At 48.3% G+C, this 66,845-nt stretch overlaps 22 protein-coding genes across 22 annotated transcripts; 14 read left to right on the top strand and 8 right to left on the bottom strand.

The window, feature by feature from the left end:
• Positions 1-1,338: 1,338 nt before the first annotated feature.
• PpBr36_03293 (uncharacterized protein) lies at positions 1,339-2,554 on the top strand (the record flags this gene model as incomplete). Its single annotated transcript, XM_029890466.1, has 2 exons — positions 1,339-1,935; positions 2,072-2,554. The coding sequence occupies 2 exons, from the start codon at positions 1,339-1,341 to the stop codon at positions 2,552-2,554; spliced, it is 1,080 nt and encodes a 359-aa protein (XP_029752919.1).
• Positions 2,555-3,266: 712 nt separating this feature from the next.
• PpBr36_03292 (uncharacterized protein) lies at positions 3,267-4,440 on the bottom strand (the record flags this gene model as incomplete). The annotated part of the gene is made up of 5 exons (XM_029890465.1): positions 3,267-3,299; positions 3,364-3,441; positions 3,655-3,901; positions 4,027-4,074; positions 4,427-4,440. The coding sequence occupies 5 exons, from the start codon at positions 4,438-4,440 to the stop codon at positions 3,267-3,269; spliced, it is 420 nt and encodes a 139-aa protein (XP_029752918.1).
• Positions 4,441-5,141: 701 nt separating this feature from the next.
• Positions 5,142-6,204, top strand: PpBr36_03291 (uncharacterized protein; the record flags this gene model as incomplete). Its single annotated transcript, XM_029890464.1, has 2 exons — positions 5,142-5,271; positions 5,336-6,204. 2 exons carry the CDS (start codon positions 5,142-5,144, stop codon positions 6,202-6,204), a joined length of 999 nt encoding a protein of 332 aa, XP_029752921.1.
• Positions 6,205-7,626: 1,422 nt separating this feature from the next.
• Positions 7,627-8,763, top strand: PpBr36_03290 (uncharacterized protein; the record flags this gene model as incomplete). Its single annotated transcript, XM_029890463.1, has 2 exons — positions 7,627-7,781; positions 7,998-8,763. 2 exons carry the CDS (start codon positions 7,627-7,629, stop codon positions 8,761-8,763), a joined length of 921 nt encoding a protein of 306 aa, XP_029752920.1.
• Positions 8,764-9,025: 262 nt separating this feature from the next.
• On the bottom strand, positions 9,026-9,852 carry PpBr36_03289 (uncharacterized protein; the record flags this gene model as incomplete). Its single annotated transcript, XM_029890462.1, has 3 exons — positions 9,026-9,105; positions 9,267-9,665; positions 9,777-9,852. 3 exons carry the CDS (start codon positions 9,850-9,852, stop codon positions 9,026-9,028), a joined length of 555 nt encoding a protein of 184 aa, XP_029753824.1.
• Positions 9,853-12,820: 2,968 nt separating this feature from the next.
• Positions 12,821-13,174, top strand: PpBr36_03288 (uncharacterized protein; the record flags this gene model as incomplete). Its single annotated transcript, XM_029890461.1, has 1 exon — positions 12,821-13,174. The coding sequence occupies one exon, from the start codon at positions 12,821-12,823 to the stop codon at positions 13,172-13,174; it is 354 nt and encodes a 117-aa protein (XP_029753825.1).
• A 1,014-nt stretch (positions 13,175-14,188) lies between these two features.
• PpBr36_03287 (uncharacterized protein) lies at positions 14,189-14,820 on the top strand (the record flags this gene model as incomplete). Its single annotated transcript, XM_029890460.1, has 2 exons — positions 14,189-14,339; positions 14,393-14,820. The coding sequence occupies 2 exons, from the start codon at positions 14,189-14,191 to the stop codon at positions 14,818-14,820; spliced, it is 579 nt and encodes a 192-aa protein (XP_029753832.1).
• A 1,115-nt stretch (positions 14,821-15,935) lies between these two features.
• On the top strand, positions 15,936-16,506 carry PpBr36_03286 (uncharacterized protein; the record flags this gene model as incomplete). The annotated part of the gene is made up of 2 exons (XM_029890459.1): positions 15,936-15,957; positions 16,055-16,506. The coding sequence occupies 2 exons, from the start codon at positions 15,936-15,938 to the stop codon at positions 16,504-16,506; spliced, it is 474 nt and encodes a 157-aa protein (XP_029753833.1).
• Positions 16,507-18,293: 1,787 nt separating this feature from the next.
• Positions 18,294-18,919, bottom strand: PpBr36_03285 (uncharacterized protein; the record flags this gene model as incomplete). The annotated part of the gene is made up of 5 exons (XM_029890458.1): positions 18,294-18,394; positions 18,489-18,575; positions 18,648-18,668; positions 18,744-18,813; positions 18,881-18,919. 5 exons carry the CDS (start codon positions 18,917-18,919, stop codon positions 18,294-18,296), a joined length of 318 nt encoding a protein of 105 aa, XP_029753830.1.
• Positions 18,920-23,092: 4,173 nt separating this feature from the next.
• On the top strand, positions 23,093-25,976 carry PpBr36_03284 (uncharacterized protein; the record flags this gene model as incomplete). Its single annotated transcript, XM_029890457.1, has 4 exons — positions 23,093-23,251; positions 23,335-23,628; positions 23,702-23,811; positions 23,876-25,976. The coding sequence occupies 4 exons, from the start codon at positions 23,093-23,095 to the stop codon at positions 25,974-25,976; spliced, it is 2,664 nt and encodes an 887-aa protein (XP_029753831.1).
• Positions 25,977-28,875: 2,899 nt separating this feature from the next.
• On the top strand, positions 28,876-30,882 carry PpBr36_03283 (uncharacterized protein; the record flags this gene model as incomplete). The annotated part of the gene is made up of 4 exons (XM_029890456.1): positions 28,876-29,088; positions 29,177-29,474; positions 29,577-30,311; positions 30,485-30,882. The coding sequence occupies 4 exons, from the start codon at positions 28,876-28,878 to the stop codon at positions 30,880-30,882; spliced, it is 1,644 nt and encodes a 547-aa protein (XP_029753828.1).
• A 686-nt stretch (positions 30,883-31,568) lies between these two features.
• On the bottom strand, positions 31,569-32,122 carry PpBr36_03282 (uncharacterized protein; the record flags this gene model as incomplete). The annotated part of the gene is made up of 3 exons (XM_029890455.1): positions 31,569-31,725; positions 31,900-31,961; positions 32,072-32,122. The coding sequence occupies 3 exons, from the start codon at positions 32,120-32,122 to the stop codon at positions 31,569-31,571; spliced, it is 270 nt and encodes an 89-aa protein (XP_029753829.1).
• A 1,518-nt stretch (positions 32,123-33,640) lies between these two features.
• Positions 33,641-34,452, bottom strand: PpBr36_03281 (uncharacterized protein; the record flags this gene model as incomplete). Its single annotated transcript, XM_029890454.1, has 2 exons — positions 33,641-34,111; positions 34,402-34,452. The coding sequence occupies 2 exons, from the start codon at positions 34,450-34,452 to the stop codon at positions 33,641-33,643; spliced, it is 522 nt and encodes a 173-aa protein (XP_029753826.1).
• Positions 34,453-35,164: 712 nt separating this feature from the next.
• PpBr36_03280 (uncharacterized protein) lies at positions 35,165-36,866 on the bottom strand (the record flags this gene model as incomplete). The annotated part of the gene is made up of 2 exons (XM_029890453.1): positions 35,165-36,754; positions 36,843-36,866. 2 exons carry the CDS (start codon positions 36,864-36,866, stop codon positions 35,165-35,167), a joined length of 1,614 nt encoding a protein of 537 aa, XP_029753827.1.
• Positions 36,867-38,073: 1,207 nt separating this feature from the next.
• PpBr36_03279 (uncharacterized protein) lies at positions 38,074-40,610 on the top strand (the record flags this gene model as incomplete). The annotated part of the gene is made up of 2 exons (XM_029890452.1): positions 38,074-38,259; positions 38,391-40,610. 2 exons carry the CDS (start codon positions 38,074-38,076, stop codon positions 40,608-40,610), a joined length of 2,406 nt encoding a protein of 801 aa, XP_029752980.1.
• Positions 40,611-41,227: 617 nt separating this feature from the next.
• PpBr36_03278 (uncharacterized protein) lies at positions 41,228-42,407 on the top strand (the record flags this gene model as incomplete). Its single annotated transcript, XM_029890451.1, has 3 exons — positions 41,228-41,975; positions 42,065-42,182; positions 42,251-42,407. 3 exons carry the CDS (start codon positions 41,228-41,230, stop codon positions 42,405-42,407), a joined length of 1,023 nt encoding a protein of 340 aa, XP_029752979.1.
• Positions 42,408-43,135: 728 nt separating this feature from the next.
• On the top strand, positions 43,136-44,171 carry PpBr36_03277 (uncharacterized protein; the record flags this gene model as incomplete). The annotated part of the gene is made up of 3 exons (XM_029890450.1): positions 43,136-43,544; positions 43,681-43,734; positions 43,918-44,171. 3 exons carry the CDS (start codon positions 43,136-43,138, stop codon positions 44,169-44,171), a joined length of 717 nt encoding a protein of 238 aa, XP_029752974.1.
• On the bottom strand, positions 43,950-46,177 carry PpBr36_03275 (uncharacterized protein; the record flags this gene model as incomplete). The annotated part of the gene is made up of 3 exons (XM_029890448.1): positions 43,950-44,171; positions 44,317-44,815; positions 44,886-46,177. The coding sequence occupies 3 exons, from the start codon at positions 46,175-46,177 to the stop codon at positions 43,950-43,952; spliced, it is 2,013 nt and encodes a 670-aa protein (XP_029752972.1).
• On the top strand, positions 45,071-45,305 carry PpBr36_03276 (uncharacterized protein; the record flags this gene model as incomplete). The annotated part of the gene is made up of 2 exons (XM_029890449.1): positions 45,071-45,204; positions 45,251-45,305. The coding sequence occupies 2 exons, from the start codon at positions 45,071-45,073 to the stop codon at positions 45,303-45,305; spliced, it is 189 nt and encodes a 62-aa protein (XP_029752973.1).
• A 1,161-nt stretch (positions 46,178-47,338) lies between the features above and the next one.
• Positions 47,339-48,758, top strand: PpBr36_03274 (uncharacterized protein; the record flags this gene model as incomplete). Its single annotated transcript, XM_029890447.1, has 2 exons — positions 47,339-48,192; positions 48,452-48,758. The coding sequence occupies 2 exons, from the start codon at positions 47,339-47,341 to the stop codon at positions 48,756-48,758; spliced, it is 1,161 nt and encodes a 386-aa protein (XP_029752971.1).
• Positions 48,759-48,798: 40 nt separating this feature from the next.
• PpBr36_03273 (uncharacterized protein) lies at positions 48,799-50,223 on the bottom strand (the record flags this gene model as incomplete). The annotated part of the gene is made up of 4 exons (XM_029890446.1): positions 48,799-48,825; positions 48,895-49,875; positions 49,986-50,076; positions 50,159-50,223. 4 exons carry the CDS (start codon positions 50,221-50,223, stop codon positions 48,799-48,801), a joined length of 1,164 nt encoding a protein of 387 aa, XP_029752978.1.
• A 1,478-nt stretch (positions 50,224-51,701) lies between these two features.
• PpBr36_03272 (uncharacterized protein) lies at positions 51,702-54,840 on the top strand (the record flags this gene model as incomplete). Its single annotated transcript, XM_029890445.1, has 6 exons — positions 51,702-51,740; positions 51,843-51,935; positions 52,022-52,107; positions 52,210-52,859; positions 52,926-53,951; positions 54,050-54,840. The coding sequence occupies 6 exons, from the start codon at positions 51,702-51,704 to the stop codon at positions 54,838-54,840; spliced, it is 2,685 nt and encodes an 894-aa protein (XP_029752977.1).
• Between the last annotated feature and the right edge of the window lie 12,005 nt (positions 54,841-66,845).

Raw genomic sequence — 66,845 nt, 5'->3', positions numbered from 1 at the left:
TTCCAAAATGGCTCACGTACGTTTTGCTCGAGGCTTGATCCTTGGTTTGCTTTTTTTCCCCCAGTGATCTGAATGGTGCGAATCGACTTACACCGCAATTTTCAGGCTTCTTGTCGTATTCTTTTTTTTATTCTATTATCACTGAAATTATTATGATTATTTTCCTGTTCGTTTATGCGATGTGTACGCGTACAGAAAATCTCGCTATCCTCCAGGCAGGTCGTCAACCAATTCAAGACATTTGCGGCTGTGCAATACAGGAGCGGTGATGAACAGAGAGCTCTTTCATCCAATGTTTTTTTTTTTTTTTCTTAGCAGAAATAAGCCAAAACTGATGTTGTCTAATTTGGTTGCCTGGAAAAAAAGCCTCAATACTCGCTTGTCTAATAACCTGGTCTTCCGAGCTGTACGCGCCCTGCCGCGGGTGGTGGTGTTCATCCCATCCCGTCAGCCTTGGAGCGCACTTGCCAGCGTCCAAGGGGGTGGAGAAAATAAACGGGGAAGGAGCCACTAAACTAGCTCGAACACCTATGAAAAGAGTCCCTGGGAGAGATGCACCATCTCACGGGATCCTCGTCATTTGTCCCCCTTGAAGCCCTTTTTTTAAACTGAGTACTACCCTACACTGGACAAAAAAAGCTACCCCGGTTTTTTTTTTTCCTTCTTTTTTTTATTCCTTCGACTAATCTGCTGCGCCTTACTGGGCATCAGCACAACCCCTGGACGGGCGGCTTTATGTTCGCTGGATCCGGTGCAGATTGGCACTTTTCCATAGAACAATGCCCGTTTTGTAAGGGGCAACCCGGGTCGGCAATTCCCGCTAATCTCTGACTTACTGCCTGTGAGATAATATCGGCACGAGTGGCGGAGACAAATGGGAAGGGAATCGCGGTAACGTTGCTGGCTCACATGAACTGATTCTGCAGCTGCCTGCTGTCAATGTACCCCCTCCAGGAAAATAATGACAAGGGGGTGATGTCACTTGAGTTGAGATCAGAGAGCGAGGATGGATCCTTTCGTTGACGAGGATCCGCATCCCGATGCCAATGACAATGCGGAAAAGAGGTGGTCGAGGTCTGGTCTATGAAAGAGGGGCTTCTTGATATACCTTTGGCTCCATATCACCGAGTCGTAGTAAGAAAATACATAAGAGCCATCATGTCCGGATCGTGGACGGAGGAGTGGTGGAGGAAGGAAGGAAGTCATTCTCATAATCCCAGCAGGTGGGCTGCAGCTTACTACTCTTGACTATATAGCTGCCTATCTAGAGCCAGTCCCAGAATAATACCTAATATTCACCAAACCTAATCATACAACATACTCACCACCCGACAAGACATGCAGCTCTTCTACTGCAACCCCTCACCAAGGAGGGGCCTCGGCGTCGTCCTGGCCATGTTGTGCATGCTCATCAGCCTGGCGGCGGCGGCGACCAGGATCAAGGACGGCGCCGATCCCTCCATCATCCGCGTGGGTGACATGTACTACTCGGTCGAGTCGGGGGGAAACGGCATCGACGTGCGGCGGGCGTCGACGATCCTGGGCCTGGGCGGCGCGACCTCTGGGAACGGCAACTTGAAGCGCGTGTGGACCGCCGGCAGTTCCGACATGGGCGACGTCTGGGCCCCCGAGATCACCATCGACTCGGGCCGCACCTACATCTACTTTGCCGCCGGGCCCGGGGACGCCAAGCGCACCTATGTCATCAGCGCAGACCAGCCCTACGGCACCTACTCGGCCGCCCAGAAACTCAACCTGCCCGACGACCGCTGGGCCATCGACGGCGCCCTCTTCACGTTTGAGGGTCAGCGGTGGTTCGTCTGGTCCGGCTGGGCGGGCACCACAAACGTCGAGCAGAACATCTACATCTGCAGGATGAAATCGCCCACGGAACCAACAGGACTGCGATATATTATCTCGCAGCCCCGCGAATCTGTAAGTTTTCTTTGTATATTTGTATATTTGTATATACGTATATCGTATATACATGTATATTCCCCTCCGTTGACAGAAGCGCCCCCCACTCCCCCGAAAAGGACAATGGCTGACCACACAAACTCTCGTCGGACAGTGGGAGCGTGACGTGGGCAACCCCTACATCAACGAAGGCCCGCAGCCCATCGTGGACCCCAACGGGCAGCTGCACATCGTGTACTCTGCCAACGGCAGCTGGGGAAACAAGTACTGCCTGGGCGACCTGCGGCTGCGCAAGGGCGGCGACCCGACCTACGTCTGGGACTGGTACAAGTCCAACGGGTGCCTGTTCGGATCCGCCCAGGCCAACATGATGCCCGGCTGGGACGCGACGCTCGAGATCGACGGGCCGGGCCACCACACCTTTGTGCTGCCCAAGGGCGACGTCCAGCTGAGCCCCGGAGGCACCAATCACATCCCGTTTGTCTTCCACGGCGTCCGCAAGGGCACCTACTACAGCTGGACGAACCGCGACTGGTTCACCGGCAGCTTCGTCTGGTGGGGGAGCACCACCTACCGCCGCAGCAACGTGCCGGGTGCCAACCAAGACACCGGCTTCGGCTTCAAGTTCTTTGAGTGATTTTTGACCCCGGCCCTGTGCTTGCCTCTTTTTGTTTTCTTCTTTCTTCTGCATATCCGGAAACAAACAGCACGGATGAGCAAGCAGCTTGGGTGGATTTTCTTGGGACTCTTGTTGTATACCCATAATTATAATGTCTGAAACGATAATGACCAACCTTACTCTTGATATGCTCCTTATTGGTCTGAGGCCAAAACAAAATTGATGCTGTGATTTGATGTTTGTGATCGTTTAAAACATGTTAGTCAACGACATCTTGGCGGTACAAGTAGGTTAGTTACGCTCTTATCACTGCGTCAAAAGAGCAAAGAGAAGCGGCCAACATCATCACCAACAGCTCTAACAACATCACTGCCACATTTTGAAAGCGGGAGGAGTTCAGCAGACCGGAAAATGCTTTCAAAACAAAAAAATAAAAACGCCGTATTGGTCTTGATCGTCCTTGAAATCATTGGCAATGGTATGAGTTTTCCGTAACACGCCGCCGTCCAACCGAAATGCAAAGCCCTGCCAAAAAGAACCGTGGCGCAGGGTGGAAATGGTCGATGCCGGACCCTGGGTTTGGCTTTTCCTATGAAAGCCTTCGCTTTTTTAATCCGCGAAGCCCAGGGAATATCCCCTGGCGCGTAAACCAATCCACGCAACCTCTCACGCCTCCCTGAAACTGCTGTGGTAGTCCCTTCTATAATCCCTTTTCGACAAAAAAGCCCATTTACATGACGACACCCGAGTTGCTGGCAATACGCTGGAAAGGGAAACCTTGGTTAGTACAAGTCCCGGACAAGTTAGTGAATTGGGGTCAAACTTACAGGCCACAGCTCGGCAGCCTCCTTGCCGACGGGGCCGGTGATGGCGGAGCCCTTCATCTCACCCTTGGGGTTGACGATCTAGAGTACAATCAGGTCAGTTTGTTGCTATGTTTTGCGCAGCATCGCGAGCCTACTCCTAACGTCCAGGTCGATCGATCATCCTGCATCCCGAAACTGTAATCGTCTTGGGGCACTGCACCCAAGTTTTCCGAGCAGAGAAGTCTTGAGGATGATCGGACGACCTATTCGTAGGATTCCTGAGCTTCCACCATAGTTTCGGGTGCAACTTACGACACCAGCGTTGTCCTCGAAGTACAGGAAGACACCGTCGGTGCGCTTCCACGGCTTGGACTGGCGAACGATGACGGCGGGGTGGACCTTCTTCCTCAGCTCAGGCTTGCCCTTCTTGACAGTGGCCATGACCATGTCGCCAACACCACCGGCCGGCAGCCTGTTGAGCCTGGCACCAATACCCTTGACGGAGATGATGTAAAGGTTCCTGGCACCCGAGTTGTCGGCGCAGTTCATGATGGCACCACTGTTGTCGCCATGTCAGCACCGTCTTCTTTTCAAGGTCGCAGCCTCGTAGAATGGACATATTCGCTGCTGGGACCATGACAAATTATCGGGGATGTGTAAATGGGTTGCAAGGTTGGCACCTACACTGGGAGACCCAGGGTCATCTTGAGCTTGCCACCGGGGGCACCACGCCTGTTGACCAAATTTTCAATCAGCCATGTTTCAAGATGCTGTGAAGCATTCCATTCAGCAATCCATCATCGAGCCGTTCTAGTCGTTCGCCGTTTGCGCCGAGATGTTCGTCCCGAAGATCGCCAATCCACATAATCGCACCATCCGTGGTGGGCATTAAATGCACTGAGCCAGCCGAGTAGTAACATGCAGCAAAATCCTCCTAATTCTCCGTCGTTTCATTGTTGGCATTTTTCGAAGGGCGTCTCGTCTCGCTGGCGTTCTCGGTAGGCGGGGTCCTCGGCGCAAAAAAAAAAAACGGTTTCGCAACGGCTCGATATAACACGGACTGGCTGATCAGATTCCAACTTACGAAAGCTTGGCCATTTTATCTGTTTAAAAGGGTGACTGGGTGGGAAATTGGGTCGTGGAAGCTTGTCGTGATGGGTGGGATGTGATGCTGTCGTCAAAAGGTCTAGCAAAAATCGTCTAAGCGACAGGGCGTTCCGTGTGCGTAGGGTTTTCGGGCGGGAATGAAAAAAAAAGTCACGTGGAGATAGCAAATCATTCTGGCGCGGTGGGGGTATATGTGTTTGATGCCCCACTTGTCAGCGTCAAGGGAAAGTGGATCTGCGCGTCACAGCAAGTGCAGCTTCGGAACTGAGCTCAGGCCGACTGTGCGCGCCAATGTTGGGGTGTCAAAAGTAAAAAATAAAAAAAAAAAGCTCTGGCTGCTAACAGTAGAAAGTAGTTCGGGAGGTGGCTGACCTGCGGTATCTGCCTTGCCTCGGTTATTTTACCATTCACATTTAACTAGCTTCTCAAAATTGATGTCCTCCTTCCTGTAGTAACAATTGAATTACATCCATTTCCAGGCGGTTTGCGGTTTCAGATTGTAAGCTTTTGGCTAGGTTGGTAGTGTGCAAGTATTAATCGTTTGCTGCCGTAGCTTGTTACGTTAGCTTCGCCACTCACCTCTCGGCTTGACCTTAAACCTTGCCGCCCAAGCTTGTTGCAATTGCAACTCCGAACAACACCACCACCGGATCTTTTCATCTCCTGTATTATCTTACGCGTCAGGAATCGAGATGTCGCTATCTTACTACTTGAAGCATTTGCTCTTGGGGTCACTGGTGGCCTCCACCCTCGCTCGTCCACAGCAAAAGCCCCTTGCTGACGACGATGACGACACCCCTCTGCCGGTTGTGATCTGGCACGGTAAGCTTCATTCTTGTCGGTCGCGAAGCTCTCGCACGTCGAACTGACCCTATCTACCCACCAGGACTTGGCGATGATTACTCGGCGCAGGGCCTTCGTCAGGTTGGCGAGATTGTCGAAGCGGCCAACCCTGGAACCTTTGTCTACTTCATCCGTATGGACGACAATGCTGCACAGGACCGCAGCGCGACCTTCTTCGGCAACCTGACGGAGCAGGTCCAAAAGGCCTGTGACGACATTGCCAGCCACCCCATCCTCTCGACGGCCCCGGCCATCGACGCGCTCGGCTTCAGCCAGGGCGGCCAATTCCTACGGGCGTACGTCGAGCGCTGCAACTCGCCACCCGTCCGCAGCCTGGTCACGTTTGGCTCTCAGCATAACGGTATCATTGATTTCAAGGCCTGCTCCGCCACGGACTTCCTCTGCAAGGGCGCCATGGCCCTTTTACGCGGCAACACATTTTCGCAGTTTGTGCAGAGCCGGCTGGTGCCCGCGCAGTACTTCCGCGACCCGGCCAACAACTACGACAAGTACCTCGAGTCCAGCAACTTCCTTGCCGACATCAACAACGAGCGCGTCCTCAAGAACCAGACCTACAAGAAGAACCTCGCCAAGCTGGTCAACTTTGTCATGTTTGCCTTTGCCGAGGACACCACCGTCATCCCAAGGGAGACGGCATGGTTCGAGGAGGTCAACGGCACCGAGGTTATCCCTCTTCGCGCCAGAAAGCTTTACACGGAGGACTGGATCGGTCTCCGCGAGCTGGACCGTAACGGCGGTTTGAAGCTGAGAACCTGTCCCGGCGATCACATGCAACTTTCTGATGAATTGCTCCATGACACATTTTCAGAGTTCTTTGGGCCTAACAAAAAGAATTTTGGCATGGACGGTGGTGCGGATGATCTGGATCTCTCGCGGGAAGATGAGCTCTAGATCTGACCTAGCCAGGCAATGCATGTACAACAGGTGTTCAATAGGATAGGATCCAGGCCTCAGAAATAAATCAACAAAACTTGCATAGTTGGCAGATTTAATTCTATACTGGTGCCAAGTAAGCGAGGTTGGGCGAACATTTGATATCCAGAACCATGCCATCACCACGGAACCAAGGCTTTGTTAATACGAGTCGAGACAAAAACAAACAATAATACCAACAAAACAATAATTGCCTAACGACTGTTGCGAATTGTTCATTCAGTTTAGAGACGATGACGCTCATGACCTGTCTAAGACCGAATTGTTTTGGAGAAAGCGCGGTATCTTTGTTTCGCAAAAGATTGCCTTTGAACGTTCGCAGTGAGGTCGCTCTAGTCTAGGTTATTGCGCCAGTGTTAAAATTGCACATAGATGCGCCCAACATACATGGTTTTGCATCTGGAGGACTACCGAGATAAATAAGTACTAAAATTCGTTTCCCCATTGCATCTACTTTGCCATGAGGCAAACAGGCCGAAAACCCACTGGCATGTGACTAACACCAAATAAATAACATTCTCGAACGTACGACTCCACGGCATTGTACTGTTCGCAGGCTTCCTGGTCCACGGACTACAGTGCGCTGCAACACCTCGTCAGACTCTGGACGTGATTAACTGCTCTGAAAGATATTGATGAAAAAAGAGAGCACCGATATGATTATGGGAAGAAAAAATTCAAAATGTACTGGAATCTAAATATTCATTATATTCCAATGCGCATCACCGCGCCTGACAAAACACCAGATGATTACAACGACATGAGAATCTCGCTAGTGACGCTACATCGTCCCCAAAGCAAGACTATACTATACATACACTCATCAACGACGAGGATAGCAAAATATTTACAACGGGCAAAAATTAAGCTGGAGACGCCAAGAATCGAACTCGGGACCTCTTCCATGAGGCAGACATAGGCTTGTTACACCGATGTTGCTAAGGAAGCATTATACCACTAAACCACATCCCCGTGCTTACTGACAACCGGTACGTTTGCTTTGTGCTATCATGACTGTGTGGGGAATCTTGCAGAATTTAGGGCACGTTAGCTGTGCTCTGATGCGGTATCTTGTGGCAAGGAACGGGTGGTGGATCGGTCCCCCTGGGTTTTCGACTGCACGTGACATCAATACTTAATAGGGATTAGTGACCCGCTTAATCTAGCTTGAGGGAATGCGGTTCATTCATCCCTTACCAAACGCAGCCTGAGCACAAGCCACCTTCACCTCGATTGCATTGCAATTGCGGCTGCTTGCGTCCTCGTCTACGCGCAAGCTAAAGCACAACTGCAGCGCAGGCAGTTATTGGACCAGACTATCATGCACCCGTGCCCTTGATTCCCTCTCCGGGCCTTTGCGCGACTCGAAAGACTTCGCGCATGCAGCCAGTGGCTCCTCCCACTTCAAGCATGGTGGTGCTGTTGCTTTCCCTGACGCTGCTAGCGTTTGCTGGTGCTGCACAAGCCACCGCCGATAGCCTGCCATCATACCACTTTGGCGCGCCCATCTCAGTGGAATGCCTGAACAGAAGCTCGTAAGTTGCATCTGTGCTTTTGCACAAGCGGCCGTTGTGCGATTCAGATTTGGCGGATAGCGACGTATAATAGGCTGTGTCACCAGTCTATTGGACCTAGGGTCGAGAGCAGATCTGACTGAGAGCTCCGCTGCAACCACGCACACATACGGAGCTGCCAAACAAATGACGTCCGTACAACCACCAGACAGACCCCGCTGACTCGCAGCTTGACAGAGAAACCGGGGAGCATATCGAGCTTCCAAACCACGAGCTCCAATGGATCCCCTTCCCAACCTGTAACGAAACGGGCAAGTCCCTCGAGTTCAACTATGGCATCGAGACGGAGCTCAACTGCACGATTCCTATGATCACGGACCCATTCTTCCACCTACTCGAGTTCTACATTCATTCGGACGCGCCTCTGTCGTGCCGCCTGCCGTCGAGACCGTGGCCGCACGTCGAGGCGGTGGGCGAAAAGCCCTTCAAGATGGAGTACATACCGCTTGTCTTCGCGCTGGCTGGCACGCTCCAGCTGTCGCACCTGCACATCAGCACGCACCTCAACGTCCTGCTGCACAGCACGCCCAAGCACCACATCCACCCGCACGACAGCGGCGTGCTGGATTCGGGCGCCGCGTACAGCACCTCGCCGCTCAGCCACATTACGGGCCCGGCCGCTCAGACAAGGCGGCTCGTTATTGGCGACCCGCTGCCGCTTAGCTTCAGCGTGAGGTGGTTTCCCACCCCGGCCCTACCAAAGACGGAGGGCCATGTCGAATGGCAGGGCATGGGAGGGCACGTCTACGCCAGCACCGTGTTTTATGCCATATCTGCGTTCCTGGCGGGAATGACATGCTCCTGTGTCTATTTCTGGGGCTATGTGCTGCCTAGAAGGCTCCGTGGCAGGGCGCTGGGTGGAGCTACGCCATTGGGGCATGGACTGAGCAATGGTGTTGGGAACGGCTGGGGTATGGCTCCAATCAAGAGGGCAATAGACTAAGCGGGCGGTAACACGGCATTGAGATGTGTGTTACAGTGGTCATGTCATAGCCAGTATACTGTCACGGCATATTGGCCTACAGCCATGAGTACCAATTTTTTGTGATTAGACGATTTGCTTGCTGAATCGGGAAAAGCAAAATCTAAAAGGGAACTGAATCCCGTGTTGGTTTGTTTGACTGAGTGAACAATACACAAGCTCTAGTGAAACCGGGTTCTTCTTTTTGTTTCAAGACTTTGGAGCAGCAAAACTTGTAACAGGTTTACTTTGTCTTTTTTGCAACATCAGATGCACTCACGCGGCCGTAGAGACGCAAGTACAGGTCGACAAACATCGCAAAGGCTGCAGAAATTGTCAGTTTTTTTTTTTTTTTTTTTTTTTTTTTTTTTTTTTTTTTTTTTTTTTTTTTTTTTTTTTTTTTTTTTTTCTGACCGTCCACGCGCAACAAAACACCCAAGCTGTCCCATTTTGAAGCGAATCAGAGAAGATAAAAGACGACTTACGAATCAACAACCAAGGACTGTAGAAAACCCCAACAAGAAAGTGCTTCTCAGCCATGGTGTACAGCTTCTCGTCCCAGTGGTAAACGTCATGGATGCAGACTAAGGTGGAGAGGAAGGCCTCAAGGGCGTAGACCAGGAAGAGCAGCTCGTCGCCGCCCGAGGTCCCACGGCCCTTTCTCAGGCGCAGCGCCGCGTACACGGCCGTCGGGAACTGGAACGATATCGCAAAGTATGCAAAAAGCCGCACCCAGGGCCGCACGGGCACAGCGTTATGCCACTCGATGACGACCAGGTCCCTGTACGTATCGACGTAGAAGTCGTGGATGCGCTGGAGGAAGTACAGCGGGCTTTCGGGGGACGCATAGAGCCATTTGGGGTAAAATGGGACCGCATCGACAACTGATGAGGGTTGCATTGGTTTTGTTAGTGATTTTTTTTATTTTTATTTTCTGATTCTTCTCCATAGGGAATCTTTTCTGTAGCAATGAAAGAAATAGCTGGAAAACTCACGGGCTATGACGACTGCCTGCATGATAAACCACCCTAGCCAGACCTTGTCCAGGCCGCCGCGAGACTTGAATGCCATATTGTAGGGTTTGCGTGTTGTAGGTAAACTATTTCCGAGATATTTGATCAGAAATGTAGGTTCTCCAACAGTGTCGGCCAGATCGGGGCATCTTTAGCTTTTTATCATCAAAGGCTGACACTTGACTGCACAAAAACCCCAGACCCCTGTCCCTGTAGACGCCCAAGACTGTGATGTACCATCGTAAACTTCAGCTGATTGTGGGGAATCCATCCACCTCGGTCACCTCAGGTAAGCTCGATCATCTGTATTATTTGGTTGTAATGTATTTATGACCAAACATTCAGGGATATACTCGTGGGTTAAGCTTCCCGGACACCCTGTCAAATGTCAAACAGGGGGTCCTTGAAATTTGGATCACCCCTAGAATTTAGAGACTTTGAATTTTGAACGGTTTTCACCTTGACAACCACAAATATATTTTTTTGACAGTTTAACATGTGGGAAAACAAAATAAAAAAAAAAGACCTATGTACAAAATGGCAAAACTAACAATCAAAATTGTAAGGGCCGTTACAGACAATAAAAATCAGGTCGCCTATTAAGATTACGCAATAAAAATGTTTGCAATGTTAATATATGTAGGATTTTTACTGATTTTCCCACATGTTGTTTTATTCTAGAAAATATTCTGGATATATGGTTGTCGAGGTGCAGGCCGTCAAAGTTTGTGGTTTTGATTTTTGCATACAATTGATATACAAAGTCGAATGATTCAGATTCTAGGGACCCTTTATCTGGCAGGGGGTCCCCGAAGCTCAACCCACAAGTATCATTCAGTTTCATGGCCATCAATTCGCCTTCCTGAAAAGCAATTTCGAGAATACAAAAACCTTCCTAAATTACATACCTTTCTTTTTTTTTTTCAATTGGTTGACTATTGCGTCAATGTCGCTCTTCCAGCGGTGCCCCGCCAGTCAAAGGCTCTCATGGTGGGTAACACATGCGGCCAGGCAAGGCTCCACCACTTGTCCTCGGATTCGTATTTACATAAAGATGAAGGAGCCTGTCCAGCCTTGCCTCATAACGAATGTTATTTTCTCCTAGTACTTTTCGACTATCAAATTTAAGATCCAGTGTTTCAGGCACGGTATTTGCCATGACCACACCGCAACATGGTCTATTTGCACGGGCCCGTGATGAATTCTTATCAACACTTCGCTCAAAGTATAACGGAGCCTTCGGAGCCTCACCAAGGTCAAACGCTCTCACATTGCGCATACCTCCTTGTACTACAGGTATATACCTTGGCCTTTTATAATCTCGCCTCGATTGTGTAAGCATTTGCATTTACCCCCCAATCGATCAACTCACACATTTAAGCGCAATTTCATCCACATCTGCCCAATCTTTATTGCGTAATTGACCGAGTCTATGAGCGCACTGAAAAATGAAGCTCTCGCGAGACAGATAGGTGAATGGTGCAGCTACTCGTCACTTGAAGCCGTTCTCATCAGCAGGGCCATCGTCGATATTCTTCGCTGTTCAGTTCGACAAGACTGCCAAGTACAGCTGGTCAGTTGTGTCCTTGAAAACGGCATACACTTGTATGTTGAGCTTGCTGTCAGCGAGCTTTTTGAGCAGGGCTTAGTTCCCAAAGACATGGACAAGATCAATACCATATGACATCTAGTCCAAAGGGCAGAAGATATGTCTTGTGGGTCCACCTGATAGTTTCATACATGAATTCGCTCATCTGCAAGACAATCCAGTGGAGAACTGGGGCGACGTAACTATCTTTACCAAAAGAAGCTCTCTAGGGTCAACGAGCGCGGGTACCGAAGACGGCGTCTCAGATTTTCCCTCAATGGGCACTTGGAAATGTTCTTTCCCTCTCGCCATCTCTGCGGGACTGGACCCAAATTCCCACTGCAGACCGATTGTCACGTCCAAGCCGGAGGGTTCTACTGCAGCGACCAGCCTTCCGCCGCAACCCATCTACCCATGGTGGTCAGGAAGGATATTACAGCACTCTTACCCTAATGCGGGCAACCGAACTGGGATTAACAATGCACATCTGCCTATCCAGAGCAAAGTCAACAAAGTTTGCTGAGTTTCGATAGCCAGGCCGATGGGCCTCTTCAAGTCGACTTTTCTCGACACTCCATAATCTTTTTTTTTTTTTTTTTTTTTTTTTTTTTTTTTTTTTTTTGAGTAGATAGCTAGTTTTCTGCTTGCCTTGAGTACAAAAAGAATTTGTCTGGGTTTGAATACAATAAGAGAATAGAGGCAAGCTTATCTCCATATAAACTCTAGTTACGATACAGAAGCCTGCGCGACTCGACAAGTCTAGGATCCCGGGTTTGGTCTGCCTGCGATGGTCGCCGATGCAGTGGCTGCTCCTGGATCGCATTTTATTTTTCTGAAATAGAGTTTATTTCCATTGGCGAGGGTATGCATGGGAATCATAGACGCCCTATCGATACGCATCCTTATCTGTTTCGGCTTATGGGTTACGACGACCAAAGACAAGGCTAATGTACTTTTTCCTTGAGATGACATATACTGCGCAAAACCACCCGGGGGCACGGATAGGAAATGCGTGTGCCCACGGAAGAGAAAGTTCAACGGTACGGCCTTGTATTTTGCTGCGCCTTGTCCTCCAAGTTTGCCGGATCTTTTGTGGGGGGTCGTCAAGCAAGCCAGCATCGGCGAGGCCGTGACCTCATGCTAAATGACTACTGTAACAGCCCTATCAGGTGGAGTTTATAATTAGTCCAGATTGTTGTTATATATACTAAATCACCAAAGAACCACTCTCATCCTGTCTCCAGAATACTTAAAATGAGAGGTTAGTAAGTACTCGGTCGGGCCCGAAGAAGTTTTGTTAAGAGATTTTCAGCTTTGAATCATCTCCCAGGCGACCAAGTCCGAATTGTAACATATTCATCACCATTTGGCTTGAGAATTTGATACCTGCCACCCTCGTCGAGACTCTTCACAACTGTCCAAACCCAAAATCTCCATTATGAAAACTACAATTATACTTAGCGCGCTCAACGCCCTGACGCTCATGACGACCGGCACTTTCGCGGTCAACTGTCGTATTGTAAAACGATGGTTACCAGCGCAATCAATTGTACAAAGGGAATATAAACGAGCGCCAAGCGACAAGTTCCACCTGGATCAGCACTTATGCGAATCTACTGCTCGATGCATGATCACTTGCCGTAATCTTGACCACACGGAGTGGGCTGTTGCAGGCGAGCTCAACGAAAAAGGCAAAGACATTGCCAAGGTAGCTGGGAATGATGCATGGGAACCTTGGAACCCCAGGGCACAAGAACAGGTAGGTTCGATGCCCATATTCATGAAAAGCTGACAACAATGCGAGTACTAATAGTATTTTTTTTTTTTTTTTTTTTTTTTTTTTTTTGCTTGCTAGGCTTTCCTACGCGCACTTCGAAAATCGCCGAACCGTATTTCTGTAAATGTGCCTCGTTAGCCAATTTCATCATACATGGCAAGGGATCTTCGCAGTTTATAGCGGTTGAATAGCCAGCTAAAATGAGTAAATATAGCCGCGTCAAAGATTAACCTCTTTTTTTTATTCGCCCTTTTCTTTGCATCTATTCTACCCTAGTTCACCTTAAATGCTTATTACAGACGGGCCGTATCCCCTGAATACTCCCTGTCGAAGGATTCTTGTCTTGCAGCACCGGAGGCTTCGAGACCTCCAGTGAATCCAAAATGTTGACTTGATATTCTTGTCTTGTTAATAGTGTTGGTTGAAGTCATGGGTTGCATTTCGAGAAAAAAAAGTGAGGCTTGTAATGTAGGCGGGCTTGGAAATCCAGCTTGAGCATGCTCATCCAGCCATCAAACTACATGCTTATGCCCGCCCAACTCGTCAATGTCATGGGCGTGCTAATCTTTGCCGAAGGAGTTCTGGTCAAATTTATTGCGTATTCATAACAAAGCAATGCATTTTGTCATTTAAAAGTAAGAAGAGGACATCCAGGCCAGTATATTCGGGCTCGGGCTTTGAAGATCGAACTGATGCCCAACCCATCCACAAAGTCAACCTACCCGTTTATGGCATGCCTTGTGGCTTTTCAGCCTTCGTATCTGCCAGTCTCGGTGAAAACACCTTTACAAAGTCAACAGCGAAACTAGCAACCGGGAGTATTTGGTTTTCATTGATTATTTTATTTTTATACGAGTTAACAAGGGAGCTGTTCGTTATCAGAGCCCCACACTAGACGGCCCTGTCATCTTTTGGCTTCAAATAGAGGGGCGAGCCCAATTTACAATACTAGCTTCCATCCTGGTCACTGTCTCTGCACAAGCTATCCCATCTTCACCCCTCCGCAAACAGCCTCTAACGCTGCTCTCCATGTCTTTTGATCTGAAAGAGCTGCTCTGCAATCGTTTGTGGTCCTACAACCCACTAGCATATGGAGGAGTGGTATTTCACGAGGACGGAACAGGATTCGTAAGCAGCTCACCTCGTCTCACTCCCAATGCCCCTGATACCCAAAAAAAAAGTAAGCTGAAGCAACATGAGCCGTTTCCTCGACTCTGAAGCTCGATGTGACAGTGGGGGTGGCAAACCTGCTCCATGCCAAATTCACATGGCGTGAGGTACCGTCGACTCCGCAAGCCGAAGAGCAAGCCCAGCAGGACGTGGCGACGATGACGACCTCGCACTTCAAGATCGAGGTTACTCTGCTCAAGGCAGAGCAAGGCCCGGGTTCCGCCGCTTTTGTGCACGAAACCATGTACAACGACCGCGTCTTCGACCAAAGGACGTTTGAAATCAGCCTGGAGCAGGGCAGGTGGGAGCTCAAACAGCCAGAAACCAGTGTGATAAGCAACAAGTTGACTCCGTACGGCCGGAGGCTTACCTTTGAGCCGTCGATCCTCCCAGCGGCTGTGAATTTCAAAAAGGGCGAACCCCGGAGGCTCCTGGGCCTGCACCGGTTTGACGAGTGGAAATCGTTTTATAGCGAAAAGCTAAAAGACTAATTGTGAAAGTGGCAAGGGCAATATCTCAGCCGCATCCAACAATAACGAGCTGTGAGACGGTTGATGCCAGAAGAGATGATTTGACAGACGTGGATATATACATGAGCCATCCTGAGGAGGGACGTGGGGGACGTGTGTGTGGGAGCGAGACGCTAGTGCCAATAAGCTGACGTAGCTTGCCAACTTTGGTTAGAGTTGAAGGCAGTGTGACAAGAGATTCCGTCGTGAACGAGTGCCGGTCTTTGTCGGCCTGTGTGTAAGGATGGAAGGCAAAATGATAATACAAGAAACGATGCCCCTGAGGCCAGCAGAAGGCGAAAGAACAGAACCCACGCCTCTCGTCTCCCAAATGCCTGGCTGGGGGACTGCTGTTGACCCTTTATTGCCTACATCTTTCTGATATAGCGTGGGCGTAAGCTTATCTCTGCTGTGTTGTGTAAATCCTTAGGTCCTAGTTAGACTCTGCTTTGGCTCCGGCCGGCCGTGGTTGCTTGCTTACAGGTATCGCTACTTCTATGGGCTAGACTGTTCCAGTTGGTTTGTTTTGTTCATTGCTTGACGGAGATGTTGATGGCTTTTGCGCTTTGCTGGCAAAGTGCAGTCGCGGATGGACCAAGGCGGACAGGTGCTAAAAGGCGAGTCGAGCAACAATTCGACTATACCGGATTGTATGCCAATCAGCAGGTCCCTTGGCCAAGCGTTGCAGCGGCAAGACACCCAATCATTGGCCTCATAGGATAGAAAGAAAAAGTCAGGCAAGATACATATGTGGTCGTGTACTTGAACAGATAACAAGAGATGCAATGCCACTGAACCGGGAGTGCGGCCTCCGAAAAAAGCATCTTGGCAAATCAAAAATCTCTCAATCAAGTCTTTGACTATGCCGCTCTGCTGTTTGACGCACAGTTATGCAACCGGTGCAGTGTGCCGGCCAGAGATGGAAGGCGGCCTTGCCACCAGAATTGTCGACGAAGACATACTCGCCTTTCTGCCTTCTTTTCGCCAGCGAGACTAGCCCCGATTCCCACCCTTAAATGTGAGATAGCAAATACGAAAATCATCTGGATATCAACGCAGGCCTGTCAGCCACAGGTTGTGTAAAGAGACCAATCGACATGGGCCGGCGCTGGCAGCATGGTAACTTGCACGACTCCGGGCCATCACGTTAATGAGACGGCACTACCAATACTACAATCTCAGTTACAGTAACTTTATTGAAGATGACCCTGTTGAGCCTTCCAAACGCCCGAAAACGCGAAAAGACTTGAGATAGTCATCATCTGCGCTCTCACCCTCGAGGCCGATGTTGTTAAGGACCTAGACGTCTTCCCAGATTGCAAGTGGTACGCAAATGGGCCCAGAGGATATGGAAAGGCGAAAGGCGCCCCCAATTTCTATTCGACAGGCTACATTGCCAGTTATAATGTCGTTTTGGCGCACATACCTAAAACGGAAAAGGCCAACGCGCCGGCCGTAGCATCCCATAGCCGCATGAGCTTTCCAAACATCCGCCTGGCACTGATACTCGGTGTTTGCGGTGCAGTTCCTTCCAAATTGGCTACAGCAATATCAAAAACGAGGTGGTTCTGGGTGATGTTATCATCAGCCATGGAGTTGTTCAATACGACCTTGGCGCTCAGCTACCTGACCGGTTCGAGCCATAGGATACCATGCTGGCGAGGCTAGCTAGGACGATACCTCAAGGCCCTTCAGGCGAGAACCTACCTGGCTGCTCAGTACCCTAGAACCAATCAAGACAAACTGTTAAACGCGAGATATAAACACGTCACCGAGCAGATTTCATGCGATTAAGTTGGATATGACCATGAGCTAGCTACTAACCTACGAACGTCTTAAGCAGGACTACCCAAAGCCTGCTGTTCATTCTGACCAGACCGTTTTTGAGAGACAACGTGGTATTGTCCTTTGGGTTATCTAGGTTCTGGAGCTTCTCATCGACCGAGATGATATTTCTGTCCAAGCAATGTGCAATCGTCCAAAGGAGCTGCCGCGCAGATTTGATGATTTGTTTGAAAAGATTATTGCGCGAGACGGAGAGAACCCAAAACGACTACAAATTTGCCTCAAATACGTTCTCTTTGCCGGGCGACCTCTCAAGCCACAGGAGCTCTACTTTGCTATTCAGTTCGGCCTAGGTATTGGCCGTTCAGGCTACTGGGACCACGAAGACTTCCTGTTAGACCAGATAAAGATCTTTGTGAGGACCTTATCCAAAGACTTGGCAGAAATTACACAGAACAATAATTCCGAAATCCAGTTCATCCACGGATCCATTAGGGGCTTTCTGATGGGCAGCTACAATAAGAAATGGTCCGGATTTTAGAGAGACCTTGAGGGCCGCCGTCAAGCTTTTTCGAGGGGTATATGCTTGGCCCAGTTGAACGCCCCTATACGTAAAATCTTTCGTATACAGGAAATCTATCGTACACTGGAGGATTCTTCGTCACGGTTGCGGTTGCGGGAAATATCAAGTCAACTGAGGTCGGAGCCAAACATAAAATCTCCATTTTTGAAATATTCGATTTTTAAAAAGTTTTCCTTTACCAACCGCGCCCAATAAAGCGGTATCGGCCGAGCGGAATTCCTCCAAGATTTTCCGTTGAGAACGCTGGGTAATGATCACAAATTAATTCTCTTGCACATTACGAGCGTGAACTGTACTCGCGTTCAGTCAACCTTGCATGCATTCTCGCCAAGAAAAGTCTAAAGAGCCTCATACCGGGTCACTTCCAACCGGAATCATATTTTACCATTCAGGACGAGCGGTTCGAGTCGCCGATCATGGCTGCAATAGCTTGGGGCACCCAAGGGACCGCCTGTGGAATGTTGACGGATCCGAGAATCTTTCTCATTTCATTTCTCTGTTAATCGAGGAAACATGATATAAAAACAGTGGACAGCAAGCTTTGGTCTTGGCAGCAGTTTGTTGTTCAAACAATCCTTCAATCGGTTTGGTAGAGCAATCGAAATTCAAAAGGTACCGGAACCAGTCAGTATATAAGGCAAGAACTTCGAAAGCATACATGGCATTATCCACCGACTTCGGCTAGCCGCAAGTCGTGTCAATAGGCCCGCCATTTTTACACTGGCTAAGATAGATACCTCTTGAGCTGCAAATAGCATCGGGCGATCTAGCCATTGTGAACCAAAAGAGTAGTGGTACGGCCGAGCGTGTCATTCTTGGATTTTGGGATCAAACACACACAGCTCACACGCAACTGCTTTGTTCAAATGTTTCTGTTTTTTGTGTTTCATTGACTTCGTATTGTAGGCATGCTATTGACGTCACCTCAAGGACTCGTCCTCCAGCCCGTCCTCACAATGCCCATCTCTCATGTCTCGTCTTGAGGCGTTGAGGCGTTCATTGAAGTTGTTCCGCTTACTCTGTAGAAAGGTATGATGGTCAGTAACAAGTCAAACACGCACGGGGTGACTCGATTGCCATTCAAGGGTCACTCACGCCACTGGAAGCTGCCGTTGTCGTTGCCGATCCTCTCGGCGAGGTTGATGTCAGCATCGTGAACGTCGCCGTTGGAGTCGCGAAGGCGGGCACCTGTTTGGTGTGTTGTCAGTCAGCAATGAATATATTCATATATTCTCCCTCAATAGAATTGCTTGCAAAATGCGAGTCCGTGGCCAAAACTTACGGAGGATAGGCTGGCCATCACCCTCCATGTTGAAGCTGATGCTCTCGGCGCTCCCAGAGAAGTTGGATCCACCCCACTCGAAGCGACCTAGATCAGGCGTGAAAACGTTAGTAACAGGCATGCTAAGATCACCAAGCTGCTGTCCAGGAGTTAACTTACCCTCGTTGTTGCCAATATAGTCTTCAGTAACGCAACATGACATTAGTAACCATTTGCTAGTCAAGTCCTCGATATACGGTGGGCTAGACCACTCACCGTTCAGGTCACAAGTGCAGTCGCACATCTCACCGTTTGCGTTGCGGAGCATAGCGCAGAGCGTGGTGCCCTTGTGTGCGTGATATAAGTCAGCCCATGTGTGTTGTATGGATAGGATAGCTGCCGGATACACATACCTCGACCCTAATGTTCTCAGCGGAGGCGTGGAAAGACATTTTGAGTACTGTTGTGTTTTGCTGTTCAGTTTCTCGTTAGATACTGGTTGCTTTCAGTGGTGAGGCGAAAGGTCAGAGTCGGGGAAGAGGTCAACGTTTGAGGTGTTGGTTGAGAGAGGAGAGAGCAGTCTTTGAACACGAGGGGAATAAGACAGCCTCCAAGTACACTGAACTCACCAAGAGAATTGATTGAAGTTTGGGAAGAGTGAATTGCAGAAGAGAAAGGTCGTTTGATGTGAAGGTGATGGTGTGGGACTTATAAAGTCAAAGACAGCGCGGGGTTGGAAGGAGACGCAACTCTTATACGGAGCTGCCCTTAGCCAGACCCACCTTGACTTGCATGGAAACGGCAGGCACCTCAGGCATGTAAGCTGATAATTACGTGGTAGGTAGGCATTCGGCCGTGAGTTTGTTCTCAGAACGCCTTGGCCAAGGGGGGGTTGATGAAGTGGATGTGGGCTGGGGGACCCTTCTCCACGTACCATGCACAAACTAGGGCAAGTATGGACGGATGGGACCTAGCTACCTCCTAGGACGGTACAACTAGCTACTGGCCTGCAGTACTTGCATTGGATCAAACACAGCGTGGCTGATACTAGCTCACATGGAGTAGTCTGGGCCCCAAGCTCCAGCACCATCGAAGATACAGAGAAGCAAAGGCAAGCGACGACTCACACACAGCCCATCACCTTTGAGGTGCAAGGTGGAGTGCAGACAGTCTGGTTTCTTGGCTTTTCAAAGTTAGGTTTGTACCAGCCAGGATTTAGCTGCGTCTGAGAGTCTTTCCATAGTGCCCTGCCGTCTGATGGATAGTAATGCCTCATGCTGCTGTAGTGCCCCCGCACCAATCATAGGGTCGGAGCTCCTTGCTCTAGATAGTTGCTAAAGTAATCACTAATCACCATAGTGCCTTCCACCTAGGTCATTGACTGCGTTGGGTAATACCGACGCAAATAAAACAAATCTAACATACAGGCCTCGGTGTGTCAGTTCAGCGGGTACCGTACAGCACAGGTGGGTGGTAAGTTTGTAACGTGGTAAGCAAACTCCTATTTTTGAACAAGAAGAACCCACCCCACCATTGAAAGCGCGGCCAGACCCGTCAAGGTGTTCCCGATCCGCCGATAACAGAGAGCTCATCCCTGCCCTGAGCTCCATGTGAGATGGGATATCCCACTGCTGGGGCCATCATGGATGAGGGGTAGCTCCTGAGGTTAGCTTCGCCTTCAAACTACATCACCTATTTCTTTTTCTTTTTTTTTTCGTTCATTTTACTGTAGCAAGATGGAAGCCTCAAGCTTCACTCGTGCAGCTCCAGCCAGATTCAATCGGTCCTAATGACTCGTCCATTCAATTTATACGGGGATATTAAGCTGCCTAACCTACCTTAGTCAATGTCTTACGTGCGACGTTTTGTTCGAATACAATGATGCACCCAGAACATACGGAATTGGGCAATCATGCGCAAGTTCCAAGATGATTCCGTTTGGAGTGGAGGCCGCGCAATCCCTCTATTCGTGCTATCAACCCAAACTCGCACCCGGGAGGCCGCCTTTCTCCGCTTTGGATCAGTACTGTATATCGAGCGCTGGATGGCTGTCCAATCCCATCTCCAGCTCAACCGTTGGTGTTTCCATCTCGCATGCGCCCCCACCGTCTTTCTCCCTCGGCGTGTCGCTTGAACATCGACATTTGGGGAACTGTAGCCTCCTAGCCTCTGGAACAAGCCAAAACCCCACGAGCTTGCTTCTTCTGTGGGCTTGGCCTGCAGACGCGGGCAGAACTATGCGTACCCACGTTGTGAAGCGATTCGCCGGCACCGAGTTGTCACAACGTAACCAAACCGTTATGGAGGGGTATGGATGACGACGCTCCCAATATCAAACTGATGCATTTGCGTAAGTCTGCCGATGTGCAAACTCTGTATGTAGCTATTACTATACAAGCTAGGACGTCAGGTTGTTACTCCGTAACCACCAGGTAGCACATATAGTTTGTTGCTCAAAGACGCACACCGAACCCCGCCGCAATCATGTTTGACCCTGCCTCAAGCTGTGCCTGGAAGGTTGCCCCGCGCTAACGGAGATAGACCCCTGGACCCCTGAAATGCTCCGCATGGTGGGGTAATCGATCCATTCGTTTGTTGCTTGCTTTGCTTGGAGTCAAGCCAGATAGTTGAACACTTTGCAGACGGTTGGAAGCATACAGTAAGTAATTACGGTTCCGTTGCCAAGCGGAATAGACAACTCATACTACAGATGGCGTCCCGCTCTTCCGTCTGGTCTGAAACCGGGATAACGAACGACAAGTGGTCTAAGACTCCAAGAGATGATGCACATCTGCCTTTTGCGTCCTCTCCTGAAGCGCCTAGAAACTTCTTTCGGTCGCTTGAACGGGCGGCCTCCAAGCCCAAGGCGATTGGAAAAGCGAATTCGCCAGCCAATCAACCGAGGCACCCCATAGCCCCAACAGTCACTTCCACAATCGTCTTGTCTGATGCAGAAGCAGTAACGCTACAGTATCCGGCACGTACGTGATTCTACATGGCTTTATGGCAACCAGCAGCTGCAGGTTTTGCATGACTTGACCGTTGCCGAGATGCCGGGATTGTGTCGACGTCCCACTCGAGCTGAAATGTCCATGTGGCGATACCTATCCCGCCTGAACTGCTGCATATCCTCATCGCCATCCGAGCGTCTGCACTCACTACTGGATGGGGTAATTCTAGTTCTGTCTTAGCGACAGTGATACTGCGAGGACTTGGCTGCACTTGGCGAGCGATTACTTGACTGATGACCTCATTGTATCTTTTTTTTCCACCGTCAAACCAATCGCACTAGCGAGATCATGGCGATCCAGCTTGAGCCTAGTTCCCCTCCGATAGCTGCCAGCCCCTCATGGGCTTTCTATCGCGAAGTACGCGCAAAATCTGTGTTCCTTTGCAACTTGGCTTTTTGACGGCGTAGTAACCGTTTGAATTAAATAAGGATCTTCTTACTGCGTACTACCTAATGCGTCTGTTCCGGCGGCGTTCTGTAGACCCCGCAGATACTGCTGTGGGATGACGTCCAAGGGTTCGAGCCTTTTACATCGCTTCTGTGCCGTCTTGAGAAAAGTGTATCGTTTGAAGGAACCTCGATCGAGGTCTCTATCATTAGAAAAGCACCTACTGTAAACTTTAATCGTGCCTTATACCAATCATTTGATCCAGTGTTGTCTAAATAGTCCGAGAAAACGATGTTGTACCCGTGGTCCAGTTATTTTTGACTGGTAATTGAGGTGAAATTTCGCTAAATGCATGATTGATAATTCGTCTGGAAACTATAGAGTCAGGATAGAACTCAAGATCACAGCCAGTAGCTTCTTGTTGAGTTTTCCAACTTGTAACGGTTGCGGCTCTACGCAAACATCAACGCCTCTAGGATCCGATGAAATACCAATGCCAGCGTCAACATGGACATGTGCACTGCATTATCAATAAGCGAACAACCAATACATGTTCGGCTGATTTCTAGGATGATGATTTTCTGACGCTGAAAAGGAGTTGAAAAATTAATCTTGGACGACCTCATGGCTTTAGAGCCAGTCACCTTTCACGCCTGTCTGCTGCTGGCAATGTCGACTTCATTTTTAGATGCGTGGAATATGGACGCGCTGACGTCGCTTTGTTGTTTTCGGATTTTTGGTTGAACAACAAAACTCAGACCGGGGTTGTGAGCAGTGGAGCCGGGCCAACCGATGAGCGCTTTGCGATTGGCGACGCGACTGTGAGCACGACGCCACAGCCAAGCACATGTAGCCACAGCCCCGCCCAATGTAAACAAAGACAAAGTATTAACCAAGAAACGCGACAAAACAACATCATCGCGCGGCGTAAGGTGCGACCTCGTCTATCCTCACCAAGCATCGAATATAATATCAGCTTATATTCATGACTTTGGCGGACTCGGCTTTTCTATTTTATTTTTTACAGTAATTAATGGCAACAGCTGGTCCTAGCTACTGCCTGGTATCGCTCTACTTTCTTACGCGTTGGCGATTTTTTAAGTGCCGTCGCCGAAGCTGTGTGTCGCGCATCGCCAATAACTGCATTGAACCGATTTCTCGCCCCCCACGGCGCCCGGCGTCCACGACCCAAGCCGACCACCGCAAAAACGACAGTCCCACGTCAAAATGGCGTCTCTGACCGGCGCAGACCAATATTACGTCTATGAGAATCGACTTGCGTCTTTTCTCGAGCCTCAACCCGTGGCCAAGAGACGCGCGTCCAACGCGAGCTCCAGGACCCCCAAAACGTTGACATGGCCGCACAAATTCCTGCCACCATTCGAGGTAGGCCTGCCCAGATTGGAAACGCTTTTGGCGCGACTGATTGCGAGTTCTATAAAGCTAACGTTCTTACGTCCCGACAATAGCTTGCCAAGGCGGGCTTCTATTTCGATCCGCACCCATCAAATCCGGACAATGTAACTTGTTTTCTGTGTCACAAACAAATGGACGGCTGGGAAGCCGAGGACAATCCGATAGAAGAACACCTCAAGCATTCTCCGAGTTGCGGCTGGGCCGTGACTGCCGCAGTTGAGGCCGAGTACGATGGCTTGGAGCAGGCAGACCCTAGGGAGGCCAGGCTGCTCGAGGCGCGCAAGGCCACATTTGCAGGAAGGTGGCCATACGAGTCCAAAAAGGGTTGGAAGTGTAAAACAAAGCAGGTGAGATTGTGCTGCAATTCGGCCCTTGGTTGTGTACAACCATCTTGGTGCTAATCGACACCCAAAAACACAGCTCGCTGAAGCCGGATGGATTTACACACCAACAAACGAGTCGGACGACAATACTACTTGCGCCTACTGCCAGTTAGCACTAGATGGGTGGGAGGCGGGCGACAAGCCAATGTGAGTGCAGCTGCTTGGGAGATGGTTCGGGTGAAATCGATGCCTGATACTGACTAGAATGCAGAGATGAACATTACAAGCGGTCGCCAGACTGTCCTTTCTTCGAATTTATCAACAGCAGGCCACCGCCGAAGAAGACGAGAGCAAAGGCAACTAGGGGCTCCAAAGCATCGCGAGCTTCAACGCAATCTGCTGCCACAGCCGCCTCGGATTTGACGACTGTTACCGATATTCCTGCCGATTATGATGACAGTGTCATGACAACAGCCTCAGTAATGACCCAGAACAGCAAGAAGACTATCAGGACGAAGAAAGCCCCGGCAGCCACAAAAGCCCGGAAGACTCGTACCAAGAAGGAAGAGCCTGTAGAGATCCATGAAGATGTTGAACCTCAAGACGAGGAGATGCCACCACCACCACCACCACCACCACCACCACCGAAGCCTGCCAGGGGCCGCAAGAGAGCAAGCGACTCCATGGAAGACTCAGCCATGACGAACTCGGAGGCCCCAGCGCCCAAGAAGCGCGCAACACGCGTTCGTGGGAGCCAGAATCCAGATGCCTCGGTCCTCACGACGATCTCACAGGCTGATGTAGAGATGGCAGAAAGCACCACGCGACCAAAGACTACGAATGGGAAGAAACGGGCAGCTGCCGCAACATCTACCAAGGCGACTAAGGCACGCAAAGCATCGGCCCTGTCGGTGGCATCGACCGCATCGACCGCTTCTATGCGACGAACCAAAGTTCCCGCGGATGATGAGCTGGACCGTCAATTGCAGGAGGATCTCGACAGACCGCTGACTGACGATGGAGACGTTGCAGCTGATTCCGACTCAGAGAGGAGAAACGTACCTGCTGCGACTTCGAAGGCTAAGGGCAAGAAAGCCACGTCGAGCAAGGGCTCCGCCACCACACAAGCACCGCCAGAAAAGCCCGAGGAGAGAGATTATGAAATGTTTGACCCCACGCCGGCTCAGTCAGACGAAGTGGCTGTCGAGGCTGACCTCGAAGCATTGGAGGACGAAGTTTCAGTGGCTCAAGAGAGTACGGATCTTGCGGTGCCCAAGAAGGGCAAAAAAGCAGGCGCACGCAAAGTCTCCAAGCAGACAAAGAGGGCAAAGGAATTAACGCCAGAACCCACAGTCGAAACGGCTATGGATCTGGATTCAGAAGATCAGCCTAAACCTGCATTATATGATCCGGACGTGGATGAGCTATCGCCTTCTGCCCAGTTGAACGCCGAGGTGGACGTTTTCCACGATGCCAGCGAGGTACATGATTCTAGCACCGCCACAATCGTCAAGAACGAGGCGCCCCCAAAGCGTGGTAGAGGTCGTCCTAAGAGGTCAACGTCGTCGCGATTTTCTTCGAGCAGTCAGCTATCCCGCCCATCTATCAAGCCCGGGCCGTCGCCTCTGTCGGAACAGGAGCCTTTGGCGTCTTCGGTCGTCGATACTGGTCTCACGCGTCAGACAGGGGCAAACAAAACACCAGAGCCTGTGCTTGATTCTCCTGATGAAGCGCAAGTTTCCCCATCGCCACGGACGCAAAAGCAACAATCTCTCCCACCCGTTGGACGGTCAGCAACACAAAATCAACCAAGCCTTCCGCCACCCGCCACCCCATCTGCTAAGCAAGCTGTGCTATCACCATCTCAATCGCCCCAGTCATCTGACGCCGAGAATCAGCCGCCTTCTTCCAGGCCACCTGCAAGTGCCGTCTCCAAACGTGTGGTACTGGCACCTGCAGCCAGCAGCGCCCAAAAGCCACACGATTTTCCGGTTTCTACTCCCGTGAGAAGCACATCTCCAATGAAGAAACGCGATGGCGGTAACCCCCGGCTCATAGGTGGGCTTCAGAGTACGACGCCATGGACAGCGGTGGATATCGATCTCATTTTCGCAAACCATGACAGCCTGATTGGAGCGGATGATGAGAACATGGACAAGGAAGACACCAGCTCAAGACACGCTCACAAGTTCCTCACTCAAGGTGGTGACCTTACTTCACCTGAGAGCCGGATGACGGTTGAGGAGTGGATATATCATAACGCCGGCAGGGCCGAGCAGAAACTCAAGCACGAGTGCGAAGCCCTGGTCAGCTCATTTGAAAAGGAGGGGACGAGAGCTATGCGGGTTCTCGAAGAGCTGGTTGTGGAGTAGCGGCACAAAATGTCCGATGTGGAGGCTTTCGTATCCCGTGCGAAGGACTATTTACCCAGGACTATGATGCGTTGGGTTGGGCGTTTGCAAGGCGCTGGCGCTGCTTTCTTATCCCTTCCCGATTTGTTTATCTTCTTGTTTCCTGTTGTCCAATTGGCAATCTATGTCCTTGATACCTCTGGTTTCTATCTCTCGCAAAAACGGTTTTCTGGGGTTTAACTAAACGATCGGGGTATAGCGTTCATCACGACTGTCTCATGCACTTACGCTATCAATGAAGAAATCAAGTATTTGTCCTATTGACCATTTCCTTCTTACACGACCGGTTAAACCCCTTGCCACTGCTCACCGACTTTTTACTTTTTTGTTTATCAGCTTGCTGCATGCACGGAGTGGTGCATCTGGGTTTTGCCTGGAGATGGAAGGGGGGCCAGGGTCCCATGGCACTTTTGAACATGTGGGCGTCGCATATCAGGGGTGCGAGCGAATAATGGGGACTAGCTGCACCAACTCTGGCAAGTCTCTGGCCTATCCTATGCAGGCTTTGTGGACCCAACGGCAGTTGGGGTTTGTTTCGGTCAACATTACGCCATGAGATTCGACAAATGCGTTTCCACGCGCCCCTTTACCGACGCAACGGAGCCGAGAAACCTTGTGAACTACTCCATCGGGAAGACTGTGATACATGGTAAAGTGCTGACAACCTTGCGGACAAGCTCTAGGATGCAGTACACACCTTGGCAGCTCCTAGCATTTCTCACCACCGTCGGGCACCAAGGCTAGAATGACTCGGCGACAACTGTCAAATGTTTTCTCGTGTCGTCCGAAGCCTTATACGCGACAAGTTGTGGTCTGTCAATGAGGAGGACCAGCAAACCGTTGCGCGAATCACGGAAGCGCCCGGCCGGAGTCCATGTTTATTATGCGTTGGTTCCAGCTGAACGATTCAGGATTTTGCAGATAACAAGACTTTTATTCATTCGTTCTAGGAACGCTGCTGACCACACTCGGCATAAATTTCGGGGGTATATACACTTGGCGGCCCTCGCTAGGCCTCTGTTGAACTCCATTATGGGCTGGCTGAAAAAGGACGATGGGTGCATACCCACAACACCCTTTGCTTCTTGATCCAGTAGTATGGATCCTTCCGGGCAAGCGAGGACGGCGCCGGCCTAGCAATACGTCAGCTTCCTTGCCTGCCGGGTGAAATATATCGCCCCCTCATTGGGGCAGGGAGCAACTAACCGGCTGCCACGATTCAAAATGAGAAACCCCCCCCCTTCGGAGGCAGCGTATGGGAGCTATGTACAAGCGTCCCACGCTGATGTCTAGGCCTTGAAGTTGGTCGATCCTGCGACGCCACTATGTCTCCGGCATGGTAGGTTTCCGGGAGGGATGAGCGAGAGGAATTATGACCCACGTCGGTGCATCAGCAAAACCATGAGATGACATTGGCCCATTATGGATATGTTGTTGAATTCTGCAGCAGAATGAAGTGGAATTCATCCAAACTCAGAGTATTGCGGTCAAGTTCACCCTGCCAATCTCAAGGCTTGAGACATGTCAACGGTGAAGAACGCGACGGAGAATTCTGACGCGCGCATATGAGCCTGATGGGCAGTGACAGCCCTAGCGACCAAAGACCTGGGAATCTGGGAACCTGGATCTTGCCTGGAAAGTCGGGGTGAGAGTGAACACCGGGAAGGGGTGTGATGCTGGGATCACCTGGTCGGACCCTCGACAAAGTTTGACGCACGATTCTGCGTTGCCACCACCACATCGTCAACACCACCAAAATCCCAGCCTGTATGAGTGGCTTTTTTTTTTTTTTTTTTTTCCTCTCTTGATTTCTTTCTTTCACCTAGACTTGGGCAGCAAATCAACCGATTTGATTTGTCTTTGTCGGAAAAAGGAGGGAGACAAAGAAGCAAAAATGTCAGATGCTGCGGGTGGTGTGGGACGCGTTGCTACGCTGAGTATTCGGTAAGGGTCAATGCGGGCATATGCTTGAGCTGCCAGTAACATCCGAGGGCGAGTCAAAGTCTCCAGAGCGATGGGATTGGCAAATGGACAAGCCTGCCAGAAGCAATCTATTCGGATATCTGGAGGAGCCCGAGAAAGACTGCCTACTGTGTACAAGAGGATCCAAGGTTTTGCATCTTTGTTTGAAATGGAAATATAAATACAACTCCGACAGTCCGGTCCAGTTTGATCTCGACGAGGACGAGCACCAGGGACCCCCGTCAAGTTTAGATCTTGTTTCCATCAGTTCGGTTGCAAGAGTCAGTTGGTGCCTTTCGCTCGGGACACTGGAACACACGTTTTTAATTAATTAAATTGGACGAATTTTCGGCCGGGACCTCAGGTAATTTCTCCTTTTTTTTAAAAAATTATTAATTTTACCTTTTTGCTTTCTTTCTTTGTTTTTTTTTTTTTTTTTTTCTTTACTTACTATTCCCCTTGATTTTGCCCACTCCACCCACGTACCAGCCCGTCGGGTCGGTTTCTGCACCAACACAGGAATAAGAATAGGAAAGAAAAGAAAAGAAAAAATTTCAACACATATACATCTACAGCCCTACGCATGCAGTCAGCAGCTTCGTCGTTGTCGTCGTCTTTGGCTGCGTTGACAAGAGTGCACGGCCTCTAAATAAGAGGGACTGTTGCGATCCGATCCACCTAATCTTTTTTCCCCTTCCCTCCCCCCCTTTTTTTTTCCCTTTTGTTGTCGTGGTCAGCTGACCGCATACTCTTTTCCTCAAAGCGCTCCTCTTGGACTCCTATATTTAAGATATTTTAAGCAAGACACCTTAGCCATGCTGACCTGTTTTTCCAGAGATACCGGCATTCTACCTGGACAAGCCGTTTGCCTTGGGCTCCGACTGTTGAGGCAGTAGGGATGGATATCCAGACCTGCGCTGTTCTCTCTGCGCTGGAGACGGTGGCATGGGCCGGGTTTCATGAGTATCGGTCACTTGCCCTGACGTCTCGCAAGGAGCTCGTTGCGGTCTTTTCGGTCTTTTTCTTGGTGCAGTATCTCTGCGTCAAGGTATACCGGATATTCATATACCCTGTCCATGTCTCTCCACTGAGACATCTGCCAACACCCAAGGTAAGTGACCGACCACCAGTCTTGTTGTATCATTGGACAAGATCTATATTGGCCATCTGATAACCTAACTTGATTATGACAAAAACAGGGGGACCACTTCATGCTTGGGCAGCTTGTCAACCAATTCCGAGCATCCTGCCCGAACGAGCTGAATCTCAAGTGGGCAAGCCAATGGCCTGATAGTCCGTTTGTGCGGTTTTACACCATCGCCAACAGGGAGTCGCTTCTGGTCAACGGCATTGAGGCGCACCGAGAGGTCTTTACCACCCACTGCTATGCATTTACAAAACCGAGCTTCTTTGGCCGCTTTGTTGGCGACATTGCTGGCACCGGACTGCTGCTATCTGAAGGAGACGAGCACAAGAGGCACCGAAAGATGATTCTGAGTGAGTTATTGGCGTGGATAGATGTTTCTCGTAACCCCGAGATTCCCATCTCGTCATTGTCCGGCGAGGGTAAGGGCGGCCACTAACCACCATGCGGAGCAGATGTCTTTTCAATCCCGAACCTGAAGAAAATGTTCCCGATATTTCAGGAGAAGGCCGATGAGCTTTCGCAACATATCGACGCCAGAATAGCGGCAAGCGCGGATAGTACTATCGATGTGCAGCACATCTACTCCAAGGCAACCATCGACATCATTGGCATCACGGCCCTGGGTCTGGACCTTCGCAATCTCAAGTCGAGCAAACTTCGGATGGACTTCTTACAATGCTATCGTCGCATGCTTGAGCAGTCATACCTGGCGGCCCTCATCTCATTTATCAACATACACGTTCCCATCCGCAGGCTTTTATGGTTCGTCCGCGCCAACCGCGACTTTGTCGAGGCGACCCAGGAGGTTCGCAGCATGTTGCGGACCTGCATCCGAGAACGCATCCGGGACGTCGACTCGAGGAAGGGGGCAGAGGTCAAGTTCCAGAGCCGCGACCTGCTGACGTACATGGTCGAGGAGAGGCTACTGGCGCAGTGCAAGGACCCGCTCACGACCGAAGACATACTCGGCCACCTTCTCAACTTTTTGTCGGCCGGCCACGAGACGACGACGGGCGTCATGACCTGGTCTTCGTATGTCCTGGCCACCAACCCCCGGATACAAGACAGGCTGCGCGCAGAGGTCGAGGCGCTGCTGAGGGAGTCGCCTCGCCCTAGCTACAGCGACATTGAGCGGATGCGGTACATGCACAATTTTGTGCGTGAGGTTCTCCGCCTCTACAGTCCAGGTGAGTTTTTTTTTTTTTTTTTTTTTTTTTTTTTTTTCTTTTTTTTTCTCCTCTCTTGGGGGAACAAAAATGCCTTTGGGAAACACGGAGTGTGACTCGCGTCTTCTTGCTATTGTTCTGCACTGTGCTGACCCCAACCCTTTTTTTTTTTTCCTTTTTCCCCAACGCAACAGCCGTCGCCACACACCGAGAAGCCGCACAGGACGTTACAATCTGCGGAACCGTGATCCCCAAGGGGACGCATCTTGTGGTCTGCCCGTCGGTGTGCAACAAGTCGAAGCGCATCTGGGGCGCGGACGCGGACGAGTTCGTGCCGGAGCGCTGGGACAAGCTCGAGGGCGAGGCGGCCACGCCCTACTCCATCATGACCTTCATCGCGGGGCCCAGGCAGTGCATCGGAAAACAGTACGCGCTGCAGGAGGTCAAGGTGCTGCTGGTCGAGGTCCTCAGCAAGTTCAGGTTTCTGCCGACCGAGGACCTGATCAGGAACGACTTCAAGGTCAAGGTCGGCAACCCGGGCGTGGTCCTCCGACCCAAGGGCGGCTTGAAGCTCCGCGTTGAGCGTCTCTGAATTGAAATCACTAGAAAAGCTTAGAAGGAAAGCTAGAAAGCTAGAAAATAGTAGTATATAATTCTCTCTCTCATCCGTCTTGGTTTGGGGTGTTTCCGGCTCGGGAGGGGGACGACTCGAGGCAGGATGAGATTGCATATAGCCAGCGTCAAATGTTATCGGTTTACTTTGTCGTTTCCTTGACCCGCCGTCCTGAAATCTGACAGAGTGTGGTGTGGTGCAGCAATACAAAGTCTCGTGTCACAAAGTACGAGGTATCGAAGCTAGTCTCGCAAAGGACTTGGCTATCTATATTGTTTGTGATGATACATCACACAATGAAATGCTAAGTAGGTGATCCCCAACACAATCGCTTCCCCACTCAGTTTCTAACCCCATCTTCTATCGATTCAGGTCTCAAGCAATGCGGAAACACGAGGCAGTTTGCAGCGTCTAGGACGCCGAGATATATTACGAAACTCGAAAAAATTATTTGTTTCATTCCATCGAGCTAGGGCTTGGGCTGACACTAGCCGTGAAAACATGACAATCAAAGTAATAACTACGAGTACGAACGCCATCTAGTTTTGCCTGAGAAACTCGCTCTTCTTCACCAGCCAGCCTATCAGAGAGGGACCCAGGCCCACCAAGCCAACGGAGATTCCACGGCACCAGAACGGTTCCAATTCAAGGCCGCCCAGAAGATATCATTTGTTTCCCGAGCTGCCGCTGCCGCTGCCGCCGCTGCTTCCACCATAGCCAGACTGATGAACCTGGCCGCTGGGCGAGGTGTAGGTGGATCCGCCGTTGCCATTGTTGTGGTAGGTGCTGCCGTCGGGGTTGGAGTAGTAGTAGGAGCCATCACTGCATGAAACGAGTTTGGTTTCGACGGGAAAACTGTTGTATCAGCACTACTTTTTCTTTTCTCCGCCGATTTTTACCCTGTTGATCCCGAAACAAAAAAAAAAAAAAAAAAAAAAAAAAAAAAAAAAAAAGCGTTCACCTCGGCCTGAGATATAGGAAACTCTGGGTGCTTACGCGTTGGAGTAGTGGTAGCTGTTGGAGCCGTTGCCGTAGTCACGCGAGCACCAGTGGTTACCCTAACCGCAGCAAAAGCGTCAGATACATCAAGGCGTTGTTGGGTTAATGGTGAACACAACTGGCTTGGACGCCTCCCGCCCCCTTCGATGTCGAGCATGGCTCTTCTTACCTGGCTGTTGGTGCCGGAGCCCTTGTAAGTGTAGTCGTTGTTGGCTAACATATCGAAACTAATCTGGTGTTGTTCTGTTGGGAGATTCGATTACTGATTGGGAAGGGGTCCGGGCGTCCGAGGCTTGCAGACGTCAAGATGGGCTAGTTGAAGCTGAGAAGAAGACGGAATATGGAGGGCGAGGCGCAATTGCATTTTACTTGAACACCAGGACCAAATGCATGTAGCCCCACCAAGGAGTTTTTTGTCTGCCTTGTCCTTGCCGCAAGCATGCGTACGTTTCTAGCAAGCGTCAAAGCATCAAAGCAGTAGATTAAACTCTTGACTTTATCCATGAATTGATTGGTTGGATAGATATGCTATGCTATGCGTTTTGGTTCGCTTGGACCATGTGAAAGAAATCATCACTTGTGCAAAACCTAACGTCTAGACGGACCCAAACACACACAAACACACACAAAAGAAACTTACATTCCAGTTTCCCATTGACTACATGTAATCGCATTTGCACATTCACCGCACCAAGATGAACAAGTGAAACAACAACAAAAAAGAGTTCCCTCCCCAGTCATGCATTTAGAGCCAACCACAGTCTTGTCTATGAGATGGAAGAAATACAGGCGACAGCGATGACCGCGGGCGCTTCCTGGGATCGCCCTCGCAGGGAACCGTTTTAAGGGTTCACCGAGGCCATATGAGGCCAGTGATCCGATCATGATTCGAAACAAGCAAGTGAGGGGGAAATCCGGGGTAGGATATACCCTTCGGCAGTTTTCTAAACTTCATTACAAACATCAGCAAAGTACATACACAAAAAGAAAAAAAAAAAAAAAAGACAGCATTCCTCCACGGAATCCATTTCAGAGAGTACCCCGAAACGCCAAAGCGGACTTTTGGTTCAAATAAAGTCAACATGAAGTATCCCCAAGGATCGTTCCCGCCCCAGAAAGTCAGCTCGCTCTCGATCTTGAAATTGCGTTGGGCGAGGCCCGATGATAGACGCTAACATCTTGTGGTCAAGGTACATAGTCCACTATTCCGACTCGAGTCCAGTACCAGACGCCGCTGCCTCAGCCAGCATTGTGTTCGTTTTGTTGTTCATCAACACGGCGCTCCTTGTACTAGCTTTCGCTCTTGAGGATCGATTGTGTACACTGCTCTTCCACCCCCGCCGACCGACCATCATCAAAGTACCTGCTTCCGTCGGGATTTTTTTATAATACCAACTACCATCTCTACGGCACAAAGAATTCAGTTGATGTTGACCCTCAGCACGCCGTCTGGGAATGGATAACTAATCCCAGCGAGAGCAGTTGAGATATGAGTGCCGTTACTTACTTACCTGTCGGAGTAGTGATGGTGGTTTCCTCCGGTGCCGTAATCCCCAGAGTCCCAGTGATTGCCCTGCCACTCTCCCTTATCGCCGTCATCCGCTTGCTGTAGTGGCACAACGCGCTCCACAGGTTCCAAACGGGCGAGAAAACAAAGTATTTGTGAGGACTAAATGCAAATATTTGCCTCAAATCTTTAACTCCGACCTCGGCCACGACGAGCCACTACTCTACATGATCAATCTGAATGAACCTCATTCCATCTGCGTCTCAGACAGGCTATGTAGTGTTCATTACAGTCATAGATATCATCCATCGTATCCGCCAAGCTTCCATTTCCCGCATATGGCCAGTCATCCGAGCCCTCGAATTCTTTAAGCGCCCCAAAGGCCTCAAAAGCCCTTTGGTAGGCTTCGTAATAGGCTGCGTAGGCCTGAAAAAACCTTCTGAATCCCGCCTCGTAAAGGGCTTTTTGCTCAGCCTCGTAGGCCTCATTCTTGACCTGGTCCCTATATCGTTCGGCCTCGCGCGCTTCGTATTCGGCCTGCTTCTGGGCTCTTTTGGCCTGCTGTCTGGCTCTCTTGGCCTCGCGGACCTGATGAGCTTCGCACTCGGCCCTCTGCTCGGCGCTTTTTGGCCAGGTAGTCAGCCTCCCAATTCCTTCAAAATATTCATCCTCCTCAACCTTTGTGCCATCGTTGTTTTCAGACTGTCATACTCCATATCTTCATCGACGAAAGAGGCGCAAGAAGGCGGCCCAGCCTCGTCGTATCTGTCATGTCCATTACCGTCAGTGCTTGTTTTTTTTTTTTTTTTTTTTTTTTTTTTTTTTTTTTTCTTCCACCCCGGATAGTCGTCTAGACTCATCGCCGCGGCGAGGGGTTATTCTTCCGTGCTGTACTCTTCAGGGGAAGAATGATAGACCTATGAGAGGTCTATTAGCAACCAGGAAAACCTACATCCCCGCTCAACGGCCGCCCAACTGATATGAGGACGTACACGCTGTGGTTTTGAACCAACGTCTCTGTAGCTACTGTGACTGTGCCCCATGACCAGCTCTCTGAAGCTCTTCTCCAAAGCAGCGGAAATGTCCTCTATCCTGGGTTGCAATGGATCCAATTGTGGGAGCTAAAAGTAGTGGCTGAGATCGAGTAGAGGTGACAGTGATGGTCTTGCTTTGGAGATGAACCGGAGGAGGGAAAGCTACCAAGCGGAGGGAATATAAGTAAGACCAAAGTGATACATCGCCCCAAGAGTTACCCGGTTAGCACTGAGGCAAACATGTATGTACCCAAGTACAACCTCCGAAAGGCTCGTTGCATCCGTCAGAAAAGTGACCGTGTTGCACACCACGCGGATCGTCCCGGCCTGGGCAGCTGTTATACAAACGACCCAACAGAGCCTGGCCTCAGATGTGTAGCGGTTATGACACCATTACAGAGTGCGAGATGGGAGAGGAACAAGAAATGTATCCATACATGCGATAGAATATTTGGAGGATTAGAAAAAAAAAAAAAAAAATAGTCACCCGTGCCCCAACTTTGGCAAAGCTTCAATGTCCAGTGGTGTTGATGACAGTCGTAGTCAAAAAGTCTCAAAAAGCACAAGAAGCACAGCGCCTATCCAGAACTCCTTTACAATGCATACAATGCCCGCTTTCTATACCTCCGTATTACTCGGACAAAGGAAAAGAGCAAAACTTTGCTTTCTTTTTTTCTTTTCTTTTTTTTTTTTTTTCGGGAAATCAACATTCCCAACATATTCACTGGGATTTTGGTTTGTGCTCGTCTTGGGTCTTTTCGTCCGAAAGAGACTCGCTACTTGGGCTTGAGATGCTCTTGGAATCGGATTTCCCGGCATCCGTCTCCGGTGCCGGCAGAGGCTTCTTGCCCTCACGGTACTTGGCCATCTTCTCGCCCAGGTACCGCCAAGACCTGCCGAACCCGGACATGACGATGCCCTTCAGCGACTGGGCAGTGCTGGGCCAGCTGGTGGTCTGTTTGATGACGGCCCTCAGGATCTCCCGACGCTCGGCCTCATCGTCCTTGGCGATGCGCTGGTCGAACTCGCCGCCAAGTCGGGTCCCAAAGGTGATGCCGCCTTCCTCAGTGTGCAGGTTCTCGGTGGCCGCGTTGAAGTCCGCTCGCGAGATCTGCCACTTCTTTTGATACTGGAAGTAGACCCGTGACCGGAACTGCTTGGGCAGTCTGCGCACCATGTTGCCTCGCGTCTCGTCCGACATGGTCTGCCTCATGCGCAGATCCTGAGCCGGGTCAGCCGTCTCAGGGTCGTCAATCAAAAACCTCACATTAGGGAGGACGCGGATGAGGGGTGCGTAGAGGTTGCGGAAGTGCATCTTGTTGTTGTTGACAATGTTGCCGACCTTGCGCGGGTTCTCGGTGGGAAAGCGCATTCGTGGGTCTCCAAGATAACTGAGACCTGCGATCAGTGAGTAGAGCTCCTGTTCTGTGAACTCCTCGGGGAGCATGAGAAGGGCGGTTCGGATGGCCGCCACCAGGTTTGTCTGGTTTGCCAGCCGGACCCGCGCGTTGTCGCGGATGATCTTGACGGGCTTGTGCAGCCTCCCAGAGAGATACAGCGTATCCCACTCGGTTAGGTCCCGGCAGAGCGTGTCGACGTTTACAACACCGTATTTAATCAGCGTCCCGTTCACCGTCACATATGGATTGAAGTAGACGCCAGCGCCGTAATTATCCTGAAGGCGGCTCACAAACCCGGAGCCGAGGCTTGCCACTGCGCTGTAGTGGTGGCGGTTCTGTCTCATGTTGAGAGAGTGCCAGTGATGGGTGTGGGACACGCCAAAGATGAAGTCGATCATCTTGGGGCTTTCCCCTTGGGCGCGCACGATGGCCGGGTCTGGCTTTGGGTGTACTGAACGAAGGAGCTCATCACTGGGTGCCTTCCCGAGGAGCTTTGACTGTGGGAAAACGCCTGAACCATATGCGAAGGCGTATATGATGGGTGCTTGGAAGGACTTGACGATATCGCCCAGAGCCTTTTTGAACTCCTGGTTGATGATCATGTGCTGGTTATACCCCAAGTGCCGGTAGGGCAGGTCGCTGAACTTGTCCACCACATTATAGTTGACCTTGTCTTCCCACTCCAGACTCTGCTCTTGCGCGAGCGACCTCTGCGAGCCGGTCGATCGACTCGCATCTCGTGAATTTGGGTTTGAAGTGGATGAGGAATCGTTCGTGGAGCTCGAGAATGCGCGTGTCGATGTGCTGCACTGAGTTGGGGTGAGGATTCGGTATGCAAAGTACGTCGGCCTGCCCGTAGACGCAGTCGACACTCTCTGGTTGACGATGAGGGTACGTGTAAGGCTTGCGCCCTGTTCACAGGTTGAGGTGGTCAGCTAAAAGTTGGTATGGATTGACTTGAGGTTGAAGCTATAAACACATGTGGGGAGGGCAGCTCACCCTCCAGCGCAAGGCCTGTAGCATTGTGCGGTTCCAACGGACAGCTGGAGCTCAGTCCAGGCTGCTTTTATCGAGCTTCCAAGATGTCGCGTCTAATAATTGCTAAGAGATTCGCAACAGGATGATGAGTAAGGTAAGCCCGGGGGGTGTTTGTGCCAAAATCTTGTGCCAAAGCCGGAACCACCGTGGTAGAGAGGAAACTTGAACAAGACGTAATAAATGCGTCGAGCAGTGGAGGTTAGAACCGTTTGGCAGCACCCAAATTTCTACCCGGTTTGGCGGGATTGATGAACATCATGACGGAGCTAGGATTTTAGCCAACGGCGTGCGTACGTGCTAATCCCTGAACCTACCAAAATGGGCTAAAGCGGTGGGCACTAAACGTAATCAAGTCAGGTACCCTGCATTGGCCAAGTCTAGTTCGCGACTGCAGGAAACGACCCTCTTTGACCGGTTTGTTTCGGATCAAACTTCAATTGAATACTTTTCCTGTGATGTTGGATCGTGTTATCAATTTACTGGTTGCAAGAAAGTTTCCTGACTTTGCTTTCCAACAGTTCTTAGTGGTGCGCACATGGTAAGCATGGCTGGGCGCCGATCAACCCAACGGTAGTGATGATTGATGGCGGTGGAAAAGATTCAGGAACAAAGCTTGGCAAAGGCCACTGCGCGGCAAAGCTTAGCTTGCCCGGTTCGTTGCACGTCATAAGCGCAGTAAGACGGTTTGCCTGGACTACCTTGCTATACCTGACAACGAACTTTTCGTTCTTAGCCATATGTCCCTCCTTCATTCCTTGAAGCAAAACTCTTCAAGTTTCTATCATTCAAAACATCAATTGACCATTGGTATCAGTGTGCAGGTATCTTTCTGTTATAAAATTAGGCCGGTTGCGGATGTTTCTCTTGTGATGGTTGAGACAAACAATTTCTGGTTGCGTTAATGCGTGCGTGTTGTTGTACTGCATAATTACAATTACAGGACAAAGAGTAAAATATTCCTTTCGACGTCTACTTCGAGGGCCGCATGTACAAAGAAGTCGTATACAAATATCATGAAGCCTTGAGAATACAAGTAAGGACTCAGCTTTGTAACTTTTAAAACAAAACCTCTCTCTGCCTTACAACTGCGAAGCACTTGCTGCACCAGAAGCTGCGATGGTGGAGACAACCTTGCGTCCAGCACGTGACTTCGCACCCGCCAAATTTAGCGTCAAGTCGAGATCCGCCCGGGATGTCGCGAGATCGATTCAAACAACGCGTGTCGCCGACCCGATCGATCAGGATGCGGGCTCTAACGCCGAACAACCACGGCGAGAAGACTGATGCTGGCAGGAGTCAATCGCCCAGATCCGCCAGCTTTCGCGCCAGCAGTGGGAGCGGCGAACCACGCCCACACACATCTTTGCGGAACAGCAGGGTAAGCAATTGACATCTGCAGGCTAGACTCGGCTAGTCACATCGCATCCAAAGAAGAAAGGAAAAAAAGAAACACAAAAGAGATGTTATGATCTGTTGGCGTATTAACCAATTGCTACTTTATATCGCCAGATTGGCTCGATCCGTGCCCCGTCGCACCAATCATCCTACAATATCCTCACGGGGGAGATGAACCCGCCCCCAAGACCAGCCAGCAGACAGAGTGTTCTCGGTGGAGGGGTCGACTATCCAGTATCGCAACGAGCAGCATCGCGCGAGAGCAGCAAAGAAAACATGGCGCCTCCAGACGCCGAAGAGTACGAGACCCAGCGGCGGCGCATTGAGGAGCTCAAAGCTGAGGTCGGCACATTAAATTACCGGATAACAGCAAACGACCAAGAAAAGGAGATGATGCGCCTGCAGCAGGACTCCGAACTGAGGGATGCCCGCCGCCGTGCAGATGAGGATTTCAAGAACAAGCAAGCGGCCGAGGCCGAGAGGGACGCTGCAAGGCGGCAGACCGAGGCTCTGCAGGAAGAGCTGGATGCACTGCGCGCCGAAAAGGACGAGCGACTAAGGGAAGTTGAAAAGCGCGCAAGAGATGCAGAGGAAGAGTCCAACGTTCTGAGGGAGCAACTGGAGGACCTGAGCGCTGCTAAGGACGAGGAGGCGCGGCTCAATGAACGTAAGGCGCTTGAGCTGCGCCAACAAGTCGAGATTGCGCAGAGAACGGCCCAGGAGTTGAGCGAGGAAGCAGAGGAGCGGGAAGCTGCTCTGGGCAAGGCGCAGGCTTTATTGCTGGAGAAGGACAACCTAATTGGCAGGCTTGAGGCAGATGTTTTACGTTTGAAAGCGCAGACGGGTGACGCCGAAACAATGGCCGTCATCAGGCGCGAGCTTTCGGATCAGGTCCAGCATATCCGTGCCCTCGAAGCAACCAACCGGGAACAACTGATCGAGCTCAAACACTTTCGACAAATTCACCGGGCTGTTGAGGTCATTGAAGAAGAAAAGAGGTCGTTGCAGCGTAAGCTCGAAACTGTGCCACTCCTCGAGGCGGAACTGGCCGAGGCACGCATACAACGGCAAAGGCTCGAAGACGAGCGGGATGCGTGGGCTGCATACCTTCAAAGGGAAGCATCCGGCGATGGCGAGATGGAATTTGACTCCCCGGAGGCCGTTGCCCGAGCCTTGGTCCAGGAGCGTCTTCACACGGCCTCATTGGTTGCGAAGCTAGGCACTGTTGAGCCGGAGCTCAACTCTCGAGATGAGCTTATTAGACAGCTCGAGGATGAGATCCGGAACCTGAACGCCGAAATTGAGAAACTGAGAACGGCACCACCCCCTGAAATACCAGCCGGCGGCGACAAGGGAAGACTGCGTCTTGAGCGGCAGCGCGCTCTGGCGGTCAAGGAGGTTGAGTACCTGCGCGCTCAACTCAAGACATTTGACGCCGAGGACATAACATTCCAACCCGAGAACTTTGATCAACAAAAAGCAACAAGAGTACAGGAGCTTGAAGACCTCGTTGACAGGTACAAAATTGAAGTACAGAACCTGCATCAAGAACTATCTTCGATTGAATCGGCTCCCAGTGCCGCCCCCATTAACGCGGGCCTTAAGCGTTCGCGCGAAAACGACGAGAACGGCAATGTCCAGGCGGAGCAACTGGGCCAGCTCGCGCGCAAAAACCGCAAGCTTCAGGAGGAGCTTGTGGGTGCACAACGAGCCCAGCAGCTTGCTGAGAAAGAGATGGCCGTGCTCAAGAAGCAGCTCGCAGCTGCCAAAGAGTCATCACGGGTCCGTGTTCTCGCCCTCAGGTCCAACCCGACTTCGGACCATGAGGCAGTCAAAGCGTCGCGCCTGCGCGCACTGCAGCAGGAAAACGCCGAGCTGCTTGCCCACATGCAGCACCAGTCCCACGACTTCCCCACCGTTCCGCAGAGCGTCCTTGTAGCTAAGCAACGCGAGGTCGAAGACGCCAAGGCGGACGCGGCGAGCGCGCACAAGACGTCTCGCCGGTTGAAGGAGGTTTGGGCTGCCAAGAGCGGCGAGTTCAAGGAGGCAATCTTTAGCACCCTTGGGTGGACCGTCATGTTCATTCCCAACGGCAAGATGCGCGTCGAGAGCGTATACTACCCATCCAAGACGGACGAGTACGAGAACAGCATTGTGTTTGACGGCGAGAGGGGGACGATGAAGGTGGGCGGTGGTCCCAGGAGTGCTTTTGCCCAGAGGATCGATGACCAAATTCGATTCTGGGTTCGCGAGAAGGGCTGTATACCCGGCTTCCTGGCGGCCTTGACACTAGAGTTTTACGAGGAGCACCAACGGTCATCAAGGCCAAGTTGAATGGCTTAGTCTCTTAATCTAATCATTCCCTCACTTTAAGGGGAGCATTTCTGTACTTTGTTGCCTGCGAGAAGCAGAGTTGTACATAATCAAGTGCTGGCAGATTTACAAAAAAAAAAAAAAAAAAAAAAAAAAAAAAAAAAAAAAAAGCTTCACATAGTTGGGTCTAGACTAAACTGTGAAGGACTGTGATCGCTTGCTAAATACTGAGTGCACCACAAACAGGTTTCACATGCTAGCAAAGGTCAATCAATTCAAAATAGTTTACAATGCCGGAAAACGACACACCGTCTCTCCCCGCGGTTGCCGGCAGCATTCGGTCAGAACAAACCCCCACCTCAACAGGAGTGGCGGGGTTGATCCCCCAAATGGATGTTTGGGACTAAAACTACTTCCCGACGCGCAGTCGGATGAGGGGCTCAAGTCAGGTACGCTCAAGTGACGTACCAATTCTCCGCACAATATCCTCAAGGCTCAGAACCCTTTACATCTCATCCGGTGTTGCTCTGTTGGGTTTTTCTACGCCTCAAAAAAGTCTGCAAGGCCAATTGACCTCTACGTACTGATTCCCTTCTGATATACTGCATTCGTCTCACTTAACTCCAGGTTCAGCAATCATGTCGGCCGCCACCAAACAAGATAACAAGCAAGATGATGCTACCGACCTTAGCCGGGAGTATGATACCCCTCTAGGCCTCGCTCACACAACAATGCAAGCTCTCAAAGATCGCATCAAGCTCCACTACGACCTAGCTAGTGACTATTACCTCAGCCTGTGGGGACAACATGTGCACCATGGATACTGGCCTACCGACGAGTCCAAGGCAAAGGATACCAAGGAGGTTGCACAGACCAACCTCATCGACCTGCTGCTTGAAATTTCCAAGATTCCTGAGGGCGGCAGTGTTCTCGATGTGGGATGCGGTTTGGGCGGAACCACAAGACACCTGGCCTCGAAGCTCGGCTGCTCCGTGACTGGCATCACCATCTCTGGCAAACAGGTCGAAATAGCCAAGCGGCTAACAAAGACCGAAGCCGAGGCCGAGGCTACCAAGCTCGGCAAGGATGCAACAGCAGCCAAAGCAGAGGCCGAAGAGGACGCCGAGGGCTTCATGAAGGTCGGCAAGGGAAAGGTCAGGTTCATTGAGCTCGACGCCGAGACTATGGGCGAGTACTTTTCTGACAAGGAAGCGTTCGACGCCGTATGGATCTGCGAGGCCCTGAGCCATTTCCCGAACAAGGAGCTTTTCTTCCAGAACGTCCATGCCGTGCTGAAGCCGGGTGGCTGCCTGACCCTGGCCGATTGGTTCAAGGCCGAGGGCTTGACCCAGGAGCAGTTCGACAACGACATCAAGCCGATAGAGGGTAGGTCGATCACAGTGATATTGTTGGGGTTGTCAGTATCTGTGGTGTGGGTGTATATGCTGATCTGAGAATAAATTATTTCAATGCAGATGGAATGTTGACACCCCCGCTCAACACGCAAGCCGGATATGTCGACAAGGCCAAAGCCGCAGGTCTCAAGGTGTTGACAGAGCCAAAGGATATCAGCCAAGACGTCAAACAGACTTGGTGAGTCGATTTGCCTGTCAATCCAGTCGATACTCTTATAGCACTAACACGACCGGGCATTTTTGTAGGGATATTACATGGTCGCTCATCCAGAAGCCTTCTCTGTGGGCATTTGCTCTCAGTCAAGGACGGGACGGAATTGCATTCCTGCAATCATTCAGAGCGATGCGACGAGGCTACGCAAACAACAACTTCCGATATGCGGTCATGTCTTTTGAGAAATAGTCAAGTGTTACCATGAGCAGATTCGCCAAGGATGCTCAAGTCGCATCTATAGACAGCGTGGGTAGTAGCTGGTCTGTTATCAACACGATAGATCTAGACTAGATCATACGAACAAAAGAAGACAGCAGCGTTCTCATAAGTTTGGGTCTCTGCATACTGGCCAGTGATAGACGGCCTCTATGCGGAGGTATTTGAACCATTGGACAAACGTACACAGCAATATACTTGAAAGATAGAAAATGGGGCCACTTATCATGCAGTCGATTTTTATGAACAACATAATACAACACATACCAAAAAGCTCAATTTGCTTATTTATCCACCTATGCGGAATGCTGATGCGGATTTTGTGGCGCAAATATGAATTTTAATTGACTGTTTAATAACTTGTCATTTACAGAGGCTGAAAGCCCAGCGACCCCGAGCTGCTGTAACTCGTTTTTTGTTTAGGCCAGCCTAGGCACCAGACCCCACTGAACCAAAGCCCCGCTAATTTTCCATAGTTGTACTCGAAAATCCCTGTAACAACGACATTGGAGCTCGATCAACAGCCGCAACGAGAAATCGCCACTTAAAAGAGACAGTCTGCTGTCAAGGTCAAGACTTGAACTTGACACTAAAAAAAGAAGGAACAGAACCACAAGAGTTTAGTGAAGCATCGGGAAGAGTCAATCACGAAGATCAGAGCCCAACGCTCGTACCCCAACAGAAAACAACCAACACAAACAATGGCTGCCTTACTGCCCTTCATCCAGGATCTCCTTCCCATGATATTACCCTCCGAAGTACACATAACTCGCGGGAGAGATCTCGCCTCGGGGATCCCACCACCAGCGAGCCACAGGGCAAAGGCTGCTGCCCCCAGCAAGAAGGACAAGTCTCCTGACGCGAGTCAAACAGCCCCAACCACGAAAGAGACGCGACTTGCGAAGGGGGTGGTTGAAAATGGGCCCATAGAGCTCACCGGAGTCAGCGAGAGCGACGAGGCATCTTCAGCGGGAGAAAACGCGCAACCGGACAATGACTCTCCAGACGGAGCGTCGCGCAACAAAAGCCCCCCGCCGCGACCGCGAGGAAGAGGCGGGGTCGTCGTGCGCAACGCCATAGTGAACAAGACTGACAAGATGTGCGCTTCAGGTATGCGCTGATTTTCTGTTTTTGCCCTTTAGATACCTAATCCGGCTTAAAGCTTGGCGAGATGTCATTGGACCAGACTTGACCAAAAAAAGAAAAGAAAAAAAAAAACGTCTAATGCTGGCTTGTCTCGAAATAGTCATGTTTGCCGGGCCTCATTCCGATTCCGCTGTTCACCATAACAGCGAGCATGGTAAGATGGGGGCCAATCATTGGGGTTTCTTTCACTTCGTCCCTTTACGCATACTTTCCTGCGTACCCGCCCGGCCTACTTGTTTGCGTGTCTTTCTTTTTTTTTTCCAGACGAAAAATCTTTTTTTTTTTTTTTTTTTTTTTGTTTCAACTAACATGAACCTCCCCCTTGTTGTTTATCAAGATACCATCATCTATGCAGCTTCGGGTAGAGGCTTACTCGCCACAAGCCCTCCTGAGAACTACAGCGACGACGAGGAGCAACCGCCAAGGCAGCAGGAGCTTGAGCCGGGCGACTTTGCATTCGTCCCAGCTTGGACGGAGCATCAACTGATCAACAAGACGGACGAACAAGTCGTCTGGATCGTAATACAGGGCGGGCCTGCCCCGATAGTTGTGCCCCTGACTGGTTGGGGTGGCGCCGAGGCTGAAGCATGACTGATGGCAGGCATATCGAGCATACTTCCGAGAACCAATCACAAAGATAATGTGCATGGCATAGTGCATGGGATAGTACATGGTTTTGAAAGGCTCGTCTCTGAAATTACTGGCTAGCTGGTTACCTTCTGCTGCACCTCCTTACAGTCCTGACGAGTCGATATCGCTCTGCTACTCGATCAAAGCAATGGGAGTGGTCTGACGTGTGAAAATAGATGACCTCGATGCCCGAGTGTGTAAACCCGCTGCTGCCACCCACGATGAATTCATTCATCAACCTGTCGACATCACCATGGTGGCGCTCTGTGGACTTTGCGAGCTCGCCCTCGCAGAAAAGGTACTCCACCACGTGTCTCGTATCGGTAATGATATCCCAGCCTGCGAGTGCCACAGCGACCTTGCGTCTGGTAGCCGTATGATCTCCGGCATAAAGCAGGGCAGAATTTGAGCCCCCGTATTCGACATTGTTATTGTGAAGTGGGCTTTCGTCAAATTCCAGCCGCTTCTTCTGATCAAGCTTATCTGGAAATCGTTGCAAAAGCTGTTCTTTCCAAACGATGTTTTGTTGCCAAAAGAAGTGTCTGCCGAGCACCAGCGCCGTTCCCGGGTCCATGGAGGCGGCAAACCAAAGCTGAACTTCGTTACTGTGATAGCAGAAATGTTAGCATCCGTCCTTTGTTCTGAGAGAGTTGACTAATGGCACTGAGAACTTACGCTCGCCGGGGAATCCTCCGGGTGAAATTGTAAGCCACGTCGGGCAGGTGTAACAACAAGCTGACTGGATCGATCAATACTATCCCGTCGATCCGGGGCCCGAGTATTGGCGAGTCCAACATTTGCGTTGTCAGAACAGAGCCGTACGAGTGGGATACAAGAGTGAAGTCATCATCCAACCAGCCATGACGGTCCAGAATAGCAATGACCTCGGCCAGGAAATGCTCCTTATCCATAGGTTCGCCGGCGAGCCGCATGCAGACAGGAAGGACTTCAATTGCTATGACGCCTATCTGGCCGTCTCCGTCTTTCTCACCCGGTATGCCATTTGCCATCTCGGAGAGAAAGTCGATATACGGTAGCAGCCCAATCCCAACGCCATGGATGAACACCACTGGTCTCGCGCTCTGCGACTTGTGAGGTCGATACCAGTAGGCAGTTCCAGCGGCAGGCGAAAGCTGACGGGGAACAAGTCCGGGTGGCGTTAGGAGTTGTGGTCGCGGCGGAAAGATTGCCAGGTTCGTCGTGATAGGTGTTGAAAAGTATGCGAAGCCCTTCCAAAGCAGTGAGAAGTGGGTAAACATGTCGACAAGCATTACAATGATGTACCATATAATGCTCCGAAAACACATTGGCACCTTATCGATTGTAGGGCGCATCGACTTGGCCGCTCCTCGCCCAGGTCGTAGACCAGCAGCGCCATCGATGTCCCCTCCGCGTTCCTCCGATGCAAGAATCAATCGTCGATTAATTTCGTCCAAGTATCCTTCCATCTCTGCTTCTTCCTCGGCGGACAGCCGTCCCTGCGCAGCATCGTTTACATCTCGGTCGAAGAAGGCCCAGGCAACAAAGTCCCGTACGTTGTCGCGGCGGATTTCAGTCAAATCCGCACCGTGGAACCAGCGGCGAAGGTAGTGCGCCGGGTCCGGGACGTTATCCAGACACTTATGAAAGATGGCAGACCGATCCGCCGGCGCCAGTGAGGGGTGTGGGTAGTTGGGCTTGAAGCCGGAGGCACGAGCCTCAAATGGGTGGTAAACTGCAAGGAAAAAGATTGAGTCCGCAACAAAGACTGCTGATAGAAAGCCGACCAGTACTCTGAGCGGAAGACTGGGCGAAGTGAAGGCATTTGCCGCGACGTTCTCAGTGGAAAGTCCCCATATCCCCAAAGGCGAGACGCCAGTGAAGGCATATGTGATGATCAAGAGCGTGAAAGAGCAAGGAACCGAGAATCGCAGCAAAAAGACGCATATGCGGATGAAGATCAGTTCGCTGAGGGATGTGCCCAACATATTGATTTGCTGTCGACGGTCGGCTCCGTTGCCTCTATACCTAGGATAGTGACACCAAGTTTGGTGTTGTTTGGTAGCTGCCGTACTACAGTGCTAGCTTATCAATGAAGTTTTTCGAATGGAATGTGGGATCTAAGGGGTTGAAGTAATCAACCCTTAGCTCAACCCTTAGCCAGTGGCAGAAAGACACCCAAATTGAAACACCAAGTAAATCTCAGGTACTTGAGAGAGTGAGGAAAAAAAAAAAAAATCGACTGATATGGAACTTCAGCCAGACGCGTGTAATGCAAGTATCGACCAATCTGCTGCTTATTACAGTCAGGTTACGGAACTCCGGCAGACGTGTCAGTTAGGTCCATGCCTGACTTTGCACCTTTGTAAACATCAGTACCAATCTTTTGTCGCGTCTCACATGACAATATAATGAGTGAGGAATGATTTGTGGCTGCTTGTTTTTTGTTTGAGATTCTCATGTGACTCCACTCCTCTGTAAGCTCCTGTACAGCGCCAGATATGCAATACGTCATCCGCGCTATATAAAGCAATTGCAGTGGGCCAGGAATGCCTATGCTGCTCGCCTCCACTGGTTTTAGGTACCAGAACATGGTTAGTTGCCTAGGTAAGTACATAGGAAGGTAGAGGCGCAAGGCACTTGTTGCAATACTGCACGCAGATCTGCCCTTGCCTCATCATGGATTTTCCGCAAGGCTGCGCCATTTCTTTGTACTAACCTCATATCAGAAAGACATGTCCAGTGCTGGTGTATACAGGTAGCATTGGTTTAGTAATAATCTCTGGGCATCAATATCATTTGTTCAACTTCAAAAGCACATACCGGTAATTACCCCTTGTTACGACAGCACCTTGGTTTGACCGACTTTTAATCATCTCTTTCTATTCCGAACCCCTCCAAAACCCAATAAAAGAAGAGACGAGTCACGCAACCCAGATAAACCACTCGTCAATCCTCCGATAATAGGTAGGCAGTTACCCTAAACAGAGCCGCAGGGTTCAGAGGAAAGACGGCAGAACTCAATCAGATTTAGGAAGAGAGAAAAAAAAAAAAATCCTGCCAAGAATACAGAAAGAAGCTTTCACCACCCCTGTCTGTCTACCTCTCCGCATCACGCATCCCCGCCAAAAACCATCGCCCCCCAAAAAATGGCACATAACTACATCATCCGCGTCACCGCGGGCACTACGCGCGACGTGACAGAGCACAAGCTCGTCGCCGTCAACACGGCAGAACCTCTCAAGATTGAGAGCGATCTGATCGAGGCCCGGGTCAACGTACGCGTCAAAAACTACCACGGCCTACCGCGCAACTCCCCCGTCGACTCGCCGTACTTTGCCGCGGAGCCGCACGCCTATAACGATGACCAGTACAGTATCGCCCTCAACTTCAAGCTCAAGCAGCCGCCCGAGGGCAAGGTCGGCGCGAAGGAGGCGGACGCCAAGGAGAACGACGACGAAGCCGCGCCCACGGACGACGAGGACCGAGATCTGGGAGTCAAGGGCGGTGACCTGCAGTGGGGAAACGACTTTGACCATCCGATCCGCGACCGGCTGCCACCCGGGTTCAATACTGCTCTCAACATTGTGAGATGGTGGATTGATCCGGGATTGGAGGGCGATGCCTATGCCGACTCCCCGTACCTGTATGGTCCGGCACTGAGCTCCTTCAACCAGGTGCGCGTCGGCCCTCCATCCAGCGACCGCGTCCCTAAAGGCAAGGGTGCCGAGGCCGAAGGCAAAGAGGTTGGCCTCTGGATCGAGGAGGGTGCCGATGACGAGGCCGGCTTTGAGAGCCGCAGGTCTACAGGCGCCCCCGATGATGCAAAGGCTAGGATGAAGTGGGCACTGAAGGCGGATAGCAAGGAGAAATGGGTTTGGGAGTACGGCAGGGAATACTCGACCGACTTTTTCAACCCATACATCGACTTCAAGGAGTTTGCATTGAGGCTACCGGGATTCCATTTGCCCATCATGAAGTACTGGGATGGTCAGGGCGCGCGGTAAGTTTTACCCTTCCCTTAACGTTTTTGACACTTTCAAGTTCACCCACCGGCCTTTCCATTGTTATGACTGCGACATATTGTGCGGCTGAGACATGGGATGTCGGCTGTGGTTGCGACTTTGCCTGCTAGGTGATATCGTTCGCCCTCCGTGGGAGCCAAGGGCTGGTCGAAACCGGTGTGATGTTTGTTTATGGAAGATTAGGAAACTGGACTTGTTTTCTCATACGTGTATAATTCCATCTGGTCAATTCACTAGGCCCCCCAAGCGCTCACACACGCTTAGATACGTTCTCCGGAACCGCAAGACGGGTGATCTGTATCTGGCAGTCACTTTCAGTCTGTACCTCAAGGAGGACGTCAACGAGGACGGCTCGCTCAAGCCAGGAACCATCGAGGCGCAGAAGAAGGACAGCAGAGCGAGGAAGGCTCCGACACACGAGGACGATCACGGAAAGCACGACGATAACGAGCCACATGACGATGACAAATCTATCGAGGAGGCAAGGAAAAAGTTGGGAGACGTCAAGGTCAATGATGCTAGTCGCCCAGATGATGTGGATTGAGCACAATGCACGATAGATTGAACATATCTTAGGCAGCCTCTTATTGGAGGCAGTTAAATTGTAGAGCCTACATTGAACTGGTCAGCTTGGGTTTGAGTGGTAGTTAGGTGGACGACATAAATGCACCACAGCTTACCTCGGCGGCTTTGGCTCGAGTTTTGCTCTCATATTTGATCAGCGCCCGAACAAGATCCGCAAAATCAGGCTGAACATCGTCCAAGATTTCGTCCCATGTTTTCCCTTGTATCGTCTGGTACATCTGAAATGGCGGCGTCTTGAAATTCAAAGCCTCAGGCCAAGTCTCTGGTGTAGGACTACCAATGGTCTTGAAAATACTCAAGATGAGGCCCAGTTGGTTGCCATCCTCATGTGCTGCCCTGGATTCGAAAAGTGGCACATGAGAAGGTCGACAGCACTCAACCAGCATGGCACCAGCAGCCCACATGTCCACCGCCGTGCAGTAACCTTTGTCACCAAACAGGACTTCCGGTGCACGATAGGGCCCCGTCCCAATATCTAGAATCTTGGCATCTCGTGGCTCGGTGGCGCAGGACAGTTGAGGATGCCAGGCTGTACCAAAGTCGGCGAGATATGCCGGCCCGTCGGGCGACTCCAGGAGGATAGCCGAAGGCTTGATGTCTCTGTGGATGATGTCTTTGCTGTGAATCTGTCGCAGCGCGGTGAATATGTCTCGAAAGTGCGACCGTATCCGCTCCCGTGTCAGCCCGGCCTCGCCCTTCTGCTGCAGCTGCGCCTCAAGACTCATGGGCATGTATGGGAACACAAGCACCAGCCGCTGCTCGTGGTCTCTGAAAGTCTCCAGAAGTGGGATGCAGGGTCGGGACAGCTCCGCGAGAATACGCGACTCGCGGATCGGATCGTGTGGCGCAATATTGTGCGTCTCGACAATGACCTTGAAGGCCCGGGTGTCGCACCGGTAGACTTCGGCCGTGACGCCGCTGGCGACATACTGACAATTCTGGTAGGCGCCGATCCTGACCCCCGACGCTGCTGTTTCTGAGCCATGACAGGCTGTGGGGGAGAACCGTGAGCTCTCATCATCGCTCGCCAACTTCGAGGCGTTCTTCAGTATATCACATGCATTTTTGTACTCCTCCTGTTTTTTTTTTTTTTTTTTTTTTCTTTTTTTTTTTTTTTTGTTTTTAATATATCGGGTCAGGAGGCATCGAGTAGTGGGCAGCGGAATCAAACACGCGCAATGCTCACTCGTGATGAAGATGCCGTGTAAGCTTCCATCTCAACGGCAAAGGCACTCTTTCCCTCTGCGGCGGCAGAATTCTTTTCGATGCATAGTTGGCTATGGAAGCGGCACATTCAAGCATGTCAGGGTATGCGTAATCCAAAAGGCTGTAAATGAAATTTCAATGCCGAATTCTCACATATTTTGGATGTTATCATATCGTTCTGTGGCCGTCACAGATTCTCGCCAATTCGGATTCGTCATGTTTGACGGTAGTGGGCTTATAAGCGATGAAGAACGGCGATACAATTCTTTCGCGGGCAGGAGTCGGGCGTGTGCGGGGCACGGAGAATACAGTTAACAGTAGCCGTCCGCGTGGAGTGGATGGTGCGTGCACGCACGGCACAAAACGTGAATCAACGAGCGTGGCACGATGGGGTTCCACTCCGAGCGGAGAGGCTATAGCGTTCAAGTCTGGGGGCAACAGGTGCGGCAGACAGTACGGGCCTGCCTTAGCTCCGATGCTGAAAGTTGGACAGGAAATATTGAGTATTGTTTTTGAGCACTCTATGTTCTGCGCCATCTCAATTCCCGACGCGCCCTCCGATAAATCACCTGATTGATGGGATGGTCTCATATTCGGCCAAAAATTGAAGTCTGTCCCGCGAGAATGCATATCGATGAAAATTATGGAGTGGTGCGGGCTCACTTGTACCAGAAAATACGGAATGATGATAAAAGAATTAAAACGACAAGAGACAAGGAGGCACAGGGCTCGGCGAGTGCATCAGAAATTACCTTACTTGTTGACGAGATAATAAAAAACGGTAACGGTTGCTGAAAGAAGGTTTGGACAAATGGAGCTAGGCGCAATGTACTGGTGCCGAACGTTCATCCCAAAGATTTTGACATCGTACTTTAGCTACTATACATGAGGTATCCAAGGAATCTATCTGAAGGTGCCAGTCATCTGCTCTCTGCCAGGTCTGATACCTTGACAGTGACAAAAACGGCATCAGCAGGGTGAAGGACCAGCTGAGCTTCCCGAATTGGAAGTCAATCGACGCGCATCGAGTGTTTTATGGGGCTAAGCGGGGCATTGGGAGTTTGTACAGTAGCCGCAAGCTTACGTAGTGGTTTGTAGCTAGGTACCTTCAGTTTTACCTGCTTAAAGTACTTGGACTAAGCCTGGACCAAGGAACATAACTTAAATTTAATTGAATTTTGACTACGTTGATGGTCAAAGAGCGAATAGTAGAGGAATTGGAAAGAAGAAAATTTGCGGCTGTCTGCTGAGGCATCACCATCTGTTTTATACGACCGGCCAGTTCTTTTGCATTTTTTTTTTTTTTTTTTTTTTTTGTTTTCACTTAAACCAAGTCGCGCGACACTTCAACCGAACCCAGCGACTGGGCTGCTGCCGTTCCCCTCTTCTTTCCCCATCGACTCCACTTCACTTGGAGAGTGTCTTGTCTCGGCTGATTCGTGCCAGCCACAGCAACAACGAGTACGGCATCATTTCTAGCATCGTCATTCTGGGACCTCAAAAGCTTTCCACTTTTTTGCGCTGAGCCATCGTCTTCCTTGCAGTAGGCCTACCCGTCGCCGACGAAAACCACTCGCTTACTCCCACGTCTATGTCGTAGCGATCGCATTTCCGATTATTACCTGCTATGCCTTAGAATCGATCTGTAACATCCGCTGCCTGTCTTGCGCCAACTTGTCCCGAGGTTAACGTCGCAATGGATGACCTTTCGCGGTCTGAGTACCCGGCGATGCTGGTGAGGATAGAACACCAATGCATATTACCCGCTGATTCCGGGCCAACGCCTGCATCAGGATCATCAATTGAACCTTGTCTGACGCTTGTTTAAAATCTCAAGGAGCATCTTTCGCCAAGTCAAGCATCGCAAACACTGAACGAACGTGTCAAGAGAATTTTGCGAACGAATACCGAGATTGCCGACTGGCTGCAGGTACGCGCAAGGAGAAAATACACCCAGGAAAGGTTGTTGCGGTGGCTTGCATACATGCAGTGGGCTAAACAAACATTCGCCTTCAGGAACGTCGCAAGGTAGAGGAACAATACATCGCCGGACTTAGGAAACTCGCGCTCTTCAAAGTGCCCAATGCAAACTCGGATTTGGGGTATGTCACACTCAGTCAAGCGCATGCCCACAGTCGTGCCACGCGCACAAATCACACAAGGTTGGAGGAGCCGTAGAGCTAATACGATCATCGTGTGCCCAGAGTCTTTCAACCTCCCTGGGACAGGGTCCTGCACTCTATCGAATCTATTGCCGCATCACACCAGCTGTATGTTTCGCGAATCGAAAAAGATGTCGAACACTCACTTCGGGGTTTTCAATCCCGCCCCGAAGTCGCGGGTATGCAAACCTTCGTGTCCAACATGCAGAACATGGCGAAGGAGCTTGATGACTCCCAGACTGCCGCGGAAAAGGCCAGCAAGAAAGGTGGCAAGAAGGCCGAAGCCGCAAACACGAGGCTGGAGACGGCTACACAGCAGTGGGAGTCGCAAGCGCCATTCATTTACGAGTCACTGCAAGCCCTGGACGAGCAACGGACAAACCACCTGCGCGACCTCTTGACACAGTTGCAGACGCATGAAGTCGACCAAGCCAGCAGGACTCAGGCCGCGGCTGAGGAGGCACTCAACATGACTCTCGAGGTGGACACCGCCCAGGAAATACAAAACTTCGCAAGCCGGACCGTGGCTGGGAAACCGAAGCAGGAAAGGCGTTCGCCAATGTCAAGGCAGACCAGCGCTGTCGCACCTACTACCACAAGACCCCCAAGCAGCGCAGGTGGTCTTAGCGGCCACCAAGATGACGCCACAAACAGCAGCGAGCACTCTGGTGGTAGGCCAGAACCGCCTACAGGTATGAAGAATGGCCGAGGCTTTGGAGGGGTTTCGGGCGCGCAGTACTGACCATTCGGGTGAATAGAGTCCAAGTTGCGGAGCAGGATCGGCACAATGCTCGGGCGGCGACGACAGAGTATCCATGGTTTTGGGCAGCTCTCGCCATCCAAGAACACTGGCCCTTTCAGCCGAGGTCTCAGCAGCGCTCACGGGCCCCGAATGTCGCCTCGAGCCTCTTTGAACAACTTATCGGAATCTGGCAGGTTATCATCTCTTGCCGAATCACCAGACTCGCCTCGAGATGGCAAGGCTCCTGAAACGAATGGTAAAACCTCGTATGATGGAAGCACAAATGGGATGAAGTCCAAGTCTGAGGGTTCGTCAGCTGCTCTCGCCGGAGAATCTGGCTCGACATCGAAACCAGCTCTCACAAACGGCGAGCCGACTGCTGATGACCTGTTCGGCCCGGCGCCTGCATCCTCCCAGGCCACGATTGAGACAGGGGACAACGCGGGAGGGAAGGATGCGGATGGGTTCACTGTTCCCCCTGAGATGAACGACCCGATATCGCAAGCCCAAAAGGAGGCCGCAGGAGACGACCACGACCAGTTCTTCAAGTTGAACATCCAGAAGGAACCTGTGGCGGAGGAGGATGCGGACGCCCAGAAAGCCGCCATATCCAACGTGACAAACACGCTCTCGATGTCTATGCCCTCGCGCAAGAGTGGTACCGTTCGCGGACGGCGAGACGTGCGCAACACAATCTACATGCCACCGCCGGCTATGCCCGACACTGGTAGCCAGCTCGGCACAATACCTGCATCGCCTGCATCGCCTACATTGCCTATGTCAGTTTCGAAACCATCGGTCGTAGCAACCCTGGCTTCAGAGGCGAGTGTTGCCGCAATGTCGGACACGCAGTCGGTTCGCTCGTCCAACTCGCTGAACAGCTTGGCTCATGCCAAGCACCCAGAGCTGACAGCTCCGGGGCTTAGCTCGTCGATAATAGAAACGGTGTCTGCGCATTTTGAGGGCGGCGACTTGAAGACTGTCAAGATCAACGGAGAGATTGCATTCGCCTACAATGCCGGCCCAGATTTCACCCCGAAAGGTTAGTAACCTGCTCTATCTCTGTGCCTTTCTTACCTTGGCCACCATATGGACCTGACTCGATCGAGTACTGACTTTTTATCACATGATCGTCACCAGACCGTGAGAATATCAGGATAGACAACATGCCGTTACTGGAGGCAATCGGACCCAACCGCATCTTTGTTTCCAACACGGGCCACTCGGACGAATTCACGCTCGATACTTCGCACATGAGCAAGACTACAACGGCCTTCACGTACCGTCTTCACTGCGACCCTGAAAACCCATCCACCCTCGCACCTCTTTGTCCCCTTATCCTTAAGCCAGCATGGAAGCCGACGCAGGACCACAAGCTCGGCTTGCTTCTCCAATACGCCCTCAACCCGGCACTGTTTCCTAGCCTCGATGGCAGTGCTTCTTCCCCTACTTCGGAGACCTCTTCGACACTACCACAGACCATAACGCTGCGCAACCTCGTGTTCGTCGCAACATATGAGGGCCTCGCCTCAGTAGCGCAAACCAAGCCTGCGGGCACGCACCTGCGTGACAAACACCTGGTATACTGGCGCCTAGGCGATGTTACCTTGACATGTGGCAGCGAGATTGAATGGTCCAAGATTGTGTGCCGCATCGTGGGAGCAGACGGGGCCGACATCCAGCCCGGTCACATCGAAGCCAGGTGGGAATACACGCCCCAGGCCTCGGCATCTGCACCCCGCATCTCAATCAGCAGGTTGCTGGAGGACACCAAGGGCAAGGGCAAAGCCGTGGCCGAGGAGGACGGCACCCTGTCGGCCGGGGACCCCTTTTCGGACGACAACCCAATCAGCCCGCGCAACGATGACCGGAAGTGGGCCGAGGTGCCGCTGGTGAGGAAGGCTGTGAGCGGAAAGTATGAGGCCAAGTGAGCATTGCTGACAGCATCAGTTATATACACCATTCTCCAACCCCATTTTGTTAACAAAAGTGTTTCTTGACATATCCTTGCCGAACTAGGCGATTTCCTTTTTATTTTTATTTTTTTTGCTTCTTTTTTTCTTTTTCTGTAACTATCTCTGCTTCTCTTGTTGCGGCATACCCCCAATTGTTGTATGTATTTACGAGCCCTGGTTGGATGTTTGCTTTCTCTATGCCAGGTATCAGTCTGCTATCTATGCTGAGTACATTATTTTTCTGTTAATCTGCGAGCCAGCCATGCTCATCACATTTTGCTCTGATTTAATCGATGTTGATGCTGGACTGAGACTCCAATAACTGCTCTGCGTAAATTTGTAGCCACTAAGAAAGCGTAAAAGGTAGACCTGAAAGTGATGACTTACGCCAGTATCGGGAGGTTTCTGGGCGCCACCCCGCCCGTCCGCTCGTCGTACACGGCCAGGGCGAGTCCGATAAGTTTTATGCAAGGGGCATCTAATCCTTAATTACCACGGACGTATCCCATCATTCACGTCATCCCTTCCTGCATTGCAGCTTCTCACATTGCGATGTTCCAGCGCCCTGCGCCACATGGCCCATAAAAGCAGGTACGTCCCACGAGGGACCGCAATCATAGTCTTAGCTGTTGCAATTGCTATCGGCATTGAGAGCAGATAAAATCTTTGCAACGCGCTTTAGCCTAGACAGCGCTTTTACATGGATAGATGGCTATCCTTACCAATAAATCAGACTAGTTGTGTATGTTGGTGTCTGTCGATAGTAACACAGGTTGTCAAAATAGCCACAGGCCATTGGAGCGCGCGGCCCATAAGTGGACAGGGATGATAATTACAGCCTCATTGCTGGAGAGGGCAAGGACTGGCTGCGGAACAAGAACATGTCCCTGCTGAAGCTCATCAACAGATACAACACTTCAGGAACCTGCACTTGCGAGAGTGTCAAGGCGGACAACATCTTTTTTTCCCGTGCGTTTCGCAATCATGTTGCCACATGGTCACCTACCACTTGACGTCAAGGCTGGCGAGGGTCAGGATGCTAAACGTGGGAGTCGGAAGTTATTTTTCTGCAGTTTATCCTGCGAACAAGCTGCAATAGCCCAATCGACGTCGGCGGTGAGAGCATCAGCTACCTGCTCCGCGGTATGCAGTGCTGTGTAACCCGTCGCATCAAATTTGAAATTTCGCTGGGGGATTTTGGGAAGGCGACAACGAACCCACCTCAACCCCCCGTTCGCTTCGGCCGTCCCATCTGCAGCGACGACAGATGCAACAAACAATAGCTAACACTAGGGCAAAAGTTAACCGATAAAAATACTTGATCCCGCCGAGGCTCGAACTCAGGACCTTGAGCGTACATTGCGAAGACATATCCACATTGTGAAGCTCACGTGATAACCAACTACACCACAGGACCTTGATGGTGGTCTTGGTTCGGTACCGGCATATAAGCAAAGTACGTCTCATTCTCCATGACATCACAACAAGGCGATGGGCACAATGAACAAAACAGCCGCCTGCTTAATCAGCTGCTTGCTGGATGGCTTGTTGAAGCCAACAGCTATTTGCTCATTGGCTTTTTACAACCGAGAGCTGTATACTAAATGGCTGGTACAGCAAACAGCGTCACCAAGGCTTGCCACTATGGGACTCGGTCAAGGTTATTTACGTTGAAGCCTGCGCAGGTGGCATCTCATACTCGCTAGTGTCTTGACTCAACACACTAGACGATGGCTCTCTGTACGACAGGGGATGGTTGGGCCCAGTTTTGGTCTTGGGTTTGGCGTTATGCTGGCCTCCGCCAGTGTAACTGGGGTCTTTGCCAAGCCTTTCACCGCCTGGTTGGTCATATCCCGGCCTCAAATGGAGAGTTTTGGGTGATGGTCGGGCTGACGTCGGGATGCCGGCCTCGGATCTGGTCCACGCAGTGCTGCATACAGACGGGTCGCCCCGACAAAGTGCAGCTATTTTGTCCATTTAATGCCACTATCAACTATATCTCAACATGTTTGCGCCAAAACCAGACGTCGCGTAGTTGAGTGAAGTAATGCCTACGACAACAAGCTCTTTGTTAAACTATTCACGGTGGGCGGGCTTAAATGGAGATTCAATTACCCTTCGCTGCAGGGGTGGTCCCAATAACAATCACCTACAGACTATCCAGACTGCCTAGCTGCTACCTACACCTTCCCAATATTTATTCTCCAATACTCTTGTCCTTTCCACCACCATGTTAGTCTCAGTGTTCAGACTAGACCACCCTGCTTCGCAATGGGGACCGAACGCTCCATGTACCTTTTAGCCACATGGCTTTTCGACCAATTGCATTGGCCGAAAAGATCGCGCTCGTTCTAGTTTGAGGACAATTTGTCGATTGTCGCCGTTTATGGCGGTTATTTTTATTGTATTCGCATTATATACGCAAAAATAACAGTATAACTGTTATATGCAATTAAATATTCGAATAAATAAATAAATAAACATTGTAAAAATATGGGATAATTTGCGTTATAATATGTGGTTTTGTTAACACTTTTACAAGGTAAAAACCGTTAAAACGACTTTTCTAATTATATAAATATTTGAATGTTAATGTTAATAATATGGGTTGCTAATAGGGGTTTAGGCATTAGCCTAGGTGCGGCGTGGTGCTAATTGCGCTATAAGGCCTATAATTACGGGGGTTAAAAACCTGTAATTACAGGTTTTGAATGCACTAAAGTGGTACACTAATTTTGGGATAAATAACTTAGATCTATTGGTGGGGGAAACTTTATTTTGTTTCCCTTATATATTTTCCGACATTGAAATGGGGGTCCGCACCCCTGAAAACGTTCCGGCGCCGCATACGATTTTCCGAAAAATTATTTTGTATCGGTTTTGAAAAAACACGCTTATTTCCATATAAACCATTTCTAGGTTCGCACTCATTTGCTGATTTGGTGAAAATTTTAACCCGATACAGGGTGGGTGTAAACCCGGTACAGGGTAAACCCCATTCGCTGACAGTTAAATCGCAACTCCTATAATATAAAATATAACGGAAAATCCAACAACCCCGACAGCCCTATTTCGGCACTATCTATTATCGCTTATATACAAATAAATGTGGACCGATTACATACTAAATAACGCATATAATTAACAATTAAATACATTTTTCTAATTCGTAATATATATTATGATAGGTAATTTATTATTTCATTTGATAATATTTAATAAAAAAGAAATATACTGTTGTGAAAACGGCTGTTAAATTAACGTAACGGTGGAAAATGCATACAATCACCCTTTAAATGAGTATTATATTGACATTTCTATTTTAGTAAATAATTCATCAAAAAACTTAAGAATTTGCCCAATTTCTTATCAAGTAAAAGAAAAGTTTAATATAACAATTACATCATATTAATATACATAAATATTATTTTACTTTTTTTTAATTTTATTTATATTGAATAAAATAAAAAATAAAAGAATGGTACGGTTTTACCATTTGGTGTAATGAAGAAATTATAAAAACCGACATTATTAGATAGATTTTTCTGTGAACATGGCTAACGCAGGGCTCATTATATTAGCTACCCTGCATTATCTTATAACGGCTAGCACGGGCTAATTTTATTAGTCACCCTGCATCGAATAAATAAATAAATAACAAATAAAACGTATACGCGTTCATACACACAAAGCTTTATATCTTACGTCTTTGTTCATAGTTTCAACAACAAAACAAATACGTCATATTTAATCTAGCTTAGTGGTATAATGCACGTACCATAATTTATATCATATATACGTTGAAGTGCGTGGGTTCGAATCCCGTTGTGGTCGCAGATTTTCTGTGCATGCATAAGCACAATAGGCCGTTAGGTTTAATGGGCCGTTAGGCTCAATAGGTCGGCAGGTTAGTCACATGAATAAGGCCAAATTATGTGACGTGACCCCGCATTCCGGACATCCGGATCGAAGATCTGCACCTACGGATTCGAACACGTAATTCATAACTTAGCCTTAGATTTATCACCTTTATAACCTTCATCGATTCAACGATTCAACGAATCGATTGTGCAATAACAATATATTATCTTTATTACCCGCTAGCAAACGGTTATTTGCCATTTCAACGTTCCATCAGCCTTATACGTGATCCATTTTTCCCGCGTTCAAAATTAAGCTTATTTTATCTCGTAACCTCCTCACAGAACGCCATATAATGGATTTTAAAGGTTGTTTGGTTAAACTGTTTTTTATAAATAATAATAGGATTCATTGGTCGTGTTACGGTAGAGTATAGCCAGTTTTAGCGTTACAAATAAAATCCGCTGCTTTTATAGTTTTGAATTATACTATTAACGCCTGTTTCCATAAATCGTAATTGCTGACCCCTATCAATTTACAATTTTCGGGGAAAGAAAATACCCGTTTCGATAGTTTTTTACCTATCCCGTTACCTAAAATTAGGTTACCGCGTGGATTAAAAGGTGCGGTAGCGGGCTTAATTTCCGAATTATTATTAGAATTAGTGGACTTAACGTTTTTAGGGTTAACAGGGCAATTAACTATTAAATTATGCTTGAAAATTAATTTATTTGCGTAATCAACGCTTTTCATCGCATGTTTTAAACCTGTAATTTCGCGGTTAAAACTTCGTTTGGGCTGGGTTTAGGCCCCCTATTTGTTGGAATTGGGCCTGGAAAGCCTGATATAGGGCTATTATCCAATACAGGCTAATTTTAATTATAATTGCAATTCGCTGATTTATAGCTATAATTAATTAACTTAATCGCTTAAGGGTAAATACCCTATTAAATTTAGGATTCGCTATACCGTTTGCCTTTTAACGTGTATAAGCCTATAACTGCCAATTACAGGGTTAATTGCTATTCTCAATCGTCGAAATCCATTAAAATACAGGCTTGGAATCCCTAAAATCCGCAATTGATGGGTGCCCTAATATTTGTACCAATCCAGGTGCACCTAACGAATTTAATTCGTTAAATAGGTGCAAGTAAATTTGCAGGGTATCGTGCAGGGTAACGAGCCAATTAACGTAGTTTCGCTAATGGGTTTATAGGTAATTATAAACCCTATTAAACGCATTAAAATTTTATGGGCTATTACGAACGAATACAGGGGTCGTTGGCCCTAACTCGCTAGCGCAAACCCTAATAAAATTTTAAGCCAATTATAATGGCGTGCACGATTTACAAAAGTCACACCAAAAACTTTAGATTTGCAATGTAAGCGATCGCTGCAATACCTAAATAGGCCTAAATCGAACGTTGATTTTTAGCGATCCCCATTGTAAATACAGGGGGTAAGGTGCTAAAATAACGTTTAAAACTAGCAATTCCGCACAAAAGAAGCAATATTTTCGTTAATATACGTGCTATAAAAATGCGACAATAACCAAAATAAAACCTAAATTTCAGGTTTTCCAACGATGCAAAATACATTTTAATACACAAGCAAAACCTTTCCGGGCTTATAACCTGCTAACAATATGGGTTACTAACAGGGGTTTAAATATTAATTTTGGTGCAACGTGGTGCTAATTGCGTTGTAAAGGCTTATAATTACAGGGTTTAAATGCACTGAATTGTTTATTAAATTTTGGGATTAATAAATTTAATTTATTAATGGGGGAGATTTTGCTTTATCTCCCTTATATTTTTTCCGATATCGAAATGTGGGTCCGCACCCCGCAAAAGGTTCTGGTGCCGCACACGATTTTCCGAAAAATTATTTTACATGCGTTGTTAAAAAAAAAAACCCTTATTTCCATACAAACCATCTCTGGGTTCACACTAATTTGCTAATTTTGTGAAGAATTTCAACCCGGTACAGGGTAGTTGATTCGTAGGTGCAGGGTGGGTGTTAAACCCGGCACAGGGTGAAACCCCATTCGCTGACATCTTAAATCGCAATTCCTGCAACATATAAAATATAGCGGAAAATCCGACAGCCCCAATAGCCCTATTTCGGCACTATCTATTGTGGCTTATATACAGATAACAGTGGACCCATTACATGCCAAATAACGCATATAATTAATAATATTCTATAAATCAGGGGTTCGAATCAGGGGGTTATTACAATTTTGGGGGTTTTTTCCAATTCGGGGGTTTGTCCATTTCGGGGGTTATAAGCCGGTATAAAGGGCTTAATTATCCAAGGGGTTTATATCGGGAGCTTGAATTGGGTTGGAATATAAAGGGGAATTCTTTTTAAGGGTTTTATTTTTATATATATTTCTTTACCCCGATTTTATACGAATAATAATAAAAGAAAAGGGGTCTTATTTATATACGTTATTTAGCGTATAATAAACTCATTTTTATTTGTATATAAATTATAATAGATAATGCCAAAATGGGGTTATTGGGGCTATCGGATTATCCGTTTTATTTTATATTACAGGAATTGCGATTTAAAATGTTAGCGAATAGGGTTTACCTTATACCGGGTTTATACCCACCCTGCATTTACGAGTTAATTACCTCGTATTATGTCAAAAGTTTTACCATATCAGCAAATTAATGCGAACCTAAAAATGGTTTATATGGAATTAAGGGGTTTTTTTTAACAACGCATACAAAATAATTTTTCGGAAAATCGTATGCGGCACCGGAACGCTTTCCGGGGTACGGACCCCCATTTCGATATCGGAAAATATATAAGGGAGGTAAAAAGCAAGTTTCCCCCACCAATAAATCGAATCTATTAATCACAAAATTAGTGAACCATTTAGTGGATAATTTAGTGCATTTAAGTCCTGCAATTACAGGCTTTATCGCGCAACTAGCACCACGCCGCACCCAGGCTAATGCCTAAACCCCTATTAGTAACCCATATTATTAACCCAACGATATATTCTTTTTTTAATGTTCGTTATAATCGTGGAATAATAGGGGAATATTTATCCGTAAATTAACGAAAATCCCGCCATAAACGGCGAAAATGGACAGATTATCCTTAGACCTAAACAAGAGCGTTTTTTGGATGGATTTCCTAGTCTCAGTGCTCAGACTAGACCCCCCTGCTTCGCAGTGGGGACCGAACGCTCCATGTACCTTTTAGCCACATGGCCTTTCGACCAATTATATTGGCCGAAAAGATCGCCCTCGTTCTAGTCTGAGGACATCTTATCGCATTTCGCCGTTCATGGCGGTACCACCAACGATAATTTGTGGCATTTCGCCGTTTATAACGGTATTATTGATAATATATTTAATATTGCGATATCGCTAGTTAATATTTTATAAATATAACGATAATATACGGTATTCCGCCGTTTATAGCGGGTATATATAAAATATTCGCATTATAATGGTAAAAAGAAATAATATACCTATAGCATGCAATTAAATATTCGAATAAAAAAATAAATAAAATTATAAAAATATATAATATTTTGCGTTAAACTCATTGGAGTTTGTTAATTATTTGAATGCCGGCCGCGTTTTAATAGCCACTGTATTTGGAAAGATATTAAAATATTAAATAAAATTTGTAATTTTTTATTATATTTAATTCTTATTTTAAATAATAGTACACAATATTAACTTTACTTTAATTTGCAGTTTTAATAGCTTAGTCAACCCAATACCGCAAAATGCATGCAATTATCGATTAAAACAAAAGTTTTATTAATATTTTTATATAAATTAACAATTTGTTAAAAAATTAAATAATTTACGCAAATATTGGTAAAATGAAAGTACTTTTACTTAATATATTCTTTAATTAATTTGTTAATAAACGTTATATAAGTTCTTTTTTTATAAATTTTATTTAATTAAATAAAGCAAAAAATACGAAAAAAGCACAAATTTAACATTTTTTAATATAAAAAATTAAAAAGGGCCGGTATTGTAAATCGGGTTTTACGTTGACGTTTATTCACATATATATTCCCCTTTTCCAAATTTTGGTTTTATTAATGTTAGAATTGGTAAAAATGTAAGAGCATTTCGATTGTAAAATATATATAAAATTGGATATATTTTACCTATCCGCATATTTAACGGCTTATATGATTGAATATACGTACAAAAGCTGATATTATATTAAATATAAGTATACCACCCCCCACGTGCAAAAACCACAAAATTCGGCTGCAAAACAAAATTAATATAAAATTAATTAAATAAAGCAAAAAAATTAATAAAATACACATTTAGCATTTTTTTTTATAAAACAGTTTTTAAACCCGATATTATAAATAGGACTGGGTTTGGACGTTTGTTCATATACGTAATCGAATCTCTGAAGTTTTGGTTTTATTATCGTTAAAATTGGTAGAAATATAAACGAGTTTCGATTATAAATTATATATAAAAAAATATATGCTTTGCATATCCGCTTATTTAACTGCTTATATAAGGCGGTATATGCACCAAAATTTAACATTATAATAAATAATTTTATACGACCCTCCACGTGCAAGAATTATAAAATTTGGTCAAAAATTAAAAATAATATTAAAAATCGAAAATCGAAAAAAAAATCGAAAAAACAGTACCGCCATGAACGGATTAAGGGTAGGTGGTACCGAATTCGGCCATTATAAAAGATAAAAATATAAATTAAATCGCTGCTAATAGCAATATTAAAAGCTATTTTTAACGATATTTTCTTGTTTCAATATTTTACGTAATTGTGGAATAATAAAGGAGTATCGGTCGAAAAAAGGCCAAAAATACCGCCATAAACGGCGAAAATCGACAAATTGTCCTCAGACCTAAACCAGAGCGTTCTTTGGATGGACCCACAGGTACATTGCAAAACCGCAATTGAGCCACGAAGTGGAGCGAAGTGGATCAATTGTGGAGCTCTGGTCTTCAGGGATAAGCCCTGAGACTATGGATTTCCCTATATATTGCAAAGCCGCAATCAAGCTACGAAATAGAGCGAAGCGAACGAAGTGGATTAATTGCGGAGCTTTGGATTTCAGGGAAAAGCCCTGAAACTAGCGCTCGGTCCCCACTGCGAAGGAGGGGGGTCTAGTCTAAGCACTGAGACTATCCTTTTGCGTCTAAACGTGGACATGGGTATGGGAAACTTTATTTTACTGTGTCGCCCAATGTGGGGGGGGAAATGGTGCGACAATATTGAAACAAACATGGCGCCGTCGATTAAAGTCTATTCACTTTTTTTTTTATAATATGACCGAACTATTGTTAGTCCTCTTTAGTTTCAGTGCTCAGACTAGACCCTTGCGGGGTCCGAGCGCTCTATATACCTTTTAGCCCCATGGCTTTTCGACCAATTCCATTGGCCGAAAAGAGCCCACTCGTTCTAGTTTGAGGACAACTTATCGCATTTCGCCGGTTATGGCGGTACGCAGTCTCAATGCTTAGACTAGACCCCCCTGCTGCGCAATGGGGACCGAACGCTCCATGTACTTTTTAGCCATATAGTTTTTCGACCAATTATATTGGCCGAAAAAATCGCGCTCGTTTTAGTTTGAGGATATTTTGTCGCATTTCGCCGTTTATGGCGGTACCACCAACGATAATTTGTCGCATTTCGCCGTGTATAACGGTATTATTAATAATATATTTAAAGTTGCGATATCGTTAATAATTATTTTATTGATATAAAGATAATTTGTAATATTTTAACGTTTATAACGGGTATATATAATATATTCGCATTATAATGGTAAAAAAAATAGTGTACCCATAATATGGAAATAAATATTCGAATAAATAAATAAAAAAAAATTATAAAAATATATGGTATTTTGCGTTAAATTTATTGGAATTTATAAATTATTCAAATGCCGGCGGCGTTTTTATAACCATTATATTTGGAAAGATATTAAAATATTAAATAAAATTTGTGATTTTTCATTATATTTAATTTTTGTTTTAAATAATGAAGATGATATGAATTTTAATTTAATTTACAGTTTTTATACCTTAATAAACCTAATACTGCAAAATGCATACAATTATCGATTAAAATAAAAGTTTTATTAATATTTTTATATAAATTAACAATTTGTTAAAAAATTAAATAATTTGCGCAAATATTGGTAATATAAAAATACTTTTACTTAATACATGTTTTGAGCAATTTGTTAATAAATTTAATATGAATTTTCTTTTTATAAATTTTATTTAATTAAATAAAGCAAAAAATGTAAAAAAAATATAAATTTAACATTCTTTTATATAAAAAAATAAAAAGGGCCGGTATTGTAAATCGGGTTTCACGTTAACGTTCATTTATATATATATTGCATTTTTTCAAATTTTGCTTTTATTAATATTAAAATTGGTAAAAATGTAAAAGCATTTCGATTGTAAAATATATATAAAATTGCATATATTTTACCTATCCGCATATTTAACGGCTTATATAATTAGCTATGTATACAAAAATGTGATATTATATTAAATACAAATATATTACCCCCCACGTGCAAAAACCACAAAATTTGGCTGCCAAATCAAAAAAATATAAAATTAATTAAATAAAGAAAAAAATTTATAAAATACACATTTAGCATTTTTTCTTATAAAATAGTTTTTAAAACCGATATTATAAATGGGACGGGGTTTGGACGTTTGTTTTTGTACGTAATCGAATCTTTGAAGTTTTAGTTTTATTATCGTTAAAATTGGTAAAAATATAAACGAATTTCGATTGTAAATTATATATAAAAAAGTATATATTTTGCCTTTCCGCTTATTTAACTGTTAATATAGTAAAATATATGCACCAAAATTTAGTATAAAAATATATAAATAAATACGACCTTTTACGTGCAAAAATTATAAAATTTGGTCAAAAATTAAAAATAATATCAAAAAAAATCGAAAATCGAAAAAAAGAACGAAAAAACAATACTGCTATAAACGGATTAAGGGCAGGTGGTATCGAATTCGACCATTATAACAAATAAAAAAATAAATTAAATCGCTGCTAATAGCGGTATTAAACTTTATTTTTAACGATATTTTGATTTTTTAATATTGTATATAATTGTGGAATAATATAGGAATTTCGGTTAAAAAAAGGTTAAAAATACCGCTATAAACGGCGAAAATCGACAAATTGTCCTCAAACCTAAACTAAAACGTTTTTTTGGATAAACCCACAAATACATTGCAAAACCGCAATTAAACCACGAAATGGAGCGAAGCGAACGAAATGGATTAATTGTGGAGCTTTGGGCTTCAGGGATGAGCCCTAAAGCTAGCAGGGGGTCTAGTTTGAGCATTGAGACTATATAAACGGCGAAAATCAACAAATTGTCCTCAAACCTGAACCAAAGCGTTCTTTGGATGGACCCACAAATACATTGCAAAACCGCAATTGAGCCACGAAATGGAGCGAAGCGAACGAAATGGATTAATCGTGGAGCTTTGGGCTTCAGGGCTCATCCCTGAGATTAACTCTTCTTGGGGCTGCACGAGTTACAGATTAAGGCCAAGCCTGAGACGAGGAACACGATTATGCTATGACACGTTCATCATGTAGAACGAAGTAATACCGTGTGTTATATAAAATTTGAATGCCGCTTTAAGATTACACATACTAGCAGGTTTTCTTATATAACACATTAACTTCTTATCTTTTGTCCCTAAAATTTTGCATCCTTGCTTTTTAATCAAATGTCGTCCAACAGATTATATGTAGTTACAGGGAAAATTGGAATATAGGCAATGGGAGGCACATAACGGGGCTTGCCAACTTGTGTGTTAGCTACCGGGTAAGTTCGAGTACCGGATCCTTATTTATATTTATTTAGGGGGTCTGGTTTAGTACCATGTAGTATAATATCTGAATGACAAATGCAACGGGGAAAACTAAGTACCTGACTCGGAAAAAGGCCTCATTATTTTCCTCCTTGTTAATTTAGTTTAAGGCATTCCAAACCCCCCCACCCACCCCACGGGGGCCCGTGTCAGCCCAAATCGGTGGGGCGGGCGACCCGTGGGTGGGTTGAATTTTTTGTGGGGGGG

This window comes from Pyricularia pennisetigena, chromosome 3 (genome assembly GCF_004337985.1).
Source record: "Pyricularia pennisetigena strain Br36 chromosome 3, whole genome shotgun sequence".
In the NCBI taxonomy this organism is placed as follows: Eukaryota; Fungi; Ascomycota; class Sordariomycetes; order Magnaporthales; family Pyriculariaceae; genus Pyricularia; species Pyricularia pennisetigena.
This window is presented reverse-complemented; position numbering and strand designations above follow the sequence as displayed.